Genomic DNA, 72,089 nt, shown 5'->3' on the forward strand with positions numbered 1-72,089 from the left:
GGCCGCGCGGCCCTGTTGTGTGGGTCCCTCGTGACCCTCCCGACTCTGCCCTTCCGCCTACTTAAAGCCTTCGTCGCGAAACCCCCAGTACCGAGAGTCACGATACGGAAAACCTTCCAGAGACGCCGCCGCCGCCAATCCCATCTCGGGGGATTCAGGAGATCGCCTCCGGCGCCCTGCCGGAGAGGGTAATCATCTCCCGGAGGTCTCTTCATCGCCATGATCGCCTCCGGATCGATGTGTGAGTAGTCCACCCCTGGACTATGGGTCCATAGCAGTAGCTAGATGGTTGTCTTCTCCTCATTGTGCTATCATGTTAGATCTTGTGAGCTGCCTATCATGATCAAGATCATCTATTTGTAATCCTTCATGTTGTGTTTGTTGGGATCCGATGAATATTGAATACTATGTCAAGTTGATTATCTCTATCATATATGTTATTTATGTTCTTGCATGCTCTCCGTTGCTAGTAGAGGCTCTGGCCAAGTTGATACTTGTGACTCCAAGAGGGAGTATTTATGCTCGATAGTGGGTTCATGCCTCCATTAAATCTGGGACATTGACAGAAAGTTCTAAGGTTGTGGATGTGCTGTTGCTACTAGGGATAAAACATCGATGCTTTGTCTAAGGATATTTGTGTTGATTACATTACGCACCATACTTAATGCAATTGTCTGTTGTTTACAACTTAATACTGGAGGGGGTTCGGATGATAACCTGAAAGTGGACTTTTTAGGCATAGATGCATGCTGGATAGCGGTCTATGTACTTTGTCGTAATGCCCTGATTGAATCTCATAGTACTCATCATGATATATGTATGTGCATTGTTATGCCTTCTTTATTTGTCAATTGCCCAACTGTAATTTGTTCACCCAACATCTGTTTATCTTATGGGAGAGACACCACTAGTGATCTATGGACCCCGGTCCTATTCTTTACATCTGAAATACAATCTGCTGCAATTGTTCTTTACTGTTCTTCGCAAACCATCATCATCATCCACACTATACATCTAATCCTTTGTTTACAGCAAGCCGGTGAGATTGACAACCTCACTGTTACGTTGGGGCAAAGTTCTGTGATTGTGTTGTGCAGGTTCCACGTTGGCGCCGGAATCCCTGGTGTTGCGCCGCACTACATTCCGCCACCATCAACCTTCAACGTGCTTCTTGACTCCTACTGGTTCGATTAAACCTTGGTTTCTTACTGAGGGAAACTTGCTACTGTGCGCATCACACCTTCCTCTTGGGGTTCCCAACGGACGTGTCAACTACACGCATCAGAGCTACAGCTAGAGATGAGGAAGGCAGAGAACAAGAAAATGCTAAAGAAACATAGGCAGGAGCTTAGAAGGAGGGATTGGAGGGAATGTGTAATGTTGTGCTTGTTCTCTGTCTGCTTAGTGCTTGTTGCTATGATCAGTGTGAGGTAGAATGAGGAAATGTAGGTGGTAACCATGCTTGTTTAGATCAAAACCATGCTTGTAACCAACTATGTTTATGGAATAAATATGAATCTTTGCTTCAATTTATTCAGTACTTGCTTTGCATTCAGGCATCAGTAATAGAGGAAGACAAATTGTAGGGTTCAAACATCATTTGAGTAGCAGCGATGGCATTCAAGTGTTTACAAATTTAAATATGGTCCTAAAACATTATTGAGTTGTACCATCTGAAACAGCATTCAGTTACAGCATAACAAATTCATCACTGAGGTGCAGTCTGAGTAATTTGGATTTCTTCTCGATTGTCACTTGAGAATGCCTCATTCAAATCAGGCAACTCATTTCTGGGTTGCTCATTGATGTCTACTCACACTTCTTTTCCTGTAGACAGTGTTGGGTGATGGCGTGTAATGCACACGTCCGTTGGGAACCTCAAGAGGAAGGTGTGATGCGCACAGCAGCAAGTTTTCCCTCAGTAAGAAATCAAGGTTATCGAACCAGTAGGAGTCAAGGAACACGTGAAGGTTATTGGTGGCGGAGTGTAGTGCGACGCAACACCAGGGATTCCGGCGCCAACGTGGAACCTGCACAACAAAATCAAAGTACTTTGCCCCAACGTAATAGTGAGGTTGTCAATCTCACCGGCTTGCTGTAAACAAAGGATTAGATGTATAGTGTGGATGATGATGTTTGTTTGCGAAGAACAGTAAAGAACAATTGCAGTAGATTGTATTTCAGATGTAAAGAATGGACCGGGGTCCACAGTTCACTAGTGGTGTCTCTCCCATAAGATAAATAGCATGTTGGGTGAACAAATTACAGTTGGGCAATTGACAAATAAAGAAGGCATAACAATGCACATACATATATCATGATGAGTACTATGAGATTTAATCAGGGCATTACGACAAAGTACATAGACCGCTATCCAGCATGCATCTATGCCTAAAAAGTCCACTTTCAGGTTATCATCCGAACCCCTTCCAGTATTAAGTTGCAAACAACAGACAATTGCATTAAGTATGGTGCGTAATGTAATCAACACAAATATCCTTAGACAAAGCATCGATGTTTTATCCCTAGTGGCAATAGCACATCCACAACCTTAGAACTTTCCTCATCCTTGTCCCAGATTCAATGGAGGCATGAACCCACTATCGAGCATAAATACTCCCTCTTGGAGTTACAAGTATCAACTTGGCCAGAGCCTCTACTAGCAATGGAGAGCATGCAAGAACATAAACAATATATATGATAGATTGATAATCAACTTGACATAGTATTCAATATTCATCGGATCCCAACAAACACAACATGTAGCATTACAAATAGATGATCTTGATCATGATAGGCAGCTCACAAGATCTAACATGATAGCACAATGAGGAGAAGACAACCATCTAGCTACTGCTATGGACCCATAGTCCAGGGGTGGACTACTCACACATCGATCCGGAGGCGATCATGGCGATGAAGAGACCTCCGGGAGATGATTCCCCTCTCCGGCAGGGTGCCGGAGGCGATCTCCTGAATCCCCCGAGATCGGATTGGCGGTGGCGGCGTCTCAGTAAGGTTTTCCGTATCGTGGCTCTCGGTACAGAGGGTTTCGCGACTAAGGCTTTAAGTAGGTGGAAGGGTAGAGTCGGGGGCGTCACGTGGGGCCCACACGCTAGGGCCGCGCGACCAGGGCCTGGGCCGCACCGCCCTAGTGTGTCGCCACCTTGTGGCCCCACTTCGTATCTCCCTCGGTCTTCTGGAAGCTTCGTGGAAAAATAAGACCCTGGGCGTTGATTTCGTCCAATTCTGAGAATATTTCCTTACTAGGATTTCTGAAACCAAAAACAGTAGAAAATAGCAACTGGCTCTTCGGCATCTCGTCAATAGGTTAGTGCCGGAAAATGCATAATAATGACATATAATGTGTATAAAACATGTGAGTATCATCATAAAAGTAGCATGGAACATAAGAAATTATAGATATGTTTGAGACGTATCATTGGGCCCCCAAGAGCAGAGGTTTGTAGAACAGCAGCAAATTTCCCTTAAGTGAATCACCCAAGGTTTATCGAACTCAGGGAGGAAGAGGTCAAAGATATCCCTCTCAAGCAACCCTGCAATTACGATACAAGAAGTCTCTTGTGTCCCCAACACACCTAATATACTTGTCAGATGTATAGGTGCACTAGTTCGGCGAAGAGATAGTAAAACACAGGTGGTATAGATGGTGGTAATATTGCAGGAAGTAAAGATGCAGTAAATAAACATGCGATGGAATAGTAAGTAAACGGTGCCAGAAAATAGCTTAGTTGCCGGGGTCCGGAGGCAATTCTCTGTGGTGTAAACAAGGCCTAGGGATCATACTTTCACTAGTGGACACTCTCAACATTGATCACATAACTGAATAAACAAATACTACTTTCTCTACACTCTCTTGTTGGATGACAAACACCATTCATTGTGTAGGGCTACAAGAGCACCTCAATGCCGGAGTTAACAAGCTCCACAACATTCGATGTTCATATTTAAATAACCTTAGAGTGCATGATAGATCATTGCAATTATACCGAGTACTAACATAGCATGCACACTGTCACCTTCAGGCTATGAAAGGGGGAATAGATCGCATCAATACTATCATAGTAATAGTTAACTTCATAATCTACAAGAGATCACAATCATAACCTATGCCAAGTACTACATGATGCACACATTGTCACCATTACATCATGAAGGAGGAATAGAATACTTTAATAACATCACTAGAGTAGCACATAGATGATATTCAACTAGATCACAAAGCTCATGCTCACATAAAGATCACATGGGAGAGAGAGATGAACCACATAGCTACGGTACAGCCCTTAGCCTCGGGGATGAACTACTCCCTCCTCATCATAGGAGACAGCAGCGTTGATGAAGATGGCGGTGGTGTCGATGGAGATGCCTTCCGGGGGCACTTCCCCGTCCCGGCGGCGTGCCGGAATAGAGACTTCTGTCCCCAGAATCTTGGCTTCGCGATGGCGGCGGCTGCGTAACTTTTCTCGTCCCGTGGCTTATTCCTTTAGGGTTTTCGCGACGGAGTCCTTAAGTAGGCGGAAGGGCAGCCTCGGAGGGGCCCTGGTGGGGCCACACAATAGGGGGGCGCGCCCCACCCCTTGGCCGCGCCGCCCTGGCGTGTGGGGCCCCCTGGCTCCCCTCTGGTCTCTCTCCGGTGTTCTGGAAGCTTCGTGGAAAAATAAGATACTGGGCGTTGATTTCGTCCAATTCCGAGAATATTTCCTTACTAGGATTTCTGAAACCAAAAACAGCAGAAAACAGGAACTGGCACTTCCGCATCTCGTCAATAGGTTAGTTCCGGAAAATGCATAATAATGACATATAATGTGTATAAAACATGTGAGTATCATCATAAAAGTAGCATGGAACATAAGAAATTATAGATACGTTTGAGACGTATCAAGCATCCCCAAGCTTAGTTCCTACTCGCCCTCGAGTAGGTAAACGATAACAAGGATAATTTCTGAAGTGACATGCTATCATAATCTTGATCAATACTATTGTAAAGCATATGAGATGAATGCAGCGATTCGAAGCAATGGTGAAGACAATGAATAAACAACTGAATCATATAGCAAAGACTTTTCATGAATAGTACTTTCAAGACAAGCATCAATAAGACTTGCATAAGAGTTAACTCATAAAGCAATAGATTCTTAGTAAAAAGCTTTGAAGCAACACAAAGGAAGATATAAGTTTCAGCGGTTGCTTTCAACTTGTAACATGTATACCTCATGGATAGTTGTCAACATAAAGCAATATAACAAGTGCAATAGGTAAACATGTAAGAATTAATGCACACAGTTGACACAAGTGTTTGCTTCTAAGATAGAAGGAAATAGGTAAACTGACTCAACATAAAGTAAAAGATAGGCCCTTCGCAGAGGGAAGCATGGATTACTATTTTTGTGCTAGAGCTTTTCATTTTGAAAACATAGAAACAATTTTGTCAACGGTAGTAATAAATCATATGTGTTATGTATAAGATATCCTATAAGTTGCAAGCCTCATGCATAGTATACCAATAGTGCTCGCACCTTGTCCTAATTAGCTTGGATTAACACGGATTATCATTGCATAGCATATGTTTCAACCAAGTGTCACAAAGGGGTACCTCTATGCCGCCTGTACAAAGGTCCAAGGAGATAGATCGCATTTGATTTCTCGTTTTTGATAGATCTCAACTTAGGACATCCATACCGGGACAACATAGACAACAGATAATGGACTCCTCTTTAATGCATAAGCATTTAACAACAGATAATATTCTCATAAGAGATTGAGGATTGATTGTCCAAACTGAAACTTCCACCATGAATCATGGCTTTAGTTAGCGGCCCAATGTTCTTCTCTAACAATATGCATACTCAAACCATTTGATCATGAAAATCGCCCTTACTTCAGACAAGATGAACATGCATAGCAACTCACATGATATTCAACAAAGGTGTAATAGTTGATGGTGTCCCCAGGAACATGGTTACCGCTCAACAAGCAACTTATAAGAAATAAGATACATAGCTGCATATTCTTCACCACAATAGTTTTTAAGGCTATTTTCCCATGAGCTATATATTGCAAAGGCAAAGGATAGAATTTTAAAGGTAGCACTCAAGTAATGTACTTTGGAATGGCAGAGAAATACCATGTAGTAGGTAGGTATGGTGGACACAAATGGCATAGTTTTTGGCTCAAGGATTTGGATGCACGAGAAGTAATCCTTCTCAATACAAGGCTTAGGCTAGCAAGGTTGTTTGAAGCAAACTCAAGTATAAAATGGTACAGCAAGAATCACATATGAACATATTGTAAGCATTATAAGACTTTACATCGTCTTCCTTGTTGTTCAAACACCTTAACCAGAAAATATCTAGACTCTAGAGAGACCAATCATGCAAACCAAATTTTAACAAGCTCTATGGTAGTTCTTCATTAATAGGTGCAAAGTATATGATGCAAGAGCTTAAACATGATCTATATGAGCACAACAATTGCCAAGTATCAAATTATTCAAGACATTATACCAATTACCACATGCAACATTTTCTGTTTCCAACCATATAACAATGAACGAAGCAGTTTCAACCTTCGCCATGAACATTAAAAGTAAAGCTAAGAACACATGTGTTCATATGCAACAGCGGAGCGTGTCTCTCTCCCACACAAGCATGAATTTATTCAGAGAATGAAAATAACAAAAACGAAAATAAAAGCAAACAGACACTCCAAGTAAAGTACATAAGATGTGACGGAATAAAAATATAGTTTCACTAGAGGTGACCTGATAATTTGTCGATGAAGAAGGGGATGCCTTGGGCATCCCCAAGCTTAGATGCTTGAGTCTTCTTGAAATATGCAGGGATGAACCACGGGGGCATCCCCAAGCTTGGACTTTTCACTCTTCTTGATCATATTGTATCATCCTCCTCTCTTGACCCTTGAAAACTTCCTCCACACCAAACTCAAAACAAACTCATTAGAGGGTTAGTGCATGATTGAAAATTCATGTATTCAGAGGTGACATAATCATTCTTAACACTTCTGGACATTGCACAAAGCTACTGAAAGTTAATGGAACAAAGAAATCCATCAAACATAGCAAAACAGGCAATGCGAAATAAAAGGCAGAATCTGTCAAAACAGAACAGTCCGTAAAGATGAATTTTTCTGGGGCACTTAACTTGCTCAGATGAAAAAGCTCAAACTGACAGCAAGAAATCTGTTTCTGCTCAGCAATCCAAATCTAGTATTGACTTACTATCAAAGACTTTACTTGGCACAACAATGCAATAAAATAAAGATAAGGAGAGGTTGCTACAGTAGTAACAACTTCCAAGACTCAAATATAAAACAAAAGTGCAGAAGTAAAATAATGGGTTGTCTCCCATAAGCGCTTTTCTTTATAGCCATTAAGATGGGCTCAGTGATTTTAATGATGCTCACGCAAGAAATAAGAGTTGAAGTAAAAGAGAGCATCAAGAAGCAAATTCAAAACACATTTAAGCCTAACCCACTTCCTATGAAAAGAAATCTTGTGAATAAACAAGTTATTGAAGCATGAAGCTACTATCATAGAAAGGCAACACAAGCACAATTTCAAGATTCTCAACATAAAGAGGGGAAACTTAATATTATTAAGATGCATATAACCATGTTTCCCTCTCTCATAATAACTTTCAGTAGCATCATGAACAAATTCAACAATATAACTATCACATGAAACATTCTTATCATGAGCTACATGCATAAAATTATTACTCTCCACATAAGCATAATCAATTTTATTAGTAATAGTGGGAGTAAAACTACCATAACCATCATTGTAATCATCATAAATTGCAGGCATGGTATAATCATAATAACCTTTATCCTCCATAGTAGGTGGCACCAAAATACCACTATCATTATAATCATCATAAATAGGAGGCAAAGTATCATCAAAGAAAATTTTCCCCTCAATGCTTGGGGGACTAAAAATATCATGCTCATCAAAACCAGCTTCCCCAAGCTTAGAATTTTCCATAGCATTAGCAACAATGGTGTTTAAAGCATTCATACTAATAACATTCCCATTAGCATGCATATAAAGTTCCATGGGTTTTTTAATTCTCTCTTCAAACACATCATGTCCTAATTCAAGATAAATTTCATAAAGATCTCTCATATTTTTGTTGTTTTCCATTATGCCTAACTAGTGTAAACAAGAAACAAAAAGATGCAATTGCAGGATCTAAAGGAAATAGCTTCGAGCACTCACACACCGACAACAGTGCTAGGAAATAGCCTAGTAGTCGGAGGATGTGAATACCTTTTACCTTACCTCCCCGGCAACAACGCCAGAAAATAGCTTGATGTCTACTCACACTTCTTTTCCTGTAGACAACGTTGGGCCCCCAAGAGCAGAGGTTAGTAGAACAGCAGCAAGTTTCCCGTAAGTGAATCACCCAAGGTTTATCGAACTCAGGGAGGAAGAGGTCAAAGATATCCCTCTCAACCCTGCAATTACGATACAAGAAGTCTCTTGTGTCCCCAACACACCTAATATACTTGTCAGATGTATAGGTGCACTAGTTCGGCGAAGAGATAGTAAAACACAGGTGGTATAGATGGTGGTAATATTGCAGGAAGTAAAGATGCAGTAAATAAACATGCGATGGAACAGTAAGTAAACGGTGCCAGAAAATAGCTTAGTTGCCGGGGTCCGGAGGCAATTCTCTGTGGTGTAAACAAGGCCTAGGGATCATACTTTCACTAGTGGACACTCTCAACATTGATCACATAACTGAATAAACAAATACTACTTTCTCTACACTCTCTTGTTGGATGACAAACACCATTCATTGTGTAGGGCTACAAGAGCACCTCAATGCCGGAGTTAACAAGCTCCACAACATTCGATGTTCATATTTAAATAACCTTAGAGTGCATGATAGATCATTGCAATTATACCGAGTACTAACATAGCATGCACACTGTCACCTTCAGGCTATGAAAGGGGGAATAGATCGCATCAATACTATCATAGTAATAGTTAACTTCATAATCTACAAGAGATCACAATCATAACCTATGCCAAGTACTACATGATGCACACACTGTCACCATTACATCATGAAGGAGGAATAGAATACTTTAATAACATCACTAGAGTAGCACATAGATGATATTCAACTAGATCACAAAGCTCATGCTCACATAAAGATCATATGGGAGAGAGAGATGAACCACATAGCTACGGTACAGCCATTAGCCTCGGGGATGAACTACTCCCTCCTCATCATAGGAGATAGCAGCGTTGATGAAGATGGCGGTGGTGTCGATGGAGATGCCGTCCGGGGGCACTTCCCCGTCCCGGCGGCGTGCCGGAACAGAGACTTCTATCCCTCGAATCTTGGCTTCGCGATGGCGGCGGCTGCGTAACTTTTCTCGTCCCGTGGCTTATTACTTTAGGGTTTTCGCGACGGAGTCCTTAAGTAGGCGGAAGGGCAGCCTCGGAGGGGCCCTGGTGGGGCCACACAATAGGGGGGCGCCCCACCCCTTGGTCGCGCCGCCCTAGCGTGTGGGGCCCCCTGGCTCCCCTCTGGTCTCTCTCCGGTGTTCTGGAAGCTTCGTGGAAAAATAAGTTACTGGGCGTTGATTTCGTCCAATTCCGAGAATATTTCCTTACTAGGATTTCTGAAACCAAAAACAGCAGAAAACAGGAACTGGCACTTCGGCATCTCGTCAATAGGTTAGTTCCGGAAAATGCATAATAATGACATATAATGTGTATAAAACATGTGAGTATCATCATAAAAGTAGCATGGAACATAAGAAATTATAGATACGTTTGAGACGTATCACTCATCACGAAAAAGCATGTAGGTTGATCAAGGACATGTGTTGTAACCTCTTCTTCTTGCATTTGATGCAGTTGGCTGTGATGTACTTGCCCCCTCTGACATACTTGGCTCTTTTCTTTTCCTTCCATTTCCTCTGCCCCTTGCACTTGCTCTTCCTCCTCCTGTTCCTCTTGCAATTGCTCTTCCTCCTCCTCTTCCTCTATCTGCTTGTGCATTAGCTCTGCCTCTTCCAGCTTCTCTTCCTCCTCCTCTTCCTCTTGCACTTGCACTTGCAGTGGTTAGCCTTGTAGGTGGTAGTTCCTCTCTTGCAGACACCACAAAGGCACTTTCTTCAGGTAATGGTTGTTGCACTCTTGGTATAGGGAAGTGAGCTGCTGCCTGTTGAAACATTGATTGACACATTGGTACAGCGAAACATTGAATCAAATAACATAGATTGAAAAATTGGTAGTGGAGTTACCGCTTGGCCCATTTGATGCACCAGTGTTCTGATTTGATGCATTGGATCATTTCTAGGGTCAGGAGTGATAGGCATTAAGTGCTGCATGACTGAAGGATCATCCACATCCTCATCTTCCACATTGGTAGCTCCATTTAGGTTATCCAATACCCACTTGGCATGTCCTTTTTTATTATGGTTGGGGTTTCCACACACAGAGCAGTGCATAGTCACACCTGCTCTTGTGATGGATTTGACTCCATGTTGCTCCTTCTCCTCTGGAGTTTTCCTTCTGTTCTTCTTGGGCCTTCCCATGACCTTTGTGTAGATTGGAGGATGCACAGTTGCTGCATTCATCTTTTCCCAATGAACCCTGGATCTAAGTGGAGTCAAATTGTATGCATAAGCTTTCTTGAATGTGTCTATGCTGTAATAGTTATGCACAAGCTTGTCCACTTGGAGCCTATCTGCTCTGCAACAAGCAATGACATGGTGACAAGGGATCCATGTAAGTTGCCATCTCCTGCAATCACATTGCCTGCTGACCATGTCAACATTGTAGGTTTTCTCATATTCATTTGATGTGACATGATACACACCATTTCCAGCATGTGATGCTCCTAGATTCTTTGCCCATTCTGTCATTTTATCAATTTTTTTTCCTTATCTTGGGGTAAATAGTACCAGACCATGTATCTGCCTCCTTTTGCTTTGCCACATTTCTATGCATGATTTTGCTGAAAATGGTTTCCAACATTGATAGTACAGAAAACTCTCTAGCCTCAAGAATGTAGCTGTTAAATACTTCAGAATGATTATTCAGAAGCATGTCACATTTTGGGAAATCATTGAAAAAAGCTTTAATCCATGTATTTGGCTGCAATTCCTCCACCCATGCCCAAGCTTCTTCACTATCCACTTTCAGTTTCTCCATATTTCTTTCCCAAGTAGGAATATTTGTGGACCTTGCTACTGCCCATAGATCATTCTTCAGAGTTTGCCCTTTGTGTTTCTTGTGAAAATTCTGGTAAATGTGCCTCACACAGTGCCTATGTTCTGAATCAGGGAATACTTTCTGAACTGCATTGATGAGGCCCTGTAAGATAGAAATAATGTTTAGCAGAGAATATTCTTGTGAATATGGCAGGAAGACTAAAAAGTTAATTATGCCCAAAATAGAGAATATTCTTGACCCTTTTCTGGCTTGACATTACAGATCAAACTCATGGAATTGTCCACAAGTGTTCAGCTTGTGTGCTAACTGTTCAGCTTGTGTGCTCATGCCTTTGTGCTCACTCCTATAAATGGCATCCATTTAATGAACCAGAAGTGAAAACAAAGATGGACAATCTATCCTGGAGGAGGAGCACTGGCTCTACTGGTGCCTCTGGCTCCAGGGATGCCTCTCTGTCCAGAAGTGCATCCATGGCTAGGGCAAACAAGCACTTGCTTGTTTATCGTAGGAGAACCTTGGAAGAGAGGGAAGCTGCTGCTGCTAGGCGCAGGGAGGAGAAAGAAGCTGCTGCTGCTACCTTGAAGCAGCTAGGTGAGTGCCCTAGGTACACCCAGGTCATCCAACTTCCAACAGACAGACCAAAACCTACTCCCACAATGAGAAAGTACAAGCAGCAGCTGAGAGAAGGAGGAAACACAGAGGTGCTGCCCTACATTGTGTCTCCAAATCTTGAAGAAAAGGTTAAAGCTGGAGTTATGTTGTGCTGGCTGAAGAAGGGCATCAAGAAGATAAAAGAGGCACTGATTGGTAAAGGCAAGGACAAGGGCCTAGTTTATCATAGGAAAGGTTAAAGCATGTCATGTAGTTTGTTGCTCTTTCACTCATCTAGCTAGTTTGTCTGAATAAGAATGTAATGTAAGGACTGAATAAGTAGGGTTGTCTAGATAGTGACATACCTTATGTTTGTCACTCATGATTGTGAAAGGGCCAGTGTTTGTAATCCCTAAATCATCTCTTAGTGTTGTCAGGAACCATTCTCATGAGCTAGTGCACTCAACTTCTACCAGTCCCATTGCAATAGGATAGATGCAGTCATTTGGATCAATGCAACTGTAGTCAACAAATTACCTTTGTACCTTGTTTTAATGTGACATCCATCTATGCATATCAGAGGCCTGCAACCTTCCAAGAAACCCCTATTGCATGCATCATATGACCAATATAATGTGGCCAGATGCTCTTTGGGAACATCATCTGCAGCTTCTTTAATTTGGTTGGTGCTTAAGAAGAATCTTGATCCAGGATTTGATCTCGTCAACTCCTGCCCATAGTCACATAACAGGGCAAACTTCTCCTTTTCATCCTCATGGATTATGTTGAGTGCTGCCTTTCTTGCCCTTCCCAACTTAAATCTGTTTGGGCACATATTGAATTTCCTTTGAACTTTTGTTGCAAATGCTTTCAAACCAAGTTTTTGGTTATATCTGAATTCATCAATGAAGATCTGAGTGAGGAAAGGAGCTGTCAGTGTCTTCAACTCCCAGTACCTCTCACAAGTGTGCTCACTGCAATGTTGTCTCACTACAATGGCTCCCTCCCTTTTCTCTTCTGAAACCTTGATCATCCAAGGACATCCTTCCTCACAATGAGCATCAAGCCTTGTTGCTTCATTTCTTGACTTCCTAATCTTTACTCTCTCATTCACACCATAAGCTATCAAAGCCTTCCTAAATTCAGCCATGCTAGAAAACAACATTTCCTACTTTGAACACAGGAGTTGCCATGTCAACTTCAGGGTTGAATTCTTTGAACTTGTATTCCAGAAGTTTATGCTGCTCATTTGTCAGTTTCAGATTTTCATGATCAAGACCAGCATCATCCTCACACTCAACAATGTATGTGCAATCATTGTGGTCATTAACATCTTTGTCAATGAAATCTACAAACAGATCATCATCACCATCTTCTGCATCATAATCACTGTCAAAGAAGTCACTGTCAGTGTCACCATCTTCCTCATCCTCATCCTCACTTTGTAAATCTACTGATGACACACATGCAGATGACACAACTTCTTCATTGATCTATTTTTCTTGCTCTGCTTCATCTCCAGCTCCAGTGTATTTCCTTGGAATTGGCACTACAACATCTGTCCTCAGCCCCTGCAAGAAATTGTTGTGATCAACCATAACTGACAGTGTCTTCACCTCTATCACAGCTGCCATCATTGCAACAATGTCACCATCATTCTCAATGAGACACAATCCATCTCTCATGTCAGTCCCAGGAACACACCAATAGAACTTTGTTCTGTCTGTCATTTCATTCCCTCCTTGCTTAACAAAATCCTCAAGCCAGAGAAGTGAGAAAGTATCAGTGTTGCAATTGTCAAAGAAATCCACAGTCCCACCAATGTACTGCAAATGCTCATTCAGACCACAGAAAAACCCATTATGATCAAACTCAACAGTAAACCTATCTGGATCATCTGCAGAATTCAGGTCAAGTGTTAAAATTTAGTTAACACTGCTGTCAAAATTCAGTTAAAAATCAAGTGTTAAAATTCAGTTAACTTGTGCAGATTCGATTTGGACCTAAACTTCATAAAACAAGATGGATTACTGCTACATTGTTACAGACACAATACTAGCAATGGAGTAGATGCATTCATCCGAGCTGAATCGACTTATTCATCATAAAAAATCGGACCTTTTCCAATCCAAATTTTCTGGAGCCAAACATGAACACCTACCATCTCGACCAAAACCTTCCCCAAACCTACCCCTAAGCACTACAACGACCTTTCCGACTAATTTTGCGCAGCTAATCGTCCACACATAGGCTAGATCGCCCCCACGAAAATCCATGGCTGTGGAGGAGAAACGCAGAGAAGAAGAGGAGAAACAGAAAACGAGGACGGCCAAGACACGTACCATACTTCGGAGGTTCCTCGCGCCACTCTCGCCGGCGTGGATCATCCGCCATGTCCGCCGCCGCCGCTCAAGAACTCGCCTGCGTCGACGCCACCCACGACGAAAAGAAAGGAAGGCAACGTCCCTGCTCCGTGATTTCTGCGGTCGTTATACAGAGAGGTGGGAGGACCTGTTCGTAATTATCCAATTTCTTCGATGCTGCAATGCAAACCCTCCTCACCCGCCTCCAAACTGCCACGTGTCGCTACCAGATTAAATTGTATAAGTTGTGCACATGTTTGACAAGTTCTTGTATGAGTGGAACACGTTTTGGAAATTTTTGTATGAAAATGCACATAGGGTGCAAGTTGTTGTACTTGTGGTGCAATAACCTCAATTCTGAATGGATTCAATGGTAATGTCTGATATAAGGATCTCAAGTTCAATATGTATAAGACCGAATAATGGCAAGAAAATTCCTTCCTCGTTCTCTTTTTGAAGAAAATTCCGTCCTCGCTTTAGGCAGTTCAGTCCATCAAAATGCTCTCCAACTTGTGTCCACGACATTCATTTTCTATGAACCCGTACCACACCCATGAACCGCTAAGATCAACCAATGCTTGTTCAGTTGTTCGGAAACACACACAAAAAAACGTTGACCAACGGGGGAATGATCTCTCCCTTGGCTATACGTTGTTAGGTAGAAATGAGACTCTACCAGCGGATGGACGCTAGGATGATAACCCGATTAAAGTTCGCCCCTCCCGCGAAATTACCGCGTGATGGAGATTCGAACCCGGGTGGACTGGTTGCGCACTCGTCTTACCTTGCCACTGAGCTGGAACTCAGTTCTCAGTTGTTCGGAAAAACACACACGCACACCACACAATTGGTCTAATTAATCCACAAGCTTCATGTGCTTGAACACAGATCATGTTGGTTCCACGCACATTCACGTAACTAAAATATTATTGTCTCGCTAAAACATTCGCAAACATAGAACTACATACAATCATCTTTTATATGATCATGTACTATGTTATGTTTTCCAGCATACACACTGAATGATAAATGGTATTCAAAAATGGTACAGAGAAATTCCTTGTTTTGGCTCTGCTTATAAGTCGTTGATTCGTCCTCACGTCTGTCCCAGAGCAATCACCCGGACTTCGAAGTCCTGCTGTCAAAATAAACACAGTGTTCTTCTGGTACCTCATGCATAGGCTCAACACAAGAGAGTTACTCCAGAGAAGAAACTTTTTAATCACATATGACATGTGTGTATTATGGCTTTATCGAAAAAAATGTGTGTATTATGGTTATCTCCCGTGGTTGAAACAAGGACCCATCTATTCTTCCATTGCACTTTTGCTAGAGCATGTCGGAATTATATCTGTCCAAACTGAGATCCTCCATCAGATAATATTCATGGTATAGTAGACAGTCTGAAACAAGCTCTCCGGCTCCCATTCTACATGGAAATCATCATTTTGGTTGATTGGGCAATATGGAGACAGAGAAATTCCTTCAGCTTCAAGATCATCATGAGAAATTTATACAGATGAAGGAAAAAAATTCAAAAATGTGATAAGGTGCAAACTCACAGAGCAATCAGGAAGGCTTATTCGGATTTTGGCACTTGGTGTGATAATTTTTTTTAGCTGCCTCTGACCCCTTGATACTTTGAGCTTGTTTTTTCATAGCTCTGCGCCCTGTATTAGCTTTTAATTTTTATATTTATTTTCACCTTTTGAAGAAACTTTGATATGAGAAAATACGAACATTAAGGAAACCTACTATACAGCTTAAAAAATATTTTTCTATCGTGCATACTAATACAGATAATTGTACCTGAACACAACGTTTGCAATGAGCTTCTCTTATTCTAATGCATAAATTGTACAGTGCAATAATGCCATATGCTAAAGGGGCGGAAATATGAATATACATTTCCATGCATAAATACACTTCTTTGTATCACTTTGATGATGTAGCCTTGAAGCCCGCATGTGGAATAGCTCTGAGTTGAAGATCATTCCTTCTGTTTACTGTCAACCCAAACTTCTCAGACATGTCAAATGAAGCTAGGCTATCCCCATCAGGAAGCATCCAATCAAAGTGATACAACAGGTTTGCCAATGTGATGTGCACGGTCGACGTGCTGAATAACATCCCAGGACATTGTCGTCGGCCGGCCCCGAAGGGAATTAATTCAAAGTATGCCCCATAATAATCCATGATGTTGTTCTCAAATCTCTCAGGCTCAAACTCTTCAGGATTTTTCCAGGATCTTGGATCTCTTGAAATTGCGAAGATATTAACTAATACATTGGTGTCTTTAAGCATGTCATAACCCATGACTGTACAGTCCTCTCTGGCCCTGCGGGGTACTAGAGGAAAGGGTGGATGCAACCTGAAAGCTTCCTTGATGACCATCCGCAGGTATTGGAGTTCAGCAATGTCACCATTAGTAATGACAGCTCGGTCTTCACCGAGCACCACACGAATCTCTAGTTGTGCCTTAGCCATGGCTTTAGGATTGTTCACAAGCTCTGACATAGCCCACTCCAAAATTGTTGCTGTGGTAATAGTGCCACCAGCAAACACGTCCTGGAAAAACGATATGGTATGGTGATACATTATATTTATTGAAGCGTTTTTTTAATAATGTAGAACCAACATACGGTGCATAGTACTTTATTCATTTTCGTCTAAGAATCAGCAGTGCAAAGGCCATATACAATGAACACCAAGGGTTTCTATTAGGTTTTCCAGGTGATGAGGACACGATAACTTCACGCAACTTGTTTACGAGCTAGTTTTGCCGGTCGTATGTTTTGTCTAGCGATATGCCACACCGAGTATATATACGTAGTCTGGCATTTGTCGAGGCTTTCGTTGAGTCTTCATATACTCGGCCACTTTGGTGGTTCCCCCTCCTATATTAGTACATGCAATCGCATGGTTTGGAAAAAAAATCGATAAAAGTCAAGTCAAACAAAAAAGGGAAAGTCAATTATTTCAAGCATATTGGTATATATCTAATTGGATAAAGCATGATTCAATTATGTCTAATATTACCTTCTTTTTATGCTCCAAGGTATACAGGTGAAACAAATAGTAAGAAAAAAGTCCCCGTTTCAAAAATAAAAAAGTGGAAAGATTAATATTTATGTTTAGAGCTATATGTGATTTCGTGTTAAAAAACAAGGAGTCAAAGCAAAAAAAAAGTTAGAAATCAAAAGAACACGACCAATTCTCAGTCAACATATAGTTAAGTTAAGTCTCGGTCAGATGTAATCATCCGGTTGCATGTGAAATTTTGCCTGATACTAACATAGACTAGTATCATTGTAGAGATAGTATCATAAACTAGTACGTATCATGTGCATGATACTAGTGTATGATACTTTTCATTGTGACTAGTCTAACTTAGCTAGTAACATCACACATTTCAAGGTATTTTGGTGACATGGATACCAATAAATGAAGGAAGAGAGGAAGTGGTAGCTATGTTACCATAACGACAAAATAAGTCTACAAATTAATAAATGAATTGCATGATACCTCCTCTAAATTACTTTACATTATGAAGATACTAACATAGATTAGTAATTTATGCATGACACCACCTTATGTTAGGCTAGTCATAGTGGAGAGTAACTTAGACTAGTAACATGACATATGTTACTAGTCTAAGTTACTACCTCCATAGTGGGTAGTAACTTATATGTGGTGTCATGCATTGTGTCATTTACTATGGTGTAGACTCAACTTGTCTTGGGGTGTGTGATGTTATGGTAACATAGCTAGTTACCACCTCACTCTCTTTCTTCATTAATTGCCATGCCATGTCACCAAAATGTCTTGGGTTGTGTGATGTTACTAGCTAAGTTACTCCCACTATGAGCAGTCTTACTATGAGTAGACTGAGAATCACATATAGGACGCAAACTTGTGTTTATAGGAGTACGATGTAGATATGTAACCAGGTGCTAAATGAGTAAATGTGGTCAAAGTCGGACACCTTGGATCGAAGCAAATCAATTAACCATGCGCTGAAAGAAATATGTTCTTCTTACAGTATATTAGTAGTACAAAAGGAAAAAGGGGAAAGTACTCACAAACAAGACGGCGCCTATGATCTCTGTGGTTAGAGGGAATTCCAACGAGTCCTCCCGCTGCAGCCTGAGCAGCACTCCCAGCAGGTCCTCTTCGTCGGTGCAGCAATCGCCACCGCGGGCAGCTCGAGCCGCCTTGCGCTCCTGGACAGTGTCGGCGATGATGCGCTCGATGCGACCGTGGCTCCTCCTCAGACGTCTCTCGCCGTTGCTAAGCCAGCGCGCGAGCCGCCACGACGGGAAGAGGTCGACGAGGCAGAAGCCCGCCACCAGCTCCATGGCCTGGTGCAACTCGCGGATGAACTCCTTCTGCCGCGTGAACTTTCCGCCGAAAACCGCACGGCACACGACGTCGTTGCTGAGCGCCGTCACCATCTGGCTCACATTGACGGTGGCGCCGGCGGAGGCAGCGGCGGCGATGGAGCGCACGAGGTTGCCCACCTCCTCGGCCTTGATGGCCTCGGCGCGCCTCGCTTGCTTGGAGCCGAGGAGCTCCATGACGCAGACCTTGCGCATCTGTCGCCACGGCTCGCCGTAGGGGGCGAAGGCGATGTCCCTGCCGCGGGAGCCGAAGATCTCCTGCGTGGCGCTGCGCGGCCGGCCCGCGAACGCGAGGTCGTTGGTCTTCATCACTAGCGCCGCCACCTCGGCGTTGGAGACCACCAAGGTGGGGACTTCGCCCAGCCTGAGGTGCATCAGCGGCCCGTGACGGCGAGACAGGTCCGCCATTGTGCGGTGCGGGAGGACGCTGACGACGTGGTGGAGGCTGCCTATGATGGGGAGCGTCCATGGCCCTGGAGGCAGCAGCTTCTTGGGCCTATTGTTGCGAGCGGAGAGCAGCTTCAGAAACGAAATTGCCAGCAGCGTGAGCAGGGCTATGAGACACAAGCTGAACCATTCCTCCATGGTCGGCAGCTGCTCGGCGAGTGCAACGGCAATCAATTTAAATTGACTTGCAGCTTGCCAAGGCGTCATATGTGTAGGCAGGCAGTGACAGCCTCCAAGTTTGAGATAGAGAGTGAAGCTACAAACCCTCGGGACTCGGAGTGGCCGCACAATGCTAGATGCTTTCCTAGTGGGGTAGTAGTGGGCTTTATATAAAGTGGGCAAGATTGTGCTAGAGACGTCAAAACACGGTCTTTTCATGTCTTCGTTCTCATCAGAACATGGGGCATGAACGCCCAGTCGACATCGCCAAATCACACAAGGGCAGTAAGAAATCCGAAAGTACATAGCATGCCGACGAAGCTGCGATACAAGGCCCATGCTTGGGCGTGACACGTACAACTCCACGTCTCAGATCCTGGACCGCCTACGGCGGCGAGATCTAGCTAAACTAGCTAGTATTCATTCACGGGTATGGCGCTTTTGTACTCACCGGTATGGCAGGACTGATCATACAGAGAAGTCAGGATATAATCCAAATCGGCGTTCCAACAGCCAACTGTTCCATCACTAGTAGAAAAGTCTTATATGAGATCTTATTTTTGTGGCGCACCAGCCAACTATGCGTCACAGAAAGGTTTTTTTTTGTGGCGCATCTGGCATGGTGCGCCACAAAAATAGCTTATTTTTGTGGCGGACCAAAAATCCATGCGCCGCAGAAATTAGGTGGGGCCCACACCCTGCCACCCCCAATCATTGGTTTCACTATTTCTATGACGAACTGTACTTGGTGCGTCACAAAAATAAGGTATTCTGTGACGTACTGGCCTCGGTGCATCATAGAAATAAGATATTTTGTGGCGCACTATCATTGGTGCGCCACAGAAATAAGTTATTCTGTGGCGTCTGGTGCACCGTAGAATTAGCGAACCAGATCTACAAAAGTGCCAACCTCCCACCTACCACACTAGCCAAGCCATTCTTCTTCCTCCTCCATCTAGCTCGTCCCCCTTCTCTCTCATCCCAATTTGGCCATACTTTTCACTTGCTTGGGTACTTATTGCACTTACTTTGGTTGATACATAATTGGTGTTGAGAAGGCTCTCCATACTCTCTCCTCCTCTCCAACTCATCGATCGCGGTCTCGTCTCGGTATCGAATCTACAAGGTGAGTAGTTGGAGGAGACATACATATGCTTGAAGGAGACATGCATATGCTTGTCGATTTTGTGTGGCCGTCGTGTGTATGGATGCTTGTTGCAGGTGAAGCGCTTGTGTGTGTGCCGGTGTGGTGCATGGATGTTTGCCGAAATGTTGATTCATTTTCGTTTCGGCAAATTTTTGCACTACCCATATGTCCTACCTTTAGGAGAGGTCATGCCGAATTTTCTCTCTCCATGTATACCTTTAGGAGAGGTACGGCCCATGCATGTGTGTGCATGTGTTGCGGTTCTAATTTCCTGTTCTATGTATACCATTGGCAGGCAAGCATGGTCCTCTCGATGAGTTCCGCTCGAATCTCTAGATACAAGATAGACGCGAAGGAGGACATGATTCGGAACAATAGGCGCCAGATAAGATGTCCGTGTCGATCATGCAAACTCGAGCACTGGATCAACCCTGATTCCGGACAACTGGAGGAGCACCTGCTGAGGTGGGGTTTCATGCAAGACAACCAGGCGCGGCCGGCCCCATCAAATTGTGCGCATGAAGACCATGGCAAGCGAGACGACAAAGCACCACATGTTGGCGGAGACTATCATCACGAAGAAGAAGTCGGCGGAGAAGATCATCATGAAGGAGAAGATGTCGGCGGAGAAGATCATCATGATGAAGAAGAAGATTCCGGCGTGACCCCGCTAATTTCGGCCTTGCGGGATTCTCATGTTCAAGATCTGCTCCTCCAGGAGACGAGCAACGACAGAGCTGCAGCCAGAGAGAGCCAAGCTGTCGCAAATGGAGAAAGACGGGATGACTCCGATCTTTCCTGGGTGCCGTCCGCAGGATACGCGCTTGCATGTAACGCTTGATTATCTGCAGATGAAGACGCAGAACAAGTGGACCGATTCCAGCTTCAGCAAGAACTTGAAATTCTGGCACGATCGTCTCCCGGAGGGGAACACATTGCCAAGTAGTATCGAGGAGGCCAAGAAAGTCGTGTGGCCTCTTGACCTACCGCACGAAAAATACCACGCCTGCATCAATGATTGCGTGATTTATAGGGGCGAGTACAAGGACAGAACCACATGTCCGGTGTGCGGCCACGGACGGTACAAGGTTGGGAACAAGAAGGTACCTCGAAAAGTGGTATGTGATGGCGTGTAACTCACACGTTCGTTGGGAACCCCAAGAGGAAGGTATGATGCGCACAGCAGCAAGTTTTCCCTCAGAAAGAAACCAAGGTTTATCGAACCAGGAGGAGCCAAGAAGCACGTTGAAGGTTGATGGCGGCGGGATGTAGTGCGGCGCAACACCAGGGATTCCGGCGCCAACGTGGAACCTGCATAACACAACCAAACTACTTTGCCCCAACGAAACAGTGAGGTTGTCAATCTCACCGGCTTGCTGTAACAAAGGATTAACCGTATTGTGTGGAAGATGATTGTTTGCAGAAAACAGTAGAACAAGTATTGCAGTAGATTGTATTTCAGTAAAGAGAATTGGACCGGGGTCCACAGTTCACTAGAGGTGTCTCTCCCATAAGATAAACAGCATGTTGGGTGAACAAATTACAGTTGGGCAATTGACAAATAAAGAGAGCATGACAATGCACATACATATCATGATGAGTATAGTGAGATTTAATTGGGCATTACGATAAAGTACATAGACCGCCATCCAACTGCATCTATGCCTAAAAAGTCCACCTTCAGGTTATCATCCGAACCCCCTCCAGTATTAAGTTGCAAAGCAACAGACAATTGCATTAAGTATGGTGCGTAATGTAATCAACAACTACATCCTTAGACATAGCATCAATGTTTTATCCCTAGTGGCAACAGCACAACACAACCTTAGAACTTTCATCACACTTGTCCCGGTGTCAATGCGGCATGAACCCACTATCGAGCATAAATACTCCCTCTTGGAGTTACAAGCATCTACTTGGCCAGAGCATCTACTAGTAACGGAGAGCATGCAAGATCATAAACAACACATAGATATAACTTTGATAATCAACATAACAAGTATTCTCTATTCATCGGATCCCAACAAACGCAACATATAGAATTACAGATAGATGATCTTGATCATGTTAGGCAGCTCACAAGATCCGACAATGATAGCACAATGGGGAGAAGACAACCATCTAGCTACTGCTATGGACCCATAGTCCAGGGGTAGACTACTCACACATCACTCCGGAGGCGACCATGGCGGTGTAGAGTCCTCCGGGAGATGAATCCCCTCTCCGGCAGGGTGCCGGAGGCGATCTCTGGATCCCCGAGATGGGATCAGCGGCGGCGGCGTCTCAGTAAGGTTTTCCGTATCGTGGCTCTCGGTACTGGGGGTTTCGTCACGGAGGCTATTTGTAGGCGGAAGGGCAGGTCAAGAGGCGGCACGAGGGGCCCACACCCTAGGTCGGCGCGGCCAGGGCTTGGGCCGCGCCGCCCTATGGTGTCGCCACCTCGTGGCCCCACTTCGTCTCCTCTTCGGACTTCTAGAAGCTTCGTGGCAAAATAGGACCCTGGGCGTTGATTTCGTCCAATTCCGAGAATATTTCGTTACTAGGATTTCTGAAACCAAAAACAGCAGAAACAAAGAAGCGGCACTTCGGCATCTTGTTAATAGGTTAGTTCCAGAAAATGCACGAATATGACATAAAGTGTGCATAAAACATGTAAATAACATCAATAATGTGGCATGGAACATAAGAAATTATCGATACGTCGGAGACGTATCAGCATCCCCAAGCTTAGTTCTGCTCGTCCCGAGCAGGTAAAATGATAACACAGATAATTTCTGGAGTGACATGCCATCATAACCTTGATCATACTATTTGTAAAGCATATGTAGTGAATGCAGCGATCAAAACAATGTATATGACATGAGTAAACAAGTGAATCATATAGCAAAGACTTTTCATGAATAGCACTTCAAGACAAGCATCAATAAGTCTTGCATAAGAGTTAACTCATAAAGCAATAATTCAAAGTAAAGGCATTGAAGCAACACAAAAGAAGATTAAGTTTCAGTGGTTGCTTTCAACTTGTAACATGTATATCTCATGGATATTGTCAACATAGAGTAATATAATAAGTGCAATATGCAAGTATGTAGGAATCAATGCACAGTTCACACAAGTGTTTGCTTCTTGAGGTGGAGAGAAATAAGTGAACTGACTCAACATTGAAAGTAAAAGAATGGTCCTCCATAGAGGAAAAGCATCGATTGCTATATTTGTGCTAGAGCTTTGATTTTGGAAACATGAAACAATTTTGTCAACGGTAGTAATAAAGCATATGTATCATGTAAATTATATCTTATAAGTTGCAAGCCTCATGCATAGTATACTAATAGTGTCCGCACCTTGTCCTAATTAGCTTGGACTACCGGATCATCACAATGCACATGTTTTGACCAAGTGTCACAAAGGGGTACCTCTATGCCGCCTGTACAAAGGTCTAAGGAGAAAGCTCGCATTGGATTTCTCGCTATTGATTATTCTTCAACTTAGACATCCATACCGGGACAACATAGACAACAGATAATGGACTCCTCTTTTATGCATAAGCATGTAACAACAATTAATAATTTTCTCATTTGAGATTGAGGATATATGTCCAAAACTGAAACTTCCACCATGGATCATGGCTTTAGTTAGCGGCCCAATGTTCTTCTCTAACAATATGCATGCTTAACCATAAGGTGGTAGATCGCTCTTACTTCAGACAAGACGAACATGCATAGCAACTCACATGAAATTCAACAATGAATAGTTGATGGCGTCCCCAGTGAACATGGTTATCGCACAACAAGCAACTTAATAAGAGATAAAGTGCATAATTACATATTCAATACCACAATAATTTTTAAGCTATTTGTCCCATGAGCTATATATTGCAAAGCGAATGATGGAGTTTTAAAGGTAGCACTCAAGCAATTTACTTTGGAATGGCGGAAAATACCATGTAGTAGGTAGGTATGGTGGACACAAATGGCATAGTGGTTGGCTCAAGTATTTTGGATGCATGAGAAGTATTCCCTCTCGATACAAGGTTTAGGCTAGCAAGGCTTATTTGAAACAAACACAAGGATGAAGCAGTGCAGCAAAACTCACATAAAAGACATATTGAAAACATTATAAGACTCTACACCGTCTTCCTTGTTGTTCAAACTCAATACTAGAAATTATCTAGACCTTAGAGAAACCAAATATGCAAACCAAATTTTAGCATGCTCTATGTATTTCTTCATTAATGGGTGCAAAGCATATGATGCAAGAGCTTAATCATGAGCACAACAATTGCCAAGTATCACATTACCCACGACATTTATAGCAATTACTACATGTATAATTTTCCAATTCCAACCATATAACAATTTAACGAAGAAGAAACTTCGCCAGAATACTATGAGTAGAAGCTAAGGACATATTTGTCCATATGCTACAGCGGAGCGTGTCTCTCTCCCATAAAGTGAATGCTAGGATCCATTTTATTCAAACAAAACAAAAAATAAAAACAAACCGATGCTCCAAGCAAAGCACATAAGATGTGATGGAATAAAAATATAGTTTCAGGGGAGGAACCTGATAATATTGTCGATGAAGAAGGGGATGCCTTGGGCATCCCCAAGCTTAGACGCTTGAGTCTTCTTAATATATGCAGGGGTGAACCACCGGGGCATCCCCAAGCTTAGAGCTTTCACTCTCCTTGATCATGTTGCATCATACTCCTCTCTTGATCCTTGAAAACTTCCTCCACACCAAACTCGAAACAACTCATTAGAGGGTTAGTGCACAATAAAAATTAACATATTCAGAGGTGACACAATCATTCTTAACACTTCTGGACATTGCATAATGCTACTGGACATTAGTGGATCAAAGAAATTCATCCAACATAGCAAAAGAGGCAATGCGAAATAAAAGGCAGAATCTGTCAAAACAGAACAGTTCGTATTGACGAATTTTAAAATGGCACCAGACTTGCTCAAATGAAAATGCCCAAATTGAATGAAAGTTGCGTACATATCTGAGGATCACTCACGTAAATTGGCATAATTTTATGAGTTACCTACAGGGGGATTTTGCCCAGATTCGTGACAGCAAAGAAATCTGGAACTGCGCAGTAATCCAAATCTAGTACTTACTTTTCTATCAACGGCTTAACTTGGCACAACAAAACACAAAACTAAGATAAGGAGAGGTTGCTACAGTAGTAAACAACTTCCAAGACACAAAATAAAAACAAAGTACTGTAGGTAAAAACATGGGTTGTCTCCCATAAGCGCTTTTCTTTAACGCCTTTCAGCTAGGCGCAGAAAGTGTGTATCAAGTATTATCAAGAGACGAAGCATCAACATCATAATTTGTTCTCATAATAGAATCAAAAGGTAACTTCATTCTCTTTCTCGGGAAATGTTCCATACCTTTCTTGAGAGGAAATTGATATTTTATATTACCTTCCTTCATATCAATGGTAGCACCAACAGTTCGAAGAAAAAGGTCTTCCCAATATAATGGGACAAGATGCGTTGCATTCAATATCCAAGACAACAAAATCAACGGGGACAAGGTTATTGTTAACGGTAATGCGAACATTATCAACTTTCCCCAAAGGTTTCTTTGTAGAATGATCAGCAAGATTATCATCCAAATAACAATTTTTCAGCGGTGGCAAGTCAAGCATATCATAAATTTTCTTAGGTATAACAGAAATACTTGCACCAAGATCACATAAAGCATTACAATCAAAATCTTTAATCTTCATCTTAATAATGGGCTCCCAACCATCCTCTAGCTTTTTAGGAATAGAGGCTTCGCGCTCTAGTTTCTCTTCTCTAGCTTTTATGAGAGCATTTGTAATATGTTGTGTGAAAGCCAAATTTATAGCACTAGCGTTAGGACTTTTAGCAAGTTTTTGCAAGAACTTTATAACTTCAGAGATGTGGCAATCATCAAAATTCAAACCATTATAATCTAAAGCAATGGGATCATCATCCCCAATGTTGGAAAAAATTTCAGCAGTTTTATCACAGGCAATTTCAGCAGTTTCAGCAGTTTCAGGCAGTTTCTCGCGCTTTGCATTAGAAGTGGAAACATTGCTAACACCAATTCTTTTATTATTAGTAGTAGGAGGTGCAGCAACATGTGTAGCATTAGCATTACAAGTGGTGGTAATAGTCCAAGCTTTAGCTACATTCTTCTCTTTAGCTAGTTTTTCATTTTCTTCTCTATCCCACCTAGCACGCAGTTCAGCCATTAATCTTATATTCTCATTAATTCTAACTTGGATGGCATTTGCTGTAGTAACAATTTTATTATGACGATTCTCATTAGGCAAAACTTTTGATTTCAAAAGATCAACATCAGCAGCAAGACTATCAACTTTAGAAGCAAGTATATCAATTTTCCCAAGCTTTTCTTCAACAGATTTGTTAAAAGCAGTTTGTGTACTAATAAATTCTTTAAGCATGGCTTCAAGTCCAGGGGGTGAACTCCTATTATTGTTGTAAGAATTCCCATAAGAATTACCATAGCCGTTGCCATTATTATAAGGATATGGCCTATAGTTGTTACTAGAATTGTTCCGGTAAGCATTGTTGTTGAAATTATTATTTTTAATGAAGTTTACACCAACATGTTCTTCTTGTGCAACCAATGAAGCTAATGGAACATTATTAGGATCAATATTAGTCCTATCATTCACAAGCATAGACATAATAGCATCAATCTTATCACTCAAGGAAGAGGTTTCTTCGACAGAATTTACCTTCTTACTTTGTGGAGCTCTTTCCGTGTGCCATTCAGAGTAATTGATCATCATATTATCAAGAAGCTTTGTTGCTTCACCAAGAGTGATGGACATAAAGGTACCTCCAGCAGCTGAATCCAATAAATTCCGTGAAGAAAAATTTAGTCCTGCATAGAAGGTTTGGATGATCATCCAAGTAGTCAGTCCATGGGTTGGGCAATTTTTAACCAAAGATTTCATTCTTTCCCAAGCTTGAGCAACATGTTCAGTATATAATTGTTTAAAATTCATTATGCTACTCCTCAAAGATATAATTTTAGCAGGGGGATAATATCTACCAATAAAAGCATCCTTGCATTTAGTCCATGAATCAATACTATTCTTAGGCAGAGATAGCAACCAATCTTTAGCTCTTCCTCTTAATGAGAAAGGGAACAATTTTAATTTTATAATGTCACCATCTACATCCTTATAATTTTGCATTTCACATAATTCAACAAAATTATTAAGATGGGCAGCAGCATCATCAGAACTAACACCAGAAAATTGCTCTCGCATAACAAGATTAAGTAAAGCAGGTTTAATTTCAAAGAATTCTGCTGTAGTAGCAGGTGGAGCAATAGGTGTGCATAAGAAATCATTATTATTTGTGGTTGTGAAGTCACACAACTTAGTATTTTCAGGGGTGGCCATTTTAGCAACAGTAAATAAAGCAAACTAGATAAAGTAAATGCAAGTAAACTAATTTTTTTGTGTTTTCGATATAGCAAACAAGATAACAAATAAAGTAAAACTAGCAACTAATTTTTTTGTATTTTGATTTAGTGCAGCAAACAAAGTAGTAAATAAAACTAAGCAAGACAAAAACAAAGTAAAGAGATTGAGAAGTGGAGACTCCCCTTGCAGCGTGTCTTGATCTCCCCGGCAACGGCGCCAGAAAATATGCTTGATGGCGTGTAACTCACACGTTCGTTGGGAACCCCAAGAGGAAGGTATGATGCGCACAGCAGCAAGTTTTCCCTCAGAAAGAAACCAAGGTTTATCGAACCAGGAGGAGCCAAGAAGCACGTTGAAGGTTGATGGCGGCGGGATGTAGTGCGGCGCAACACCAGGGATTCCGGCGCCAACGTGGAACCTGCACAACACAACCAAACTACTTTGCCCCAACGAAACAGTGAGGTTGTCAATCTCACCGGCTTGCTGTAACAAAGGATTAACCGTATTGTGTGGAAGATGATTGTTTGCAGAAAACAGTAGAACAAGTATTGCAGTAGATTGTATTTCAGTAAAGAGAATTGGACCGGGGTCCACAGTTCACTAGAGGTGTCTCTCCCATAAGATAAACGCCTGTTGGGTGATCAAATTACAGTTGGGCAATTGACAAATAAAGAGAGCATTACAATTCACATACATATCATGATGAGTATAGTGAGATTTAATTGGGCATTACGACAAAGTACATAGACCGCCATCCAAGCGCATCTATGCCTAAAAAGTCCACCTTCGGTTATCATCCGAACCCCTCCGGTATTAAGTTGCAAAGCAACAGAGACAATTGCATTAAGTATGGTGCGTAATGTAATCAACAACTACATCCTTAGACATAGCATCAATGTTTTATCCCTAGTGGCAACAGCACAACACAACCTTAGAACTTTCACATTTGTCCCGGTGTCAATGCAGGCATGAACCCACTATCGAGCATAAATACTCCCTCTTGGAGTTACAAGCATCTACTTGGCCAGAGCATCTACTAGTAACGGAGAGCATGCAAGATCATAAACAACACATAGATATAACTTTGATAATCAACATAACAAGTATTCTCTATTCATCGGATCCCAACAAACGCAACATATAGAATTACAGATAGATGATCTTGATCATGTTAGGCAGCTCACAAGATCCGACAATGATAGCACAATGGGGAGAAGACAACCATCTAGCTACTGCTATGGACCCATAGTCCAGGGGTAGACTACTCACACATCACTCCGGAGGCGACCATGGCGGTGTAGAGTCCTCCGGGAGATGAATCCCCTCTCCGGCAGGGTGCCGGAGGCGATCTCCTGGATCCCCCGAGATGGGATCAGCGGCGGCGGCGTCTCAGTAAGGTTTTCCGTATCGTGGCTCTCGGTACTGGGGGTTTCGTCACGGAGGCTATTTGTAGGCGGAAGGGAAGGTCAAGAGGCGGCACGAGGGGCCCACACCCTAGGTCGACGCGGCCAGGGCTTGGGCCGCGCCGCCCTATGGTGTCGCCACCTCGTGGCCCCACTTCGTCTCCTCTTCGGACTTCTGGAAGCTTCGTGGCAAAATAGGACCCTGGGCGTTGATTTCGTCCAATTCCGAGAATATTTCGTTACTAGGATTTCTGAAACCAAAAACAGCAGAAAACAGCAACTGGCACTTCGGCATCTTGTTAATAGGTTAGTTCCAGAAAATGCACGAATATGACATAAAGTGTGCATAAAACATGTAGATAACATCAATAATGTGGCATGGAACATAAGAAATTATCGATACGTCGGAGACGTATCAGTATGGTACTTTCCTATCACTCCCCGTCTGTAGCGGTATTTCGTGGATGCTAAGGAAGCAAAGCTCATGCAATGGCATGCGGAAAGGGAGAAGCCCGAAGAAGATCCGGAGATGGGCTATATGCTGACACACCCTTCAGACGCTGGCCAGTGGGAAGCATTGGACATCGCCTTCCCTAGGTTCGGGGGCAACGTAAGGAACATCAGGCTGGGTATGAGCACCGATGGACTCAATTCGTCCGGCAACCAGAGTAGCACGCATAGCACCTGGCCTGTGTTTGTATGGCCTTACAACCTACCCCCGTGGATGTGCACCAAGCAAAGGACATACACCTGAGTATTCTCATTCAGGGGCCGAAACAACCAGGTGTCGACATGCATTTGTATCTCGGGCTGCTGAAAGAGGAGTTAGACATGTTGTGGAAGACGCCACCCCGTACGTGGGACGCCTACACTAGAACTTATTTCGATATGAGAGCCGCGTTGATCACGACGGTCACGGACTATCATGGTTACGCATATGTATCTGTCCAGGTCGGCCACGGATTCTGCGGCTGTGTGAAGTGCATGGACGAGACCCCGCATCTACAGCTACTAAGGGATCCTGGGTCCTCGAAAACCGTGTACCCAGGTGCTCGAAGGTGGCTTCGCTTGGATAACCCGTGGAGAAAATGCGGTGATCTGTTCAATGGCAAAGATGAGCCCGATACTGATGATAACATTGGAAGGAGTGCCCAGCACCGGGAAAGAAGCGACCGAAGCCAGAGCCGCTGCTCGGTGTATGGAAAGCGAGGTCTGTTTTCCACGACTTGGAGTACTGGAAAGTCCTCCACACGCCCCACTGCCTCAATGTCATGCACATTACGAAGAACGTTACCGAGAGTCTGCTTGGCACTCTTTGCAACTCAGAAAAGTCCAAGGATGGACCGAAAGCAAGATACAATCTGAAACATTTTGGCATCAGGAAAGATCTTCAAGCCCCCGATACTGATGATAACAACAACGATGATGATGATGATCAGACGAAAGGGACTCAACGTCCCCGCAAAAGGGCTAAGAAGAACGCGGTGGTGCTTCCCGCTGCCTGCTTCACAACGAGTCAGAAGGAGCTCGAGCAGTTTTTCAGGTGCCTCCTAGGAGTGAAAGTTCCTCGGTTACTCGGGGAATATAAGCAGATATCTGGACGTAGCGAAGAAGAGGTTCACCGGGATGAAGTCTCACGATTGTCACGTGCTCATGATGCAGATACTTCCCGTTGCGATTCGAAGGATAATGGACGAGCACGTCCGTGATACGCTGTTTGGCCTTTGCAACTTTTTTGACGTTATCACTAGGAAGTCGATCGGCGTGAGGCAACTCAAGATGCTACAGGATGAGATCGTGGTCCAGGTCATGGCGCCACTTGATGGCAATGATGGAGATGATGATGATGACATCGATGCCTACATCAACACTGGCGCCTGCAGCCAACATATGTACATGCCTCCTATGGATGAAGAAGCCTTCCGCACTCACGGCGATCAACTTGGTCGTCCCACTACAGTCACGAAGCTGCGCCTGACCTTCACGGGTTTTCCTCAAGAAACTCCTCCGGAGGCTAGCAATCCAGCTCAAGTCAAGCCTACTACCGTTTTCAGCCCTAACACGCTGCGTAAGACGATCGTCGGGGAGCCACCCAAATCAACCCCAGCAGCAACCCAAGCAACCCCCCAAAGCACCACCAGCACCGACCCCAGCAGCACCCGAAGCACCACCATCAGCACCACCAGCACCCGAAGCACCCCCAGCAGGTCAGGTGAAGAAGGCAAGGAAGAGAGGAGCCAAGAAGGGCGCATCTTCGAGCCAGCCTCCTCCTAAGAGGATCCGGGCCGACGGCGTGGTACCATCGACACCGGATGGCTTGCCCCGGTGTCATGAAGCTGGTAAACCAATACTGCCTGAGGGCATGGAACACCTCGCAAGTGGACCAATGCTCCCTTTGCAGCACACTATTCGTTATCTAGAGGGCGTCCTTCTTAAAGAGAAGGATCCAAATTACCCGGTGTTCTCGGTCATGGTGCCAGAAGACCCGAACTTCGTCCATGAAGACCCCGCGGATATCTTCTTCATAGCGTCCGAGGACGTCTTCAATCTATTTCACTGGAAACGGCTCGACTATAACTTGGTCCGCCTATACGCGATCAATCTTCAGATGAAGATCAACAGAGAGAGACCGCCCACATCGCGGTAGCGGATCCCTACTACATGCACGATAGCGAGCTCCAGGACGGCTCAAGGACACATACCAAGGCGGTGCGGTACCTCGAGAGCTTCATGCTCATGAACAAAGAGAAGAACACCATTCTTCTGCCTGTCTTTCCCGAGTAAGTACACATCCGCTCACGGCCATCGTAACTTATGCTTTCTTATATATTTCTTCCATTGCCGATCCTTTCCAACATTCCATTTCAATTGCATGTGTTGAGCAGGGACAAATACTGCACACTCGTCATCCTTTGCCCAAAGTGGTCACTAGCCCAGTATTTCGACTCGTCGAATACGACGACGAAGAAAGACTACAGGAGAATAAGGGGTGTTCTCGATGAGGCTATCCTTGGCTACTCCAAAAATGGAGGCACCTTCGACAAGAAGGGGCAATTTGTCAAGCCGGACACTAAAAAGCTCGGGTTCAAGCACGTAATCGACTTTCCTTGCATCAAGCAGCCAGCTAGCAGCATTAAGGAGGCCTTCTATGTCCTCCATCACCTTAAAGGGTTTGTCGAGGATGCAGAGATGATGTGTCTGCCACCTAGTAAGCGAGACCACAGTAAAATGTCATCGGGGGAGATCAACGATGATGATCTTAGAGAAGAATTCCATCGCATCCAAGTAAAGCTATCGGAAATTATCATACAAGATGTATCCAACGGATCGGGGCTCTTACACCAACTCAGAGGGTTGTGTAAGAGGGATATCGAAGAACGCCTACATAGGCAGGGTGATGGAAGGACGTGGACGACGAATGGCTTGTACAAACCGTTCCCGGAACCGCTCAAGAAGACCTCTCGTTGACCGAGGCCGGTGTGTCTAGCATTACTTTGAATCGATGGAAAATGTGTACTGTGTTGTAAACTAAACTTGCTTAATTTGCTCGAAACGGTCATTGTTGTTGGACTTCAATTACTATTGTAGTCGTTGTCGTTCAACTTGATTACTTATGTGATACCGATGCTATATGTCTTTTAGGTTTATTATTATTTCCTTGCTTTAATTCTTGTGAATATGTATGCATGTGAACCCTCTAACTCTTTCCATTGCATTATATACTAATATGCCTTGTGTCCATAGAGATGACGTACTACGTCGTGTTCGAGGGGCGGGTTCCAGGAGTGTACGAAGAGTGGGAGGACTGCAAGAAACATATGCACAAGTTCAGCGGCAACTGCTACAAAGGGTACCCGACTAGACACGAGGTTGTTGCCAAGTGGAGGAAGCACCAGTCGAACAAGAGCAAGATGAAGATGAAGACCTTCGTTGTGCTCTCGCTCTTGCTCACTATCGTCGCGGCGGTACTCTATTTCATCCTAGTGTAGGCGGCGGCCGGTGTCACTTCATTTGTATCTAGAGATGATGAACTTAATGTGTGCATGGATTATGAGTTGTATGGAGCTATATGTATAACTCGATCGGGCTCTAAGTAATGTGATGATGATGTATAATGTTGTTATATTATATATGTCCATATTATATCTGTCTATATTAGCTCTAAGTAATGTGATGATGATGTATAATGTTGTTATATTATATATGTCCATATTATATCTGTCTATATTATATCTGTATATAATCTGCATATTGTGTATAAAACCTGTATAATACACCAAGCAGTACAAAATCGAGTATACATGTACATTATTCTGTGGCGCACCAAACAAAATTCAGTGGCGCATGGGCCGGTGCGCCACAGAAACCTTATTTATGTGGTGCACGGTCTTTAGTGCGCCACAAAAAACCTTAATTCTGTGGCGCATGGGCCAGTGCGCCACAGAAATCTTATTTTTGTGGCGAAGTTTCTGTGGCGCACCGCCCATGCGCCACAGAATCTGTTTTTGGTGCGCCACTAAAGAGCCTTTTCCTAATAGTGCATTGGTATTCCGCCCCCATCCGGTGCATGTACAAAATTATTTAGAGTACTACTAGATACTAGAAACTATGCCCACGCGTTACTGCTCATTAATTTTTACTAAATATTATTTTACGGAAATCTAACTACCATCAAAAATATTTGAAAATATGCTACGTGTGTAACATTGTCCATAAATCCCAGTCACCTAAATTGCATATTTGAGAATACATTTTTTTGCTTATTATGAGGTGTTTAGCACTGCCCATAAATATTAGTCATCTAAATTGCTTTTTAGTTAGTTTTCAATCCAAAAGTTCTAGTTCATGGAGTTGAACATGGTCTATTTTTCAGTTCTAACCGATACCTTATGTATTTTCACATCCAAAGTATTTCCACCGTGATCCACTTCTCTTTTTGAATCAATTCACCTTACACGTTCGTTTGAATCAGTCTTCAGTGCCATCTATTGGAATTGGATCTGATCATTTTGATCATTTTGATTACAGTGATACAACAGAAAGAGGAAAGCAGGGTTCCTTCCACTTCTGTTTGATTATAGTGACACAGAAGCATTCATACCAGGAAATAGGGATGTGTACAAACACCTACCACTCACCTCATCATATGTGTTTTCAGTCACATACTAGCAGCATCTAGATCTCACCGGGCTCGATCTGCAGCCATGTATCTTGACACCCGAGTTGTTTTTGGGTGTGGGCCTCTAGTTCACGTGGATCCGTGTGGGGGTTAACTCATTGAGGTTTGGAGGCTTGGTGTTGGGGGTTGCAAGTGTCAGAGGTGCTTGCGTGGGCCAGTAGGGTTGGCCGACTACATGTGTGTGGCTCGTTCTCTAGACAGAGACGTGTTAGCTTGGCTCTTTGGATTCCCGAGCGGAGGCTCCATAATGTGGGCATGACGACACCAAGCGGTGGGTGCCACCGTGCGGGTGCTGGTCGGCGATCTCGGCTATGTGAGCAGCGGGATGGTCCGTGTGGGAGGCACTCGTGGTGTTGGCGACCTCGTGCTCCCTCCCTGATCTTGGCGTTGTCTACCTCAATCTGCTTCGATTTCACCTTGCGGTCTTTGCGAGGTGTTGTGGCTGGTGGGTTCCATGGACGGTGGTATCTATTCGGGCGAAAGCCCTGCCTGACGTGGTCGGTTTCGATGATGTCGTTGATCGCGAGCGCCTCTTACCTCCTTGGAGGCGTCATTGAGGATTGAGTCCCTCCACCATTGGCTCTAGGTGAAAACCAATAGTCCGGTCTGCCGATTGGGATAGTGGCGGCGCGTTGGCGACGCTCCCTTCTTGAAGGCACTTCTTTAATAGCATTTGGTCTTGCCTAGCTGGTCACTATGGGTGTCGTGCTTGGGAAGCGCTAGTGAGGCTTTCGGAGTGGTAGGCTTCCCCCACCCCCCGATGGGCATACTTTGAATCTCTTCGTGTTTCAAGTTTACAAGTTGAGCTCTAGGGTGAGCACTTCGTCGTCTGATGGTACGACGCCCTCAAACCTGGGCGAGAGGGCACGCCCTCTTTGTCTTAGTTCGAAGTTGATGAAGGCATTCCTCCAATGATGTGGTGTCTTCCTCCTCCGTTTCCCCGTCTACCTTGTCCAGCGAGTGTTATGTGTTTGAGGATCCAAGCTTTTGCAAGTTGTGAGTCTTGTTGTATTTTGTTGTGTGCTTGTAATGTGGGTGGTCTTTGTAGGTGTACTCCCCAACAACTTGTAATTCTAACCGAAACTTGCATTATCAATTTAAAGATGGGCCTAATGCCTTATGTTTTAAATAAAATTATCCTGCTCATCTCTTAGAATGGACAAAAAAATGTATTGTTCCGCTTTTATTGCAGGTTAAGAAACATAACCTACATGAGGGAACCATTTAGTAAAACGATTTCTGAAAGAAATAGCAAGAGGGGAAGTGATGACGTAATCGGATACTCACGGATGAACCTAAAAGAACTTCCCCATACGACATTGAAATGCTATTGGTTGTGTTATTAATTATTAGGATTTTGTTTGTTAGAATTGACACAATATAATATTATGGTGTGCCTTGCTTTGACAACGGTAATATTGTATTTGGCTTGCTCTCTTTAGCCGACGGGGCTACCACCACAATATTTTTTGATTATCAATCTATACAGAGCAGGCAAGTGATGTGGCTGGTGCCTTAGTGATCCTGGTTGCTAGCTGCACCTCTGGTCCCTACCAATTGGCACCGCCTGCTATTTCTTAGTTTGCCGGCCTATGAAAGGGAAATTGTCCCGTTCGACGGCTTCAGCCCCGACTAAGGGTTGAAGAAGACAACTAGAGCAGCGAACATAGAAGATACCGAAGATGGTAGAAGCACTCCAAAAGCATTATCGGTTACTGCCTCACTGCATCTGTGCTAATGATTGGCTTGCAAGGTTCATACAGAGAGCCACACGGATCAAATCATTGCGTGCGGCTTTGGTACCATTGCCACAATTCGACTTCCATCCATGCATCATACGACTACTATGGGTAGAACACAAACCAACACAAGAACACTTGATGTATCTCATCCCTAAAATTCTTTCATATCCATTGTAAGTGTGTGTCAACTTATTTTTTATTGTCGTACTACTTGCTATTTTGCACGTGGTATTAACTAAGAGAGATCGGCTCCCTAAAAAAAACTAAGAGAGATCGGCTATCGTCCCAGCACTTGTATTGCCTCCTTGTCACAAGGTATGTGTAGTATATAGTTTCGATATTTCTACCCATTGGTGATAAAAAATAAGTAACATGCATAGTGGTTACCTCTGACAATTCGATTCAGATTTATTTGGGTGGCCTGCATGGATCCAATAGGACTTAACTTCTATTCGTATGGAACAATCGACATTTGTGTGCATATAACTTCCTCACAATCCACACACCAGCGAACCGATTCAAGTCCAACAAGCATTCAGAAAGTTGGTCTAAGACTACGATATGCAATCTAGATGTTTGAGTCATGAGAACTAAACAATTGGAGGTTGAGATATTAACTCAACATTATGCACGTCTGCAATCAGATGGAGTATTTTACTATATGTCAGCTATTGCCCTTGGGAGTTTTCAGCTGATACGTCTCAAACGTATCTATAATTTCTTATGTTCCATGCTAGTTATATGACAATAATCACATGTTTTATATACACTTTACATCATTTTGATGCATTTTCCGGCACAAACCTATTAACAAGATGCCGAAGCGCCAGTTCCTGTTTTCTGCTGTTTTTGGTTTCAGAAATCTTACACAGGAAATATTCTCGGAATTGGACGAAACAAAAGCCCACGGCCCTATTTTCCACGGAGGGTTCCAGAACATCGAAGGAGAGTCGGAAGCGGCCAGCAGGGGCCCCACACCACCTAGCGGCACGACCAAGAGGGGGGGGCGCGCCCCCTAGGGTGTGGGCCCCTCGGGACTCCACCGACATCGCCCCTTCGCCTATATATTCTCTCCGTCGCGAAAACCCTAAATAATCCAGTCATATTCCACGAAGAGTTCCGTAGTCGCCGCCATCGCGAAGACAAGTTTCGGGGGACAGAAGTCTCTGTTCCGGCACGCCGCCGGGACGGGGAATTGCCCCCGGAAGCCATCTCCATCGACACCACCGCCATCTTCATCGTCGCTGCTGACTCCCATGATGAGGATGGAGTAGTTCTCCCCCGAGGCCGAGGGCTCTACCGGTAGCTATGTGGTTCATCTCTCTCTCCCATGGTGTGATCTTTATGAATATGTAGATGTTACTCTTGTCTATTATGCACTCTAGAGGTTACTTTAATATGAACTCCGGATGTTGTGGAGCTTGTTTACTCCGGCTTGAGGTGTGCTCTTGTAGCCCTACACAATGAATGATGTTTGTTATCCAACAAGAGAGTGTTTGAGAGTAGCACTTATTTGTTCATCTATGTGATCATAGGCTTTGCAATCTAGATGTCATATGCTATTCAAGTGTTTTATTATGTGAACTTTGGAGTTACTGTGACCTCGGTGTAATGGTGACAGTGTGTGCGCCGTGTGTAACTCCCTTATGAATTGTGGTGTGTTAGTACCTCCTATGAATGCTCACGGTAACAGTGTGGGGTGTTTATTAGTACTTGGGAATACGCCTTTGAGGTGTGCTTTTGCACACTTGCCCAATGAATTTGAGTTCTTTATCCAACAGGAGAGTAGTATGATGAAGTGCTTATATTTATATTCAATTATGATTGCAATGTTGAGAGTGGCCACTAGTGAAAGTAGGATCCATAGGCCTAGTTTCCAAATACTGCAAACATCGCTTATTTACTGTTTTACTGCATCTTTACTTCCTGCAATATTTACTTCAGATCGCAATTACCGTTTACCACCATCTATACCACCTGCGTTTTAATATCTCTTCACCGAACTAGTGCACCTATACATCTGACAAGTGTATTAGGTGTGTTGGGGACACAAGAGACTTCTTGTATCTTAATTGCACGGTTGCTTGAGAGGGATATCCTTGACCTCTACCTCCCTGAGTTCGATAAACCTTGGGTGATTCACTTAAGGGAAACTTGCTGCTGTTCTACAAACCTCTGCTCTTGGAGGCCCAACACTGTCTACAAGAATAGAAGCACACGTAGACATCATCAGCCTACAAATGTTTTGTTGCCGCAAAGAGTTCTTCGAGACACACTTAGATAAATTTTGGGTACAATGCAGTGATAGTTATTTCTCTATAACTTTTTAGTTATTTCAAAAGATCAGCGTTTTCTTAGACCAAGGAAGCATTTTTAGTTTTAGTTATCCAACAAATGGGTGAGTCCTCGTTCATTGAATTAACATAAACGTTTTATTCAGCTATTGCTTGAAAAGGATACCTTTTTGTATTTCAAACTTCGTTTCGCTGACATCAACATGTAAAATTGAAAGGAAAGCACATAGTAACATGCTTGCGTGTATTTTACTATATATCAGCTATTGACATGTGAGTTTTCAACCTACAAATGTTTTGTTGCCATAAAGAGTTTGTCAAGCCACACTTGGCTAAATTTGGGTACAACACAAGGATAGTTATTGCTCTATAACTTTTTAGTTATTTCAAATGATCAACATTTTCTTAGACAAAGGTAGCATTTTCAGTTGGCTTGTGTGTTTCCATAGACCCCCAAATTTCAAAACAGTATAACCTCCAAAGAGATATCGTGGTATTATTTAATCTCAGCCATCATATCCGCAATCCCGAACAGGTATCGTTTAATCTCAACCGTTCTAGTGTTTCACTCAGGAAGATACCTCTTTAGTGTTTTACACTATTTTGACATTTGGGGGTCTATGGAAGCACAATTCTTTTCAGTTTTAGTTAGCCGGTAAATGGGTGAGTCCTCGTTTCATTGAATTAATAGAAATGTTTCGTTCAGCTGTTGCTTGAAAAGGAGACCTTTTGTATTTCCAACTTCGCTTCGCATACATAACGTTGAACTGTGGAAAGAACATAGTAACATGAAGGCATGTATTTTACTATATATCAGCTATTGCCCTATGAGTTTTCAGCCACACTTGGATAAATTTGGGTGTAATGCAGTGATAGTTATTTCTCTATAGCTTTTTAATTATTTCAAAAGATCAACATTTTCTTAGATCAAGGTAGTATTTTAAGTTTTAATTAGCCGACAAATGGGTAAGTCCTTGTTTCATTGAAATAACAGAAACGATTCGTTCAACTATTGCTTGAAAAGGAGCCCTTTTGTATTTCAAACTTCGTTTCGCATACGTCAACGTTGAACTGAACGGAAAGCACATACTAACATGCTGGAATGTATTTTAATGTATGTCAGTTGTGAGTTTTCAGCCTACAAATGTTTTGTTGCCACAAAGAGTTCTTCGAGCCACACTTGGCTAAATTTGGGTACAATGCAGTGACAGTTAATGCTCTATAACTTTTTAGTTATTTCAAAAGATCAGAATTTTCTTAGATCAAGGTAGTATTTTTAGTTTTAATTAGCCGACAAATGGGTAAGTCCTCGTTTCATTGAATTAACAGAAACGATTCGTTCAGCTATTACTCGAAAAGGAGACCTTTTGTATTTCAAACTTCGGTTCACAGACATCAACGTAGAACTGGATGGAAAGCAAATAGTAACATGCATGCATGTATTTTACTATATATCAGCTATTGCCGTGTGGGTTTTCAGCCTACAAATGTTTTATTGCCACAAAGAGTTCCTCAAGCCACACTTGGCTAAATTTGGGTACGGTACAGTGGTAGTTATTGCTCTATAACCTTTTAGTTATGTCAAAAGATCAGCATTTTCTTAGACCAAGGTAGCATTTTCAGTTTTAGTTAGCCGACAAATTGGTTAGTCCTCATTTCATTGAATTATCACAAACGTTCCGTTTTGTTCTGGCTTGAAAATGAGATCTTTTGTATTTCAAACTTCATTTCGCATCATCAACGTAGGACTGAACTGAAAGCACATTGTAACATGCATGCATGTATTTTACTAGATATCAGCTATTGCCCTGTGAGTTTTTAGCCTACAAATGTTTTGTTGCCACAAAGAGTTCTTCAAGCCACACTTGGCTAAATTTGGGTATAATGCAGTGATAGTTATTTCTCTATAACTTTTTAGTTATTTCAAATGATCAGTATTTTTTAGACCAAGGTAGTATTTTCAATTTTAATTAGTTGACAAATGGGTGAGTCTTGGTTTCATTGAATTAATAACATAAATATTTCATTCAGTTATTGCTTGAAAAGGAGAGCCCTTTTGTATTTCAAACTTCGTTTCACATACATAAACGGTAGAACTGAACGGAAATCACATAGTAACATGCAAGCATGTATTTTACTATATATCAAGTACTGCACCATGAGTTTTCAGCCTACAAATGTTTTTTTGCCATAAAGAGTTCTTCAAGCCACAGTTGATTAAATTTGGGTACAATGCTGTGATAGTTATTGCTCTATATATTTTTAGTTATTTCAAAAGATTAGTATTTTCTTAGATCAAGGTAGCATTTTCAGTTTCCGTTAGCCGACAAATGGGCGAGTCCTCCTTTCATAGAATTAGCATAAACATTTTGTTCAGCTATTGTTTGAAAACGAGACCTTTTGTATTTTGAACTTCGTTCTGCATACATCAACGTAGAACTAAATGAGAATCACATAGTTTTTTCTTTGAAATGGGGAATGCCCCAACCTCTGCATCAATAAATGCACACATTCATTTATTAACAAAAAACAAAAACTCAAAGTTCACGGATCCGATAGGATCGATACAAAAATCAACTATCAAAATAGAAGCCATGTAATGCTAAGCCTAAGCATCTTGCAATGTACTAATACACCGCCAGGTAGCCCGACAGAAAATATCATGTGCAACCATCAGTAGGAGGTTACACGCAGTAACCATGCATTCCCGATGATCATCCGGGGAAAGGAAACGCCATAGTTGAATCCAATGTGCAGGCATATGGATACCTGCATAAAATATGTAGAATATTTCTTATCAAACACAATATCATTTGTACAATTCCAGATCGACCAACATAGAGCCGAAACACCAATGCAAATTTTAGGTTTAGTCTTCGTGTCGATACCATGCAGACATGTATCACTTCATTTTCGATCTGTTCCACAGCATATTGCTTAGTTTTTGCAATAGCTATTTTCTCAGCATCTTTAACTCAAAATCCTAGTCTAGCTTTTGCCTTCCACAATCCACCCAATGTATTGTATGTCATTGTCCTCGAGTATTACACTCATCGCTCAGCATAAAACATAGGAAGAACAGAAAACATTTTGTCCAGCTTTTTACTCTAGGAACTGCGGGATAGAGACATATTATGAATCCGCTATTTTGCACTCCGTGAATGCAGGAAGAACAAAGATGGATATTGTGACGCCCCAGAACCGGTACCATGAGGATCCCAGCGAATCCGCCGAAATCCGCACGATATTGATTCGGAGACGCCCTCCAACACGACGTGCGCGATGAATCACACACGTGATGCCAGAGGAATTAACAAGAGTGGTAACATTACAACAGGATGACAATAAAGCCCACAAGAAACATATATTACAACAACGACTCCAACGAGTCAAGATACAAATATACAATACAAAGATCCAAATCATACAGAAGTTCAAATACATCCGAGTATGGACAAGATACAAATTGGACTAAGAGTCCTAAAGATAAACGATGGCGTCCATACCCCTACCCAGGCCAAGCCGGAAGGGTAACCTTGCTAACGTCGTCTTCATCGAACGTATCTTCATACCTGCCCGGTTATGTCCCGCAGAAGCAGCAATAAGTACGGGTTCGAACTTAACAAGACTTCAAGACGTATAAGCATTCGTCAACCAGTCGTCCTTTGTACTTGAGGCACGCAGGGGACTTAGAGGACGCAAGAGGAACATCATAGGCAAATATGGTGGGGTTAAGCGGAAGCGCGCAAGCACTAAAAACCTATAGAGACACTCTACAACATTCGTCTAAAAAGAGAAGGTGAGAGAGCGCACAACTAACAGTTTTATACTCTGCAAACATAACACAACCGATGTGTTCCCCCTTCGCAAGGAAGTACTTGCAAGGGCACTCACACGGTGGACAAGTTTTAACCAGTTATTATTTAAGTTGTTCTATCTTACTATGCAAGTTATTAGTATTGAAACAACATGTGTAAGTTGTCCATTATCGAGTCATACAGCTCCAAGTCGTCCATAACCGCGGACACGGCTTATCGATAAGATGTAACCCTGTAGGGGTGCCCAACTGGGCCCACACACACCGCTCGACCCACTTACGACAGGTGGATATCACGGATCGCACTCTCCTTCACTACAACAATGTCCAGGAAGCCACCTAACTAAGTTAAACCCGTATCGAAGTCCGGCCGAATCTCCGAAGTGGACCTAGCTATGTGCGCTAGCGTGCTAGGTGGTTTAAACACACACTGGGGCAATAAACCACTTCACAGAGGCTCCGCGACCTATACGTGCATACCAGAAATAAGGGATACAAGGCACTCAGGGGCTTCCCAAAGATAAAGAAGTAACAGGCTGGCATGCACGCAACAACAAATGGTAAAACATATAAACTAGTTGTGGCCACTAGACAAAGCTGTAGATTCCGACAGTGATCGAGGGGAGACCCAATAAACATACCCACGTGTGGCTAGAGCGCTCAGTCTCGGAACAGATAACAAGAACTCGGGGTCCTAGATTTTAAAGAAACACAAGTGAGCCGTCACAAAATGATCAGCTGACCCACCGATGCCTCCGCTAACAAATATTAACAATTAACCATGATAGCCTCAACAGATATAACCATGTAACATGTGTCATGATCCCCAACAGATAACCCGATAAGATAGCGATAACGGTAATGAGATAAAACAGCACTAGCATGCACTACGACTCGCAAGGCAGGCCCGATAACCAAACAATAGCTGTAGGTGGTTGGTGGTTGGTGGTGGCAATATGGGTTGCTTGAGGTAACAGGTGGATAGGACACGTGGCAAGAACGCAACTTAAAGCTAGCATGAGGGAGAAGACAAAATAAAATAGGTGAGCGACTCCTGCAGAGACAGGAGTATAGGAAATGCTTGCCTGTTAAAGCTTGCCGAGGAACATCCGGGGGACTTGGCGTAGCTCGCATCAACTCAACGGCCTATCCGTGAAGAAGCAAAGCACTGGAACAAACATCGGATGCACAACTTACTACTACGGCAAAAAAATCGGCATGCTCATGGTATGGTATGTATGCATGACATGGCAAACATGATGCGGCGATGCAACTTATCCAATTTAAGAAGAATCGGAATCCCGTCAAACAAGTTAGGTTCAAGTTGTTTTCTACCCCGCATATTAAATGTTGATTAGCATGGCAAGACATGGCATGGGTGCGCTACGCAAATTTCAATGTAACCGGGATAAGAGATAAGTAATCCCGCACAATTCCACATTTAAATTAGGTGATTCGCTATTACCCAAACCACCTAAAGATATCCGATGCGATGCAACACATGATGTTATGATGAATGCAACAAGTTATAGATGGCACATTTATAAAATAGGTTGGTTCGGCTCAGGGTCTCACGATATCGGAACAAAGATGATCACCTGATTGAAGAGGAAGAGATGAACCGGTTCGACGAACTTCGGACCCGGAAAGGAGGCCTTGGTGCTCCGGCTTCAATTATCGGTGGTGAACTTGAGTCGGCGTCGATGAACTAGGGACGGTGCCGGTGGCCTTGGCGAAGCGTCGAATTGGTTGTAGGAACCATGACAGATAGGTCGTCGGGTAAGAACTTGAACATCCGTCGATGCTCTGCAAGTGCGTTTGGCGGCCTTGGGGTTCAACAGGAGGAGCTCAATGGTTCACGCAACAACATCTGGCAATCAGCAGCGTCGGACGAACTTGGCGGGGTCAACCACACGGACACGAATGTGCACCCATTCAACCACAGCTCCACGCCACATGCATAAGCACCAAAACACCGAAGTGGAGAGTCACGCGCGTAGCAGCTGTGCCGGAGAAGATTAGCCTGCAGCGGAAAAACATCATCGGTGAACACGGACCACCGGAAACAAAGCAGCAGCTCACGCACGCGAGCAGCGACACTGGAATTACAAGGACACCACAGCATGTGCTTGCATCATCTCTTGGAGGAGGACGGCGTGCACGAGGACAGGGAGTAGCAGCTCCCAGGCTGCTGTGGAGGATGACGGAGGAAGCAGGGACGCGTTGCCGGGGGAAGCAGAGGCGATCGCGTCGGGGTCAGAGACGGGGACGAACGGGAGGGGACAATCCTGGCGGCAGCGGCCGGAGCCTGACGAGGGGCGAGGCCGCGCGGAAGCTTGCAGGGAGGAGGCGGCGCGGTGCGCTGAAGCGCAGGTCGGGCAGAGAGTGGAGGCGGACTTGGGAGGCTCTCGAGCAGGAGGGAGCTCGGGCGAGCGGACGACGTGCGCTGCTCGTCGCGAGTCGAACAGAGGAGCGAGGGCGTGGCGACGGGGTCGGGCTCGGGAGAGGCGAGAGAGAGTGGAACAGGTGGGGGACCTGATCGATTTTGGTAAGGAAGTTGGGGGGCGGATGCAAAAACACCAGAGGAGGGTTTGGTGCGAGTTAGGGTTTCGGTGGGGAGGTCCGGCTGGGCTCGGTAGGCAGGTGGGTCGCCGGCTGGGCCTAGGGTTGGCCTGGCCGGGTGGAGAGGCTCTCCCTCTCTTATTTTTATTTAAAACAATTTTTCGTTTATTATTTTGCTGTTTGTTTAAAAACCATTTCTAAATAGATTTTATCAATGAAAATAAACAGAGAAAGAAGAGGTATAATTTGAAATAAGATAAGGGATTATAATAGAAATAAAATAGGGTTTAATAAAGTATTTATGAGGTTGAAAATATATGCATGATGCCATGATGATGCATAAAATAAAAGAACAAACAAAAATCTATTAGGGGTATTTTCCTGGGTCGCTACAATCGACACCACTAACAAGGAACCTCGCCCCGAGGTTCCACGTCAACCTAAGGGGGAGTTGGTTAAACTATCGAATCTTCTTGTACCATGTTGACAAACACCCGACCTTGGCGTGGAACCTTCTTCAGGCGAGTGTTGATCTTCTCGACACCACTAACAAGAATTCTTGCTCCATGTTGATCTGGTCGACACCACTAACAAGGGTCGTTGCTCGCGTCGATGATGATGATGCTTCCGGCGATTTTCAGAGATTGAACCTATTAGGTTAAAGGCATAGATCGTCCAAACCGCGTAGAGACCTAAGACTCAGAAAACTCAGATAAGGGAGAAGACTCAAAACTCGCATAGATAAGAGGAGAAAGAATAGAGGTAAGGAGAAAAATGCAGAGCTAATAAGATCTATCCAACGAATTTTAGAAAATAGTTTGGACTCTGTAAACTCAACGACCGTTGGCAAGGTTAAACTACAGGCAGGACTAGTGGGGTACCGTCAACCTGAGGCTCTGATACCAACTTGTGACGCTCCAGAACCGGTACCATGAGGATCCCAGCGAATCTGCCGAAATCCGCACGATATCGATTCAGAGACGCCCTCCGACACGACGTGCGCGACGAATCACACAAGTGATGCCAGAGGAATTAACACAAGTGTTAACATTACAAAAGGATTACAATAGAGCCCACAAGAAACATATATTACAACAACGACTCCAACGAGTCAAGATACAAATATACAATACAAAGATCCAAATCATACAGAAGTTCAAATACATCCGAGTACGGACAAGATACAAATTGGACCAAGAGTCCTGAAGATAAACGATGGCGTCCATAACCCTACCCAGGCCAAGCCGGAAGGGTAACCTTGCTAACGTCGTCTTCATTGAACGTATCTTCATACCTGCCCGGTTATGTCCCGTAGAAGCAGCAATAAGAACGGGTTCGTACTTAACAAGACTTCAAGACGTATAAGCCTTCGTCAACCAGTCGTCCTTTGTACTTGAGGCACGCAGGGGACTTAGAGGACGCAAGAGGAACGTCATAGGAAAATATGGTGGGGTTAAGCGGCAGCGCGCAAGCACTAAAAACCTATAGAGACACTCTACAACATTCATCTAAACAAAGAAGGTGAGAGAGCGCACAACTAACAGTTCTATACTCTGCAAACATAACACAGCCGATGTGTTCCACCCTCGCAAGGAAGTACTTGCAAGGGCACTCACAAGGTGGACACGTTTTAACCAGTTATTATTTAAGTTATTCTATCTTACTATGCAAGTTATTAGTATTGAAACAACAGGTGTAAGTTGTCTATGGTTGAGTCATACAGCTCCAAGTCGTCCATAACCGTGGACACGGCTTATCGATAAGATGTAACCCTGCAGGGGTGCCCAAATGTGCCCACACGCACCGCTCGACCCACTTACGACAGGTGGATATCACGGCTCTCACTCTCCTTCACTACAACAATGTCCAGGAAGCCACCTAACTAAGTTAAACCCGTATCGAAGTCCGGCCGAATCTCCGAAGCGGACCTAGCTATGTGCGCCAGCGTGCTAGGTGGTTTAAACACACACTGGGGCAATAAACCACTTCACAGAGGCTCCGCGACCAATACGTGCATACCAGAAACAAGGGATACAAGGCACCCAGGGGCTTCCCAAAGATAAAGAAGTAACAGGCTGGCATGCACGCAACAACAAATGGTAAACCATATAAACTAGTTGTGGCCACTAGACAAAGCTGTAGATTCCGGCAGTGATCGAGGGGAGACCCAATAAACATACCCACGTGTGGTTAGAGTGCTCAGTCTCTGAACAGATAACAAGAACTCAGGGTCCTAGATTTTAAAGAAACACAAGTGAGCCGTCACAAAACGATCAGCTGACCCACCGATGCCTCCGCTAACAACTATTAACAATTAACCATGATAGCCTCAACAGATATAACCATGTAACATGTGTCATGATCCCCAACAGATAACCCGATAAGATAGCGATAACGGTAATGAGATAAAACAACACTAGCATGCACTATGACTCGCAAGGCAGACCCAGTAACCAAACAATAGCTGTAGGTGGTTGGTGGTTGGTGGTGGCAATATGGGCTGCTTGAGGTAACAGGTGGATAGGACACGTGGCAAGAACGCAACTTAAAGCTAGCATGAGGGAGAAGGCAAAATAAAATAGGTGAGCGACTCCTGCAGAGACAGGAGCATAGGAAATGCTTGCTTGTTAAAGCTTGCCGAGGAACATCCGGGGGACTTGGTGTAGCTCGCATCAACTCAATGACCTATCTGTGAAGAAGCAAAGCACTGGAACAAACATCGGATGCACAACTTACTACTACGGCAAAAGAATCGGCATGCTCATGGTATGGTATGTATGCATGACATGGCAAACATGATGCGGCGATGCAACTTATCCAATTTAAGCAGAATCGAAATCCCATCAAACAAGTTAGGTTCAAGTTGTTTTCTACCCCGCATATTAAATGTTGGTTATCATGGCAAGACATGGCATGGGTGCTCTACGCAAATTTAAATGGAACCGGGATAAGAGATAAGTAATCCTGCACAATTCCACATTTAAATTAGGTGATTCGCTATTACCCAAACCACCACAAGATATCCGATGCGATGCAACACATGATGTTATGATGAATGCAACAAGTTATAGATGGCACATTTATAAAATAGGTTGGTTCGGCTCAGGGTCTCACGATATCGGAACAAAGATGATCGCCGGATTGAAGAGGAAGAGATGAAGCCGGTTCGACGAACTTTGGACCTGGTAAGGAGGCCTTGGTGCTCCGGCTTCAATTATCGGTGGTGAACTTGAGTCGGCGTCAATGAACTTGGAACGATGCCGGTGGCCTTGGTGAAGCGTCGAATTGGTTGTAGGAACCATGACATATCGATAGGTCATCGGGGAAGAACTTGAACATCCGTCGATGCTCTGCAAGTGCGTTTGGCGGCCTTGGGGTTCAACAGGAGGAGCTCGATGGTTCACGCAACATCATCTGGCAATCAACAGCGTCGGACGAACATGGCGGGGTCAACCACACGGACACGAATGTGCACCCATTCAACCACAGCTCCACGCCACATGCATCAGCACCAAAACACCGAAGCGGAGAGTCACGTGCGTAGCAGCTGTGCCGGAGAAGATTAGCCTGCAGCGGAAAAACATCCTCGGTGAACACGGACCACCGGAAACAAAGCAGCAGCTCACGCACGCGAGCAGCGACACTGGAATTACAAGGACACCACAGCATGTGCTTGCAGCATCTCTTGGAGGAGGACGGCGTGCACGAGGACAGGGAGTAGCAGCTCCCAGGCTGCTGTGGAGGATGACGGAGGAAGCAGGGACGCGTTGCCGGGGGAAGCAGAGGCGATCGCGTCGGGGTCAGAGACGGGGACGAACTGGAGGGGACAATCCTGGCGGCAGCGGCCGGAGCCTGACGAGGGCGAGGCCGCGTGGAAGCTTGCAGGGAGGAGGCGGCGCGGTGCGCTGAAGCGCAGGTCGGGCAGAGAGTGGAGGCGGACTTGGGAGGCTCTCGAGCAGGAGGGAGCTCGGGCGAGCGGACGGCGTGCGCCGCTCGTCGCGAGTCGAACAGAGGAGCGAGGGCATGGCGACGGGGTCGGGCTCGGGAGAGGCGAGAGAGAGTGGAACAGGTGGGGGACCTGATCGATTTTGGTAAGGAAGTTGAGGGGGGCGGATGCAAAAACACCAGAGGAGGGTTTGGTGCGAGTTAGGGTTTCGGTGGGGAGGTCCGGCTGGGCTAGGTAGGCAGGTGGGTCGCCGGCTGGCCTGGGGTTGGCCTGGCCGGGTGGAGAGGCTCTCCCTCTCTTATTTTTATTTAAAACAATTTTTCTTTTACTAGTAAGTATGCACGTGCAATGCACGCTCTCTTTCTAGACACAACCCAGAATGCGTAAGAATCAAACAATCAAAGAACACCCAACCTATACATGACTTGTGTAATAAAGATGATTCAACAAACATACACGGTGTTTAAATTTAAAACTATGTTTGAAATTTGCAAAATGGCAACACGTAAACTCATATGAATAGAATGTTTGTTGCAAGGATAATGTCATAATCTCATATGAATAGCCCGCTCATTACAACAATAATTTCACAACATGTTTATGCATAAACCTAACTTATTGGAATAATCATGCTCTGATTTAACAAATTGTTTCTTACAAGGATGACCAGATCGTGAAAGCTTTGAATACTCAAATCTTGTGTCTTCTCTCAAACAATCGTGTCACCAGGCAAGAAACTTGCTCAATACTCACCATAAATGCTAGCAACTCCTAAGACAATCAACGAAGATAACTAAGCAATGTCAATTTTTCATTCAGTGGGCACTGTTGATAATAAATGATTAAATAAGGAGCAGCAAATATACTCACAAATGGGTAACAAACAAATCCAAGGGGTAAGCAGTCAAGCAAGTTTCTGTCTTCTCCGGCCGTTCCTAATACAGTGGCATAGGCAAAATCATTTACAATTTCAAATAAAATTTGTTCCTAAATTATCTAAAAACCAAAATGAAAACAACTCAGCCTGTTATAAATATGAGTTTGTTTGTGGCTTATGGCGATGAAAGACCATGTCGACCCAAACAATTCATAGTATCAACCCATCCTTGTAACTTCAAAAGAGCTGGAACACATTAAAAAGTGCCTCTAGCACTCTAATTGGCTGCATAATAAGGAATTGTTGGAAGCAAATTAGAAAGTACGTATCAGAAAGTACGTATCAGAAAGCAAAGATCACAGCAGCTGTTCAAGGGATTACAGATGGTTATAGGACAGGTCTATATGTTAAGCATTAGTATTACAGAAAACATGGAAAAGTTAACATCTAGGGATTGAATTTGTGTTGGTGTCCGCTCCTATCATTTGTTTCAACAGCAAACAGCAACTGCCAGATGCCTTTTCCCAGGCCATTAGAAGGGCAAAAATGGACCCTTATTTATGAAGAGTGCTAAAGCCTAAAAATTGTCAATCAGACCACATAATAAAAGATAGTGGGAAAGTAAATTGTGTATTTAAATCCAATGTCATTTGCATCCTAAGAATTATTCAACACGGTGAAGTGCATTACCTTGTCTGAAAAGAACACAAGCTGCATAAACTGCAACTCTCCTCATGAAAGAAACCATCACGATTGATTTTCAAGTTGTCGGGTTCTTCTTTCTGGAAATGACATCAATAACTAAAGTGGGATATTATAATCATTAGCAGATGCATGCTGCAGTTCTGATCTAATAATCGTTAGCAGATGCATGCTGCAGTTCTGATATATCAAGTATAAACAACATCATAGTTGATCTCAACTAAGGGCATGTTTGGTTGTGAGCCAAAGTTAGCCCCACCAAAATATTGTCGCATTGGTGCTGTTTGGTTGTGGTTTGGTTTGAGGCCCCGAAATTGGCTAGCCCAACCGAGCCAGCACGCGCGCAGTTCATTTTCTCGCCAATATGTGAGCGGATCGAGGGCGGAGGAAAGGTGCGCCAAAAAATTGGTCACACCCACAATTTGGTACGGCTCGTTGGGGCATAAACCAAACGGACCCTAAATCACATTTAAGCAACCTATAGGTTGGTGATCAGTTTGGGGAGCAGATCGTACTGGTCTTGCCAAGTGCCCAACCAAGAAAATCCATAATTCATGAGGAAGTTTGTCAGTGTTATATCGTTTGCACCAGTGACCGGGGTTAGGTCATTTTATTCCACGCATGGGCTAATACATATGGAAAACAGCAATCATCGACTTCTACTCTTGGAGTACAAAAGTTAAATAGGGCAAAGGAAAACCTACTCTTGGAGTACTTTGTAGCTGACAGAAGATATCTTCTGAAGCGAAACAGCTTCAGCTTGACTGCAATGCATTTTAGTAAACACAGAAGAAAAGACGGTTAAAAATGGTAGGAGATCTTAAATATAGTTGGACATTGCTATCCGAAAATTAGATCCAAACCCACCCTGATGTTCCATGCGGCTTGTACTGGATAATAATTCTACCAGTGTAACAAGAGATGTTGCAAAATAAACAAATCAAAACACGCAATCTAGTGAAGAAGTTCAAACTTCAAACCATGCTAAAGGAATGGAGCATCATCTTTTATTATTTTCACTGGAATCATCTCCTCCAACATCACATGACCAGTAAAATACCAGAATGATTATAATCAAATGCATTGCCAAGTGTATGCGTGCTATGTGATATACTGAGTGGGAAATAATAGAGAATCACTCTAACTAAATTGCAGCTTATCTGACGAAATGACACTACTAATACCAACCAATCCTGCCTACCGAACCGGAAGGAAATGGAGGACTATGTGTTATGTAGACCTATGATACATATGTAATTGACTCTTACCACTGATCCCATCCATTGTACAACGTTGAGATTATCCTCAAGGCTTGAGTTCTTGAACATAGGTAACTGACTCTTACCGCTGATCCCCTCCATTAGACATTGTACAAAAAAAAAGAATCGTCCTTTCATATAGAAACAATATATATAGCTGGAATAGCATGCTTCAGCAAAATTGGACCAACAATATCAGTCAAATATGCCTGCTAATACTTTTAATATGCCTGCTACATTGTTACTCTCTTTTATCTACTAAGCTAAACACCCATTTCTGAGTTGATTTCTTGCGGCTTTTTTCAGGTTAAGTCCGAAGACCTAAAGTATAAAAAATGAGTCTCGACTGAAAGAAAATCAAATATAACAGGTAAAAATCATATTATACACAAGGAACCAGCACCATGTCCTTCTTGCAATGGTTGTAGCATACACATTGGGCTTGGTCTCTAACAGAAGCACACAAACTTGTATGTAACTCTAGTCCGAAGACCGTGCAAGGAGGAACATATACTTCTCTAGCTACAAATCCCATTAGGAAATCACAATGACTATGTTAAAACTTGTATGTAACTCTAATCCGAGATGGGCTAGAATAACCAGAAGGAGAACTACGATAAGCATAAGACCTGGTTTCTTGAAAATGACACTTGGTACTACTATGAATCTATGAGAGAGGGTCAGATTATTTAATTATAGAAGCTTGCCCAGATCCACACCATCCCTTCTTTCTCGAATCTTTGTTGATGGCACTTTTCTTGCATTTTCTGTCAGCTGAATACCCCAACCCGTACGGGCAAACCTGTACGGCGGCGTGGGAGACACCAAGATGGGCTGCAGCGCGGCTGGAGGGCGGCGGCATGGGGGCACGGCGGCGATGTTTGGGACGGTTGGCGCCGCGGAGTTTGGGACGGGCGGCGACAGAGACGGGCGCTTTGACGTTGGGAACGGGCAGCGATCGGGACGGGCGACAGTGAGTTGGGGATAGGAGGCGTGACGTCGGGGACGGGCGGCGGCTTGGACGCAGGGCGGCGCGGCGTTGGGGACGGGCGGCGGCGTGGATGCAGGGCGACACAGAGTTTACACAGGAAATAAACTGAAGATATGCGGACTAACCTTGCTCCTGCTGTCCTGCAGACTGTCATAGCTTCGTGAGGCAACGGATCCAGGGAAGCTGGAGCAAACTCGGCGAGTGGAGCAGCGGCCGCATCCAGACGAATCGACCTGCGTGCGGGGAGCGCGGCGGGCCGGTGAGGAGCGCTGCCATCTGACCTGCCGGCGACGCGTGAGGGTTGGCGAGGAAGAGGCACCGAGGAGCACGGCTGGGCGGTGGTTCGAGCACTATGGGCGGCGGTGATTGAAGGCGGAGGTTGCATCTCCGGCGGCAGCAACCAGCGAGGAGGAGGAGATCTCGGGAGGAGCAGAAAAGGCGAGAACAGTCGGCAGTGGTGTTTCTGCGATTGATCCAAGGGATGGCAAGTGCGTGCGATGCGGGCGGGATGAAAGGAATCGGGGTGGGGAGAACAGACAATCCTCGACCGTGTGATGCATGCAGATGGATGGGTTAGATTTAATTTTCCTACGGCACTTCGTGCCTTTATAAGTAGTAGAGATTATTTTGCTGTTTGTTTAAAAACCATTTCTAAATAGATTTTATCAATGAAAATAAACAGGGAAAGAAGAGGTATAATTTGAAATAAGATAAGGGATTATAATAGAAATAAAATAGGGTTTAATAAAATATTTATGAGGTTGAAAATATATGCATGATGCCATGATGATGCATAAAATAAAAGAACAAACAAAAATCTATTAAGGGTATTTCCTGGGTCGCTGCTGACATGGGCATACCCTTCGGGTACCCATTATTAGTATACCTGGCTCGACCCAATATGGAGAAGACCAAATATGGAGAAGGCCCAACAAGGCAATCTGAAGAAGTAGTCGACTAGGACTCTTGTAAAACCCTAGGCTGGTTGCATATATAAAGCTAGCCAGGGTACCCGATAGAGGGAGGCCAACAGATAGACAGAATATAGACAACATAGCTCCGCCTACGGCGGCACCCTGTAAATATATCTATGATCATATAGTGGATTGCTAGCAGCACGTAGGGATCCTCCACCGAGGGACCCGAAGCTGGGTACGTCGTGTGCCTAATCTCGTTCCCAGAATCTCCATCGTCGCTCTCTCCCGAAACCCAAGTCTACAATATGTAGGCATTGGCGAGGTGATCCCTCATCAATTGGCGCCGTCTGTGGGGACTGCGATGACTGGATTTTGTTATCCGGGCGGGATCCAACATCATCATCAGTATCTGGATCGCGTTTTCTTCGGCACGTTTGATCTACGTCAATAAAGCAGCGACAGCGCTCGATCTCAGTAAAGCAGCAGCAACTACTCGCGGTTTTTCTATGTGGCTAAGTCGCGCTCACGGGACTCCACCAACCTGTCCCGATCGATCTGGTAGAGGGCAGGAAGGAGCGCGCGGGGCAGTATTGCCTAGATTCCTGTCCGTGTGAAGTACAAGGATCATGTCACAGATTTCAAGAAAAGCTAAAGATTCGATTGATTTATGGTCTCCAGAGAGCAAAAGCTAAGTAGTACTATTACCTCTAGCACTTACATGCAGTTTGCACTATATATATATATTTTTTTTCTTCTTTCTCTAGTAGCACTGTTCATGTAATCATGGAAAACGTTGAGTTCATGCTAAGTTGCAGTGTACCAAGAAACGTCCATGCAACCTGGAAGTCGTTATTCTGGAGGACTACACGAATATGGTCAAATGCCTCATGGTGGTTCGCCTGTCATGGATTCATTGTGACAAATTCACCATCCAATCCAAAAACCATGAGTTTCGACTACTTCACGATCGTGCACTCGTTACGCTCGTTGGCTCACCTGTCGTGGATCCGCCAGATCGACTGCGTCCTCTTCATCGACTATGTCGGCCAGAACTACTACTCCCAGCCAGATGCCGTGCGCCAACATCGACTGTGTCCGTTGCACGAACTGCTTCAGCGACGACTCCGTCACACCAGATAAAAAGCTAAGTCTTTCTCGTCTGAGAGCCAATTATTATTTACTTTTTCCACACCCGAATACTCGGGGGTTGTGCCATTACAAATATTATAGCAAATACACCTAGCACTCAGGGCTGCGCCATTATATCGTTACCGCAAATACACCACCTTACTCGTGGATTTATTTTCTTCGGCTCAGTGGATATATCTTCCTCGGCTTACTGGATTTGTCTTCTTCGGATCAATATTTTCTTCGGCTTAGTGGATTTATATACCCGGTTCAATGGGTTTATCTATATGGTTATCATTGATTTCTTCTTATATAATACTATCCGGTGCACTTCCGGACATCTTATAAGGTCAATGGATTCATCCTCTATGATATCGACGGATTCATCTTCAATATGCTTCATATTTAATGGCGCAATCTTCAAAGTGGATTCATCTCAAATACTTCATCTTGGATTCATCTTCAGTACTTCATCTTTAATGACATAATCTTCAATGGTTTAATCTTCAAACAATGTCATCCCCAATGGCGTAAATTTTCAGTGGATTCATATTATATTGACAATGGCTTCTTCTTAAATGGATTCACCTCATATGACGACGCGACTCCGTCAACTTCTTCCGACATCACAGCTAATACTCGGGGGCTCGACAATGACTTCTCCCCTGAGCATAATTACAACATATTCCAGGCGACCACGACTTCTTCATCAATGATTTGGAACCGTCATTACCATCAACCTCGATACATGCAGTATAACACTCGGGAGCTCGACAACGAATTCGTCGCAGGTCACAATTGCGGCACCGCGTTTAAGTAATAATCATGATATCACCACATCAGTGCTCGGGGGCTCGGCTATTTCTTTATAATTTGGCGGCACCTACTTTTGTTATTTGGTGGTTTCTATTTTGGCTTGATTTCTTCGTTGCACTCGAAGACTTTATTGCGCGTCGACTCCGTCGTATCTAATAAGCTAAGTGTTTCTTTTTAATTTACATAAAGTTGATTATCATTTACTTTTGCCGCACACGACACTCGGGGGCTGTGCGGCATAAATTCACTTTACATATCATTGAATCTGAGCATCTGACACCGCATGCAAAAAAGAGAGTCAAGGAAAAGATAGAAAAAGTTTGTTTATTTGTACAGGAGAAAGCAAATTTAAAAGTATGCAAGTTCTTCAGCCTATGTCTGGATGCGCGCACCCGACCATAGCCTCGGGGGCTACTCCCATCGGGAGCGCTGTCGAAATCAAGAGAGAACCCGACGAATCTTGAGAGAACCCGATGAATCTTCTTCAGGGAGGAACCCGACGAAATCTTGAGAGAACCCGACGAAATTGTCTTCAAGACAGAATTCGATGAAAAATTATCCTCAAGAAGGCCCCGAAGAATTATCTTCAAGGAGGTCCCGAAGAATTGTCCTCAAGGAGGACCCGAAGAAATTTTCTTCAAGGAGGAACCCCAAAAAAAAAAAAAAAAGCTGGACAAATCTTCGGGTCCATTGGCTCGTCATATTGTTCCAAGCAAGAGCATCGGTGATGTACCCGATAATGTAGAAGAACCCAATATATTCGGCTGTCTCATTCATGCCCGAGAAAAATATAGAAGAACCCGCAAAATGGGTCATCGCATCAGCCGAAGAAGGCACTTGACAAAATATTCTCAGAGCGCCAAAGTCGCGAATAATCTCTGAATGCCGCAAAACTCTGCGAAGGTAAGACCCCGGGTCCGTCCTGTGTGGCGTGGCATCGCCAAAGACTGCGCTCTGCTACTTTTTTCCACATCAACAGATGTGAAGAAATATCCCAGCGGACGCGCTGTGGAGCCGATAAAACATGACTGGGGCTCGACAGATGGTAAGACCTTAAGCGGCACCTGTCGAGTTAGCACCAGTATCCCGAGATCATGTCCAGGGACGTGATCTTGAAGTAGGTTTTTGCGGATTGCCACTAGAGCAGTTAACTAGTACCTGATCCGTCAGATGAACTAGCCCCAATTACCATTATCCCTGTACAATATAGATATGGATGTTAAGTAAAAATAGCAACGGCCTGGAGTCGATAAAAAGAGGGGCTGCGCCAAGTTCTTTATCGAGTAGTACAACTCGAGCCTGTGCCTAGGTGCAAGCACCTGTGCATAGGCTCGGGGGCTACTCTTATCGAGAGTATTATTCACCCTCCCGATAAGATACAAGAAAGAGGAAAAATTGTGGTGTCGATTAAAAGCAAGTTGAGCCTACACCCAAGTGCAAACACTTGGCTGTAGCCTCGGGGGCTACTCCCATCGGGAGCGCTGGCCGTGCACTCGATAGAAAAATAATTTTGGCAGCATCTATGACAATCAATGTTTGTAGACTCAACTCGATTCTACGACTCAAGTAGAGCCTACTCCCATCGGGAGTACATGGATTTCATCAAGTCCTCCAGAAATATAGTTAAGTTCTTCATCGAGTAGTACAACTTGAGTCTATGCCCAAGTGCAAGCACTTGCCCATAGACTCGGGGGCTACTCCCATCGGGAGCGCTGCCGCGCACCCGATAATTTCAAGAATCGTCGACATCATCTACGCTACACATGATCTACGACATGGACCTCGCCTTGTATTTCTTCGACTTCGGAGATGGTTATGCTTGGAGTTTCTACGCAAGTCTTCGACTTCCCTATAAACTCGGGGTCTACTGACATGGGCATACCCTTCGGGTACCCATTATTAGTATACCTGGCTCGGCCCAATATGGAGAAGACCAAATATGGAGAAGGCCCAACAAGGCAATCCGAAGAAGTAGTCGACTAGGACTCTTGTAAAACCCTAGGCTGGTTGCATATATAAAGCTAGCCAGGGTACCCGATAGAGGGAGGCCAACAGATAGACAAAATATAGACAACATAGCTCCGCCTACGGCGGCACCCTGTAAATATATCTATGATCATATAGTGGATTGCTAGCAGCACGTAGGGATCCTCCACCGAGGGACCCGAAGCTGGGTACGTCGTGTGCCTAATCTCGTTCCCAGAATCTCCATCATCGCTCTCTCCCGAAACCCAAGTCTACAATATGTAGGCATTGGCGAGGTGATCCATCATCAGCTGCAGATATCCACTTTGGCTTCTAGGAGTATATGAACCCATTGCCTGAAAAAATATTTCGAAATGTCAAAAAATTCTGCACATTTTTTGTGCGTGCACCCATATATTTTAGGGATTTCTATTTTCGTGCCCCTGGTTCGTTAGTTGTACTCAGTTTTCCCCAGCCCCTTAGTTTTTTCCTCAGTTTTCCCCTCCCTCTAGTTTGAAACCCCTCGCAGACGCTCAGACGGGAGGGTTGCCATCTGGTCAGAAGCCTTCACCGTTACCGGTGACGGCTAGGGAGCCGCGTTGGTGTTGAATTGACCGTTTCTTTCAAACTGTGTTGACTGTTGACTGGAGGAGCTCACCCAAAGCTTTCCACTCCGCCCGAGACTGGAGGAGCTCACACACCGCCCCTCCGCCGCCACGCCGTCCTGCCCTCCTCCCTTATGGCGTCGTCCGCCGCCGAGCCGCCCCCGCCCCCACCACCACCCCCGGGAGGCAGAGAGGGATCCGCCTCCACCAGATCTAGATCTACCCCTGTCGCGGAGTTTGTATGTCCATCTGGTGTGCCAACTCTTCCCGTCAGCCGCGGAGAAGATTGGGAATCAGAGGGATCTAACGCATGGATTCCATCTGGGTAAGCATCGTCTGCCTATGTGAATTAACAGTAGGCAGTTTTTGAGCGCCAATTGTTGTTGCTCAACTAACTGCGTTGCTTTTCGAATAGGATTGATCCAGCGCTGGCTTTTCGGCTGGTGGTTAGGCTGGATTCTAGCTTTACGCGTGATTCTAAACGCTATAAGAATGGGTTTTACTTCCCTGTGGTGGTTGCAACCACCATCTCGTTGAGGAATTTGAAAGCTAACATCTGCGCTAAGTACAGCTAGAGCTCTGACGACGCAGTTCATTTCGAATATTTGCACAACAACGAGGGAAGATTTGTTCCACTAATTTCCGATGATGATCTAGGAATTCTTTTTTGCTTTGAATGCTTCTTGCCGGTTCGGTAAAATTGGTATCCATGTGGACAGGGGCCGGGCATCATCTCTCTCTGGTGCTGGGGCATCATCAGGTGGTCGGGCATCATGTCTATCTACTGCTGCTGCCTCTGCTAACAGTCTGTGCCGCGGCGCTCCTTGTAGGTCCACATCAGCACCATCTGTCCCCAGTGCTAGTGGTAGCCAGATCGTTCGTACGGTCGATGTGGAGGACGATGCAGACATTAAGGATCAGTCTCCTCAAGATGATGAGGATGAGTTGATGTTTCCTGAATTGGTAGATCGATGCAGTAAGCAGGCAATGGAGGATCAATACATGGAAGATATTTCTTTTGGTGCCAGATTTGATGACACTGATGATGAAGAGAAGAATGAGAATGATGACAGCCTCGTTTTAGCCGATTACGAAGGTGAAGACTTGCCAACAATTGAGTGGAACAGGGAGGATCCCCAGCTTGCAGAAGGCACCGTGTTTCAAACGATGATGGACTGCCGTAATGCAATTACTACATATCACATTCTCACTAAGAATAATTATGAGGTTATTAAAAGTGAGCCAGGTAGGTTCACAGTTAAATGCCCATACCTAAGGTGTAGGTGGAGGCTGCATGCATCCAAAATGCACAGAAGCAGCTTGGTTCAGGTACTACGCCAACCAGTTGTGTATTTAGATCACGGTGTAAAATTTGTTATCTATTACTGACATCCCTTCATTATGTTTCAGATAAAGAAGAATAAGGAGATCCATAGGTGTCCACCTCTAGGGGGAGAGCCAAAGCTGAAAACAAAGCTAGCGAAGACTAGGTGGTTGGCAGATATAATCCTAGATTGGCTGAGAGAAAATCCTTCACTTGGTCCAAGAGCACTCGTAAAAAAGGTGGTTGAGAAGTATAAAATGGAAGTACCTTACATGAGGATGTTCTATGCAAAGGAAATGGCTCTTGACAAGATCAATGGTCCATGGAATGAAAGCTTTCAGTTGCTTTACACTTTCAAAGCTGAAGTGGAGATGGCTAGTCCAGGCAGTGTTGTAGCGATAGACAAGCATACAGTTCCCTACAAATTGAAAAGCGGGAAGGTAATGCACAAGGAATGTTTTAGAAGGGCTTTTGTTTGTTTCAAAGCTTGTTGGAAAGGCTTTTTGGACGGTTGCAGGCCTTATTTGGCCGTGGATGCATCAGCTCTTCATGGCTGGTTTAAAGGACAGCTAGTTGCTGCTACTGCAGTTGATGGACATAATTGGATGTTCCCTGTAGCTTATGGAGTTTTGGAGGTTGAGTCAGAGGAAAGTTGGACTTGGTTTCTGCAGAATTTGCGCAACCTTATAGGTCATCCACCAGGACTTGTTATCCACAAAGACGCTTGCAAAGGTTTGGAGAGTGCGGTAGAAGCAGTATTCCCTGGAGTGGAGCATAGGGAATGTATGCGACACTTGGTATAGAATTTTACAAAGAAATTCAAGGGTAAAGTTTTTACTGACAACCTATGGCCAGCTTCATACACATGCAGCTCTAGGAAGCATCTGTTTCATTTGGATGTGTTGTATAAACAAAAACCTGGGGTGAAGGAGTACTTGGATGAACATCATGGTAGGGTGTGGTCAAGAAGCCAATTCAATGAAATTTGCAAGGTAGACTATGTAACAAGTAACCTGATGACCCACAAGTATAGGGGATCGCAACAGTCTTCGAGGGAAGTAAAACCCAATTTATTGATTCGACACAAGGGGAGACAAAGAATACTTGAAAGCCTTAACAACGGAGTTGTCAATTCAGCACTGGAAACAGAGACTAGCTCGCAAGAGTTTATCGGTAGTAACAGTTTTATAGCGATAGCGATAGTGAAATAACGACGACGAGTAACAAAGACAGCAGTAGTGATTTTAGTAAACAGCAGGATTAAAATACTGTAGGCACGGGGACGGATGAACGGGCGTTGCATGGATGAGAGAAACTCATGTAACAGTCAAGCAGGGCATTTGCAGATAATAATAAAATGGTATCCAAGTACTAATCAATCAATAGGCATGTGTTCCAATTATAGTCGTACGTGCTCGCAATGAGAAACTTGCACGACATCTTTTGTCCTACCAGCCGGTGGCAGCCGGGCCTCTAGGGAAACTACTGGATATTAAGGTACTCCTTTTAATAGAGTACCGGAGCAAAGCATTAACACTCCGTGAACACATGTGATCCTCACATCACTGCCATCCCCTCCGGTTGTCCCGATTTCTGTCACTTCGGGGCCATTGGTTCCGGACAGCGACATGTGTATACAACTTGCAGGTAAGATCATAAACAACGAATATCTTCATGAATCAATAACATGTTCAGATCTGAGATCATGGCACTCGGGCCCTAGTGACAAGCATTAAGCATAACAAGTTGCAACAATATCATAAAAGTAACATCTACGGATACTAGGCACTATGCCCTAACAATCTTATGACTATTACATGACCAATCTCATCCAATCCTAATGACCCACAAGTATAGGGGATCGCGATAGTCTTCGAGGGTAGTATAACCCAATTTATTGATTCGACACAAGGGGAGGTAAAGAATACTTATAATCCTTAACAACTGAGTTGTCAATTCAGCTGCACCTGGAAAAGCACTAGCAACAGGGGTGATGTGAAAGTAGCAGTAATATGAGAGCAGTAGTAATGATACACAGCAGCAGTAATAGCAATATGAGAGCAATGGCACCGGAAAATAGTTGATACTACTTCCAATGACATGTAGAACAAGTATATAATGATGAGAGATGGACCGGGGTTCCCAGCGATCTACACTAGTGGTAACTCTCCAATAACAAGTAACAAGTGTTGGGTGAACAAATTACAGTTGGGCAATTGATAGGAATCAAAGCATTAAGAAAGAACATCAGGCTTATTAATTATGTAGGCATGTTTTCCAATTATAGTCGTACGTGCTCGCAATGAGAAACTTGCACAACATCTTTTGTCCTACCAGCCGGTGGCAGCCGGGCCTCAAGGGAAACTACTGGATATTAAGGTACTCCTTTTAATAGAGTACCGGAGCAAAGCATTAACACACCGTGAAAACATGTTATCCTCACATCACTACCATCCCCTCCGGTTGTCCCGATTTCTGTCACTTCGGGGCCATTGGTTCCGGACAGTGACATGTGCATACAACTTGTAGATACAATCTAAGCAATAAGTATAGAGCTCAAATCTAAGATCATGCCACTCGGGCCCTAGTGACAAGCATTAAGCATAACAAGATTGCAGCAACAATAACTTCACAAACTTTATAGATAGACTAATCATAATGTATCATCCATCGGATCCCAACAAACACAACACCGATTACATCAGATGAATCTCAATCATGTAAGGCAGCTCATGAGACCATTGTATTGAAGTACATGGGGGAGAGAATACCGACATAGCTACAGCTAGAACCCGTAGTCCATGGGGGAACTACTCACGGAGCATGGAGGAGACGGTGGCGTTGATGGAGATGGCTTCCGGGGGCACTTCCCCGTCCCGGCAGGGTGCCGGGACAGAGTTCTGTCCCCCGAATTGGAGTTTCCCGACGGTGGCGGCGCCACAGTAACTTTTCTGGAGTTTCGTCAATTGGTACTGCGTTTTTAGGTCGAAAGGGATTTTATAGGCGAAGAGGCGGCGCAGGGGGGCACCTGGGGGCGCCACACCCTAGGCCGGCGCGACCTGGGTCTGGCCCACGCCGCCATGTGGTGTGGTGGCCCCTGGCCCCTCTCCGACTCTTCTTCGGTGTTCTGGAGCCTTCCGGGAAAAATAGGAGGTTTGGTGTTGATTTCGTCCAATTCCGAGAATATTGCCCGAACAGCCTTTCTGGAACCAAAAACAGCAGAAACAGAACCGGCACTGTGGCATCTTGTTAATAGGTTAGTTCCGGAAAATGCATGAAATCATCATAAAGTGCAAGCAAAACATGTAAGTATTGTCATAAAACAAGCATGGAACGACAGAAATTATGGATACGTCGGGGACGTATCAGCATCCCCAAGCTTAGTTCCTGCTCGTCCCGAGCAGGTAAACGATAAAAAGAATAATTTCTGTAGTGACATGCTACTTACATAACCTTGATCATACTATTACAAAGCATAAGAAATGAATGAAGTGACTCAAGGCAATGATCTATAGTTGCTAACAAGTAGATAACATATAGCAAAACTTTTCATGGAGAGTACTTTCAAGACAAGCATCAAAAGTCTTGCACAAGAGTTAACTCATAAAGCAATAAATTCAAAGTAAAGGCATCGAAGCAACACAAAGGAAGATATAAGTTTCAGCGATTGCTTTCAACTTTCAACATGCATATCTCATGGATATTGTCAACATAGAGTAATATGATGAATGCAAATATGCAAGTATGTAAGAATCAATGCACAGTTAACACAAGTGTTTGCTTCTAAGATGGAAGGAAGTAGGTATACTGACTCAACATAAAGTAAAAGAATGGCCCTTCGCAGAGGGAAGCATTGATTGCTATATTTGTGCTAGAGCTTTGGTTTTGAAAACATAAAGAGAGCATAAAAGTAAAATTTTGAGAGGTGTTTGTTGTTGTCAACGAATGGTAGTGGGCACTCTAACTACCTCGCGAGACAAACCTTCAAAGAGCGGCTCCCATTTTATTTTTATTTTTGGGTGGCACTCCTTCCAACCTTTCTTTCACAAACCATGGCTAACCGAATCCTCGGGTGCCTGCCAACAATCTCATACCATGAAGGAGTGCCTTTTTATTTTAGTTTTATTATGATGACACTCCTCCCAACCTTTGCTTACACAAGCCATGGCTAACCGAATCCTTCGGGTGCCGTCCAACAATCACATACCATGGAGGAGTGTCTATTTTTGTTAATTAATTTGGGACTGGGAATCCCATTGCCAGCTCTTTTTGCAAAATTATTGGATAAGCGGATGAAGCCACTAGTCCATTGATGAAAGTTGCCCAACAAGATTGAAAGATAAACACCACATACTTCCTCATGAGCTATAAAACATTAACACAAATTGAGAAGCATTTTGAATTGTTTAAAGGTAGCACTCAAGCAATTTACTTTGAAATGGCAGGAAATACCACATAGTAGGTAGGTATGGTGGACACGAATGGCATAGTTTTTGGCTCAAGGATTTGGATGCACGAGAAGCATTCCCTCTCAGTACAAGGTTTAGGCTAGCAAGGCTATTTGAAGCAAACACAAGTATAAACCGGTACAGCAAAACTCACATAAGAACATATTGCAAGCATAATAATACTCTACACTGTCTTCCTTGTTGCTCAAACACTTTACCAGAAAATATCTAGACCTTAAGAGAGATCAATTATGCAAACCAATTTCAAAAAGCTCTACAGTAGTTCTCCACTAATAGGTTTAAACTATATGAAAAAACTTAAATCATGATCTACTTGAGAGCTCAAAACAATTGCCAAGTGTCAAATTATCCAAGACATATGAGGCATTTTCTTTTTCCAACCAAATAATAATAAGTATTGTAGCTTCCAACTTTTATCATTGAACATTAAAAATAAAACGAAGAACAAGTGTTCATATGAAAAAGCGGAGCATGTCTCTCTCCCAAACAAGGATTGCTAGGATCCGAATTTATTCAAACATAAACAAAACGAAAAATAAACACACAGACGCTCCAAGTAAAGCACATATGATGTGACTGAATAAAAATATAGTTTCAGGGGAGGAACCTGATAAGTTGATGAAGAAGGGGATGCCTTGGGCATCCCCAAGCTTAGACGCTTGAGTCTTCTTGAAATATGCAGGGATGAACCACGGGGGCATCCCCAAGCTTAGACTTTTCACTCTTCTTGATCATATATCATCCTCCTCTCTTGACCCTTGAAAACTTCCTTCACAACAAACTTCTCATAAACTTCATTAGAGGGGTTAGTACTCAAAAAATTTGAATCCACCTTGGTCCTGTAGTGGCACATTGCAAGAACTCAATAAAACATTAGCTACAGCCCTCTACGTCTAGAAAGCCTCGCTTAAAGTCCACAAGAGACAATGCAAAAAACAGAGACAGAATCTGCCAAAACAGAACAGCCAGTAAAGACGAATTTTAATAAAATACTTCCGTTGCTCAAATCAGAAAACTCAAAACTAATGAAAGTTGCGTACATATCTGAGGAACACGCAAGTAAATTGGCATAATTTTCTGAGTTTCCTACAGAGAATTAGACCCAGATTCGTGACAGATAGAAATCTGTTTCTGCGCAGAAATCCAAATCTAGCATCAACCTTCGATTAGAGGCTTCACTTGGCACAACAAAACACAAAACTAAGATAAGGAGAGGTTGCTACTGTAGTAAACAACTTCCAAGACACAAATATAAAATAAAGTACTGTAGCAAAATAACACATGGGTTATCTCCCAAGAAGTTGCTTTCTTTATAGCCATTAAGATGGGCTCAGCAATTTTAATGATGCACTCGCAAGAAATAGTATTTGAAGAAAAAGAGAGCATCAAGAGGCAAATCCAAAACACATTTAAGTCTAACATGCTTCCTATGCAAAGGAATCTTGTAAATAAACAAGTTCATGAAAAGCAAAGTAACAAGCATAGGAAGATAAAACAAGTGTAATTTCAACAATTTCAGCATATAGAGAGGTGTATTAGTACCATGAAAATTTCTACTACCATATTTTCCTCTCTCATAATAATTTTCAGTAGCTTCATGAACAAACTCAACAATATAACTATCACATGCAGCATGCTTCTCATGATTTCCAAACACATAATTTTTATCAAGTTCAAGAATAGTGGAATAAAAACTTTCAAACTTACTTTTATTAATAATATAACAAGGTAGTTGATCAATCTCAAGAGATATGGGACACATAGATAAAGTCAATAACTCTCCAATCCCATTTTCATTAGTAGTACAATTAATAGTATCAAGTAACATAGGACCATCATCTAGAGCTTTATCATAAACATTTGCTAAGCAAAATTCTTTAGTACCATGCATTTCGACATCAGGCACAAACAAAGCATTTTCATAAGATTTATCAAAGTAGCATGGATTATCATATATAACAGTAGCATAATTATTCTCACAAGTTTTACTCATAGGTAATATTTCAAGAGAATCCACAGGAACATAACATTCAACCTCTTTCGGTAAGCATGGAGGACAATCAAATAGTGTAAGAGATGAAGAGTTACTCTCATTAGAAGGTTGGCATGGGTAGCTAATCCATTCTTCCTCCTTTTGTTCGTCGCTCTCCTCTTCTTTTTCATCCAATGAGCTTTCAGGTTCATCAATTTCCTCCTCTTTTTCATCCAATGCGCTTTCAGGTTCATCAGTTTCTTCTTCCACCGGTTCCTGCAAATTGTGAGTGCATTCTTGTGCATTAATGTGTCTCTCTTTATAATCAAGGATATAAGGATTCCTACTGTAGCATTCTATGCAAGAATTAAGGATAGTAGAGACATAATCTTTAAGGTCCTTACAAATAGCACAAGTTTCATAATTCTCAACCATGAAGGATTCTATCTCGGAGGCTCCCATAAATAAGACAAATTGTTCTACCTCTTCGAACCCATAATGAATATAGCAATTCCGATTATAGCTCTTAATAAAATATTCCTCACTAAAGCCACATTGAAATTTAAGATGTTTAGTATCCTGTTGAGAGCAACAGTTTATATCATGGCGTCTAAGCAAGATTCTAGCAATTGTATTTAATTTCTCTATCATAGCACTCATTATTTTACCAGTTCTTGATTCTCTATAACAATTATAACATTCCATAAGCTCCAAGTAGGTTGTAGGTTCTCCCATAATAGCAGTTTTTAATTTTTTGGTTTTTCAAATTTTTATGGATTTTTGGGTATATGAGGAAAATAAAACAAGACTGAAATAAACTAGACAAAAGTAAACTAAGCAAAGTAATACTAGACAGAAATAAACTAAGCACAAATAAACTAGGAAAAAGTAAACTAAGCAAAACAAAATAAAATAAAACAGAGAAAGAGCTAGAGTGTACTCCCCAGGTGAACTTATGAGTAGAGCTATGCCTCCCCGGCAACGGCGCCAGAAAACAGTCTTGATGACCCACACGTATAGGGGATCGCGATAGTCTTCGAGGGTAGTATAACCCAATTTATTGATTCGACACAAGGGGAGGTAAAGAATACTTATAAGCCTTAACAACTGAGTTGTCAATTCAGCTGCACCTGGAAAAGCACTAGCAACAGGGGTGATGTGAAAGTAGCAGTAATATGAGAGCAGTAATAATGATAACACAGCAGCAGTAATAGCAATATGAGAGCAATGGCACCGGAAAATAGTTGATACTACTTCCAATGACATGTAGAACAAGTATATAATGATGAGAGATGGACCGGGGTTCCCAGCGATCTACACTAGTGGTAACTCTCCAATAACAAGTAACAAGTGTTGGGTGAACAAATTACAGTTGGGCAATTGATAGGAATCAAAGCATTAAGAAAGAACATCAGGCTTATTAATTATGTAGGCATGTTTTCCAATTATAGTCGTACGTGCTCGCAATGAGAAACTTGCACAACATCTTTTGTCCTACCAGCCGGTGGCAGCCGGGCCTCAAGGGAAACTACTGGATATTAAGGTACTCCTTTTAATAGAGTACCGGAGCAAAGCATTAACACACCGTGAAAACATGTTATCCTCACATCACTACCATCCCCTCCGGTTGTCCCGATTTCTGTCACTTCGGGGCCATTGGTTCCGGACAGTGACATGTGCATACAACTTGTAGATACAATCTAAGCAATAAGTATAGAGCTCAAATCTAAGATCATGCCACTCGGGCCCTAGTGACAAGCATTAAGCATAACAAGATTGCAGCAACAATAACTTCACAAACTTTATAGATAGACTAATCATAATGTATCATCCATCGGATCCCAACAAACACAACACCGATTACATCAGATGAATCTCAATCATGTAAGGCAGCTCATGAGACCATTGTATTGAAGTACATGGGGGAGAGAATACCGACATAGCTACAGCTAGAACCCGTAGTCCATGGGGGAACTACTCATGGAGCATGGCGGAGACGGTGGCGTTGATGGAGATGGCTTCCGGGGGCACTTCCCCGTCCCGGCAGGGTGCCGGGACAGAGTTCCGTCCCCCGAATTGGAGTTTCACGACGGTGGCGGCGCCACAGTAACTTTTCTGGAGTTTCGTCAATTGGTACTGCGTTTTTAGGTTGAAAGGGATTTTATAGGCGAAGAGGCGGCGCAGGGGGGCACCTGGGGGCGCCACACCCTAGGCCGGCGCGGCACAGGTGCAGCCCGCGCCGCCATGTGGTGTGGTGGCCCCTGGCCCCTCTCCGACTCTTCTTCGGTGTTCTGGAGCCTTCCGGGAAAAATAGGAGGTTTGGCGTTGATTTCGTCCAATTCCGAGAATATTGCCCGAACAGCCTTTCTGGAACCAAAAACAGCAGAAAACAGGAACTGGCACTGTGGCATCTTGTTAATAGGTTAGTTCCGGAAAATGCATGAAATCATCATAAAGTGCAAGCAAAACATGTAAGTGTTGTCATAAAACAAGCATGGAACGACAGAAATTATGGATACGTCGGGGACGTATCAAATCCCTACCATCCCCTTCGGCCTACAGCGGGGGAATTACTCACACATGGATGGGGGAAACATGGCTGGTTGATGTAGAGGCGTTGGCGGTGATGATGGCGATGATCTCCTCCAATTCCCCGTCCCGGCGGAGTGCCAGAACGGAGACTTCTGGCTCCTGAGACGGAGTTTCGCGATGTGGCGGCGTTCTGGAGGGTTTCTGGCGACTTCGACTTCTCTCCGTGCGTTTTTAGGTCGAGGCCGATAAGTAGTCCGAAAGAGGGCGTCGGAGGCCGGCCGAGGGGGCCACACCATAAGGCCGCGCGGGCCCCCCTAGGCCGCGCCGCCTTATGGTGTGGGGCCCTCGGGCCTCCACTTGATTTGTCCTTCTGGCTCCGTCAGTATTCTGGGAAAATAGGGCCTTCTGTCAAAATCCCGAGGTTTTTCCTGAAAGTTGGATTTCTGCACAAAAACGAGACACCAGAACAGTTCTGCTGAAAATAGCGTTAGTTCGTGTTAGTTGCATCCAAAATACACAAATTAGAGGCAAAACAACAGCAAAAGTGTTCGGGAAAGTAGATACGTTTTGGACGTATCAACTCCCCCCAAGCTTAGCTTATTGCTTGTCCTCAAGCAATTCAGTTAACAACTGAGCGATAAAAGAACTTTCACGAACACATTTGCTCATATGATGTATATATTCTCATGATATGGCTAATACTTAAGCAGTTCATAATAAGACACATGCAAATAAGATCATCTAACAGCTATGTCAATCATGAAGAGGTACCAACAATTAATAATAAGCATCATGAATTATGTATATAAGCAGGATTGCAATGTTCATAAGAAAGTATGATAAAGTGGTATCTCGCTTGCCCGTATTTGATCGGCAAAACATAAATGCCCAGGCACCTCTGGAGTTCATAGAAAGACTAGAAGTAGTGATTGTCAAAGATAAAAGCATCAAAGTTGTACCACAATCAATCATATTTTGAGACAAGCATATTATACTAAGAATGACAGTTGTGCTCTCAAGAAAGTGCTCAAAGAAAGGGTGGAGACACAACATAAAAGTAAAAGATTCACCCTTCGCAGAGGGAAGCAGGGATTAACATGCGCTAGAGCTTTTCATTTGTAAAGCAGGAGTAAAATTATTTTGAGAGGTGTTTGTTGTTGTCAACGAATGGTAATGGGTACACTAACTACCTTGCCAACCGGACTCCCAAGAGCGGCTCCCATGAATTATTTGCATGTTTATGTGGCACTCCTTCCAACCTTTCTTACACAAACCATGGCTAACCGAATCCTCGGGTGCCTGCCAACAATCTCATACCATGAAGGAGTGCCTTTTTTATTTTAGTTTTATTATGATGATGACACTCCCCCCAACCTTTGCTTACACAAGCCATGGCTAACCGAATCCTTCGGGTGCCGTCCAACAATCACAAACCATGGAGGAGTGTATATTTAGGTTAATTAATTTGGGACTGGGAATCCCATTGCCAGCTCTTTTTGCAAAATTATTGGATAAGCGGATGTGCCACTAGTCCATACGAGAGTCCGTCAAAAGTAAATGACAAGGTTGAAAGCTAAACACCACATACTTCCTCATGAGCTATGAAACATAAACACAAATTGAGAAGCATTTTGAAGGTTTTAAAGGTAGCGCATGAGAATTTACTTGGAATGGTTTGAAATGCCATGCATAGGTATTTATGGTGGACACTCTGGAATAACTTGGTTTTCATGTGTTTGGAAGCACGAGCAGCGTTCCCGCTCAGTACAAGTGAAGGCTAGCAATAGACTAGGGAGCGACAAATCAAGAGAGCGATGCTTGTCATAATCATGCTTGCGGCAAAATAAATTAACGGAGGCATAAAAATGATACAAGAACTCTGAAGCAATATAGATCATCGAGGCTTAATTGACTTTTTGTTCAGTCATATGCATGCGTGAGCATGTGCCAAGTTAATTCAAACGAATTATTCAGAGGAGGATACCACAATATCATACCTATCTATGAATAAAACAATGCAAGCAAACATCCATGACATGCTACTCATATTAATAGATTGGAGCTAAACATGAGAGATCATAAACTACTAGACTTTCTCAAATAACATATACCTCACATGAACCAACTAAGCATGCTCACATGGATGAGTATATGTACAAAAATGAAAACAAATAGAGTTCATACCAGCCTCTCACCACAATCCAATTGTCGTAGATCGTCATTATTGCCTTTCACTTGTGTAGCTTGGATAATATGAAATGAAAACCACGCTCCCGCCACCAAAGACCATTGAACTCATAAAGAGCTTTACAAAACCAAAGAAGAACAGCAAATATTTTTGGTGTTTTCGAATTTGAGAACAAGAACAAAAGGAAACAAGCAAACAAAGCAAAATCTTTTTGGGTTTTCTTATAGCAAACTAGCAATAGCAAATAAAGCGGAACAAATGCAAGAAACTAAAGTAAACAAGTGGTGAAGAGAAACAACAGAAATATTTTTGGTCTTTTTGTGTTTTAGGAAAGAAACAAAGCAAGAACAAGAAAATGAAAACTAAAAGAAACACAGAAAAGCGAGATGGCAGAAATCTGCCAAAACCTGACAGCAGTACAGAAATCGATTTTTACAAAAATCTTACGTTGCTCAGCTCGAAAAGTGTTCAACTAATGAAAGTTAGATAACAACCTGGGGAACCTACACAAAAATTGGCAGCTCAAAATAACGTTCTGGCTGTGCGCACGAATTTTTCTAGTAACAGCCCAGAATCTGTTTTCAGGCAGCACTTCCCCAAATATCATCTCCCTCTCATTAGAAAACCACTCAAAGAGACTAAACAAGTATGTATAAGTATCCAGCAATCATAATATGCAAGGAATGAGTGATGCCGGTATACCTCCCCCCAAGCTTAGGCTTTTGGCCTAAGTGGAGTTCAATCCCATCGAGGGTCTGGGTTCCACGTCGGTGGATCATACATGGAGTAGTCATAATAAGGTACCGATGCAGAAGAAAAGCGTGGAGGCTCCATATGCCCAACATGTTGATGCGAGGAACTTGCTGCATCGGATGATGAGTCGAGGTGTTCCTCGACCTCCGTGTCGTCTCTTGCATGATGGCCTCCTCCCTCTATGTGTGCATTCAGCGCACTTTCTGCGACCGACCAATCCTCCCTGGAATCAAGGTTAAACAGAACAGGCGCAGGCAACCTTACTAATTTCTCAGTTTTCTTAGTTATTCTCCAGACTTTCTTATAAAATGTCATCTTGTAATACAGGTTACTCAAGTTGGAGGAATCAGAAACAAATTCATGTTTAATCATAGAGGCTATGTCAAGTTTTTCTATGGAAAGTGGAATATCAAGATGATGAGGTTCTATATTATGAAAAGCTAGTAAACGAGAGGCAATGAGACCTCCACAAATTCCACCTTTCTCACGGTTAGTAGCAAGTCTATAAGCTATTAATGCCCCCAAATTCTAAGTCCTACTGCCTTGTAGTGCCGCAGCTAGAAAAGCTAAATCCGGGATAGAAAGTCTACCACCAATCTTTCTAGCAAGAACGCATTTAGTAACGAAATAAGCAAAGTAGCGGATAGCTGGGAACTGAATACTAGTGATTTTACCACTATCCTCTGAGAAACTCCTTCCACAGAAAATCATCTTGAAGAGGCTTAAAAGTTCTTGAGGCGATCCCCTTATCTTCTCGCATGATCCCCATTGCGGTACTCTAATTGCTGCACAAAAATCACTGAATGGCAAGTTGACAGCTTTATTATAAATCTTATACTGAACCGTGGGGTTAGA

At 43.5% G+C, this 72,089-nt stretch overlaps 1 protein-coding gene across 1 annotated transcript; it reads right to left on the minus strand.

The window, feature by feature from the left end:
* Positions 1 to 16,003: 16,003 nt before the first annotated feature.
* LOC127316405 (desmethyl-deoxy-podophyllotoxin synthase) lies at positions 16,004 to 19,322 on the minus strand. Its single transcript, XM_051346792.1, has 2 exons — positions 18,276 to 19,322; positions 16,004 to 16,761 (listed from the first exon to the last, which is right to left on the minus strand). The coding sequence occupies exons 1-2, from the start codon at positions 19,245 to 19,247 to the stop codon at positions 16,129 to 16,131; spliced, it is 1,605 nt and encodes a 534-aa protein (XP_051202752.1). The 5' UTR covers positions 19,248 to 19,322; the 3' UTR covers positions 16,004 to 16,128.
* Positions 19,323 to 72,089: the final 52,767 nt, after the last annotated feature.

Source organism: Lolium perenne, chromosome 7 (genome assembly GCF_019359855.2).
Source record: "Lolium perenne isolate Kyuss_39 chromosome 7, Kyuss_2.0, whole genome shotgun sequence".
NCBI lineage: Eukaryota > Viridiplantae > Streptophyta > Magnoliopsida > Poales > Poaceae > Lolium > Lolium perenne.

Coding starts and splice junctions, on each gene's coding strand:
- LOC127316405 (XM_051346792.1), bottom strand. CDS start 19,247: ATGACGCCTTGGCAAGCTGCAAGTCAATTTAAATTGATTGCCGTTGCA. Junction 16,762..18,275: donor TCATAGGCGCCGTCTTGTTT/GTGAGTACTTTC, acceptor TCGTTTTTCCAG/GACGTGTTTGCTGGTGGCAC.